Source organism: Aquarana catesbeiana, linkage group LG11 (genome assembly GCF_042186555.1).
Source record: "Aquarana catesbeiana isolate 2022-GZ linkage group LG11, ASM4218655v1, whole genome shotgun sequence".
Taxonomy (NCBI): domain Eukaryota; kingdom Metazoa; phylum Chordata; class Amphibia; order Anura; family Ranidae; genus Aquarana; species Aquarana catesbeiana.
In genome coordinates, this window is record NC_133334.1 from 21,172,909 (window position 1) to 21,244,997 (window position 72,089).

At 43.6% G+C, this 72,089-nt stretch overlaps 2 protein-coding genes across 3 annotated transcripts in view; both read left to right on the top strand.

Annotated features, from left to right (window-relative positions):
• Positions 1–1,329: 1,329 nt before the first annotated feature.
• Positions 1,330–40,258, top strand: E2F8 (E2F transcription factor 8). Of its 2 annotated transcripts, none has more exons than XM_073604044.1 (13): positions 1,330–1,398; positions 12,823–12,896; positions 12,985–13,206; positions 20,990–21,146; positions 22,966–23,256; positions 24,279–24,440; positions 26,321–26,458; positions 27,449–27,646; positions 29,285–29,360; positions 31,945–32,332; positions 33,423–33,540; positions 34,909–35,216; positions 36,841–40,258. In XM_073604044.1, the coding sequence occupies exons 2-13, from the start codon at positions 12,879–12,881 to the stop codon at positions 37,006–37,008; spliced, it is 2,244 nt and encodes a 747-aa protein (XP_073460145.1). In that variant the 5' UTR covers positions 1,330–1,398; positions 12,823–12,878; the 3' UTR covers positions 37,009–40,258. The 2 variants fall into 2 exon arrangements, with proteins under 2 accessions (XP_073460145.1, XP_073460144.1); XM_073604043.1 differs by lacking the exon at positions 1,330–1,398 and adding an exon at positions 5,587–5,902.
• A 14,432-nt stretch (positions 40,259–54,690) lies between these two features.
• The window catches only part of CSRP3 (cysteine and glycine rich protein 3), a 17,440-nt gene continuing 41 nt past the window's right edge, over positions 54,691–72,089 (top strand). The window contains exons 1-6 of the mRNA XM_073606039.1: positions 54,691–54,854; positions 60,549–60,677; positions 66,243–66,411; positions 67,558–67,690; positions 68,582–68,675; positions 71,855–72,089. The exon at positions 71,855–72,089 is cut by the window's right edge and continues 41 nt beyond it. Of these exons, the coding sequence (XP_073462140.1) occupies positions 60,566–60,677; positions 66,243–66,411; positions 67,558–67,690; positions 68,582–68,675; positions 71,855–71,931 (585 nt within the window). The 5' untranslated portion in view covers positions 54,691–54,854; positions 60,549–60,565 and the 3' untranslated portion in view covers positions 71,932–72,089. The remainder of the gene's footprint in view (positions 54,855–60,548; positions 60,678–66,242; positions 66,412–67,557; positions 67,691–68,581; positions 68,676–71,854) is intronic.

Genomic DNA, 72,089 nt, shown 5'->3' on the forward strand with positions numbered 1-72,089 from the left:
ACACATGAACTTTAATGGCATCCCAGTCTTAGTCTGTAGGGTTCAATATTGAGTTGGCCCATCCTTTGCAGCTATAACAGCTTCAACTCTTCTGGGAAGGCTGCCCACATGGTAGGGTTGCCACCTCATCCCTTTAAACCCGAACACATATGAATTACATGGGTTCTGAGGCGAATTCAATGCAGATAATGCACCAAGTGAGTTCAATCACCACCTTAATCAGCCACAGATTCTGTGTAATTAATATGTGTTCGGTTTTAAAGGGATAAGGTGGCAACCTTACCACAAGGTTTAGGAGTGTGTCTTCTTCCAGAAGCACATTTGTGAGATCAGGCACTAATGTTGGACAAAAAGGCCTGGCTCGCAGTCTCCACTCTAATTCATCCCAAAGGTGTTCTATCGGGTTGAGGTCAGAACTCTGTGCAGGTCAGTCAAGTTCCTCCGCCCCAAACTTGCTCATCCATGTCTTTATGGACCTTGCTTTGTGCACTGGTCCAAATCATTTTTTGGAGGGGGGGGGGGTTATGGTGTGGGGTTGTTTTTCAGGGGTTGGGCTTGGCCCACTTAAGGCATCAGCATACCAAGACATTTTGGACAACTTCATGCTCCCAACTTTGTGGGGACAGTTTGGGGATGGCCCCTTCCTGTTCCAACATGACTGCACACCAGTGCACAAAGCAAGGTCCATAAAGACATGGATGAGCGAGTTTGGGGTGGAGGAACTTGACTGGCCTGCACAGAGTCCTCACCTCAACCCGATAGAACACCTTTAGGATGAATTAGAGCGGAGACTCCGAGCCAGGCCTTCTCTCCAACATCAGTGCCTGACCTCACAAATGCGCTTCTGGAAGAATGGTCAAACATTCCCATAGACACACTCCTAAACCTTGTGGACAGCCTTCCCAGAAGAGTTGAAGCTGTTATAGCTGCAAAGGGAGGGCCAACTCAATATTGAACCCTGCGGACTAAGACTGGGATGCCATTAAAGTTCGTGTGTGTGTAAAGGCAGGCGTCCCAATACTTTTGGTAATATAGCGTCTGTATAATGGGTGTAGGGTGCCCCATCGCAGAGGCTGTCATTGCCTGAATCCCAGGGCTGCTGTTCCAGGGTGCGCATTTCACTATGCAGCGGGAATTCTCATCACTACATGTGACCGGTAACACCCGTTATTCCGGATCTGACATCTGTTAGCACTGTAACATTTGCCTTTACACGCTTTTTAAAAATGTACATCCCTCCACACTGGGTTGGGTGTGTTTTGATATACCATTAAATGGGTGTGTCTAACCTTTTTTGTAGGTAAAAACTTGCTGCCACTTGTTTTTCCTGTAACAGAAAATTGAGGAGAAACAACTGTACTAGGAGTTCTGACTTCACTGGCTGAGTGTTCGTTACAGGTGAGTGACCGTCCAGCCCCGCCGCCTGCCGTCTGTAAAATTCTAAATGAGGCTGGCAGCTGGAGAGGGCTGGATGGGCACCAACTTCTATGGCAGTATGCCCCAGGGACAAATGCTCGGAATGCAGATTGCATGCATTCTGTGATATGTGTAGAACACGGGTCTCCAAGCTTTCTAAACAAAGGGCCAATTTACTGTCCCTCAAACTTTAGGGGGCTGGACTGTGGCCAGTGTGAGAAGAAAATGTACTGGCATCAGTGGGAGTAATAGTGCCCCATCATTGGTATTAGTGGGAGGAATAATGCCCCATCATTAGTGTCAGTGGAAGAAACAGTGCCCCATCATTGGTGTCAGTGAAAGAAATAGTGCCCCATAATTGGTGTCTGTGGGAGGAATAGTGCCCCATCATTTGTGTCAGTGGGAGGAATAGTGCCCCATCATTGGTGGCAGTTGGAGGAATAGTGCCCCACCATTGGTGTCAGTGGGAGGAATAGTGCCCCATCATTGGTGTCAGTGGGAGGAATAGTGCCCCATCATTGGTGTCAGGGGGAGGAATAGTGCCCCATCATTGGTGTCAGTGGGAGGAATAGTGCCCCATCATTGGTGTCAGTGGGAGGAATAGTGCCCCATCATTGGTGTCAGTGAGAGGAATAGTGCCCCATCATTGGTGTCAGTGAGAGGAATAGTGCCCCACCATTGGTGTCAGTGGGAGGAATAGTGTCCCATCATTGGTGTCAGTGGGAGGAATAGTGCCCCATCATTGGTGTCAGTGAAAGAAATAGTGCCCCACCATTGGTGTCAGTGGGAGGAATAGTGCCCCATCATTGGTGTCAGTGGGAGCAATAGTGCACCACTATTGGGAGGCAGTGCCAGTGGGAGGCAGTGGCAGCCGGTGGTAATTTTTTTGGGGGAGCGGCAAACTTTATGCCACTGACACCTCAGCCCCCGCCCCCAGTCGGTCGGTAGCACTTACCCCATCGCTTCACCGGTGGTACTGCATTTGGCCGGAGTTCCGGGGACACTCGGAAGGGTTCGGAGCCGATCAGAAATACTCGGAATGACACAGAAATACTCAGAAACACGTGAAAATACTAAGTTCCTGAGTGTTTCCGAGGCTTTCGGAGCCGTCCCTGAATATTTCTGAGGCTCTCTGGCGCCCCCCACCTCTGGCCACATACGGTATTGCATGTAATAGAAGTCAATGCGGAACAAATTATCTTTGTTTCCATTGATTTCTATGGGGAAACTCCCTTTGATATACGAGTGCTTTGGATTACAAGAATTCTCCTGGAATGGATTATGCTCATAATCCAAGGTTCCACTGTAGGTCCTCCTTTTGATGCCAAAACAGCCCTGACCTGACAAGGCATGGACTCCACTAGACCTCTGAAGGTACGTTGTGGTATCTGGCTACCAAGCCAGCAGTAGCAGATCCTTTAAGTCCTGTAAGTTGTGAGGTGGGACCTCCATGGATCGGACTTGTTTTTCCAGCACATCCCAGATCCTCAATTGGACTGAGATGTGGAAAATCTAGAGACCAAGTCAACACCTCCAACTCATTGCTGTGTTCCTCAAACCATAATTGAACCATTTTTTGCAGGGTGGTGGGGCGCATTATCCTGCTGAAAGAGGCCACTGCCATCAGTAAATACTGTTGCAATTAAGGGGTGTACTTGGTCACCAACAATGTTTAGGTAGGTGGTGGTACGTGTCAAGTAATATCCACATGAATGTCAGGAGCCAAGGCTTCCCAGCAGAACATTCCCCAAAGCGTCACATGACTGCCCCTCCGCCGGCTTGTCTTCTTCCCATACTGCATCCTGGTGCCATCTCTGCCCCAGGTAAGTGGCGCACCCGGCCATCCACATGATGAAAAAGAAAACGTCATTCATGAGACCAGCCAACCTTCTTCCATCACTCTGTGCTCCAGTTCTGATGCTCACATACCCATCGTATGCGTTTTTTTGGCTGTGGACACGTTGGTCAGCATGGACACCCTGCCCGGTCTGCAGCTACACAGCCCCCATATACTGCAAACTGTGATGAACGTTTTTTCTGCTTTCAAGACATCAACTTCAGGCACAACATGTATCTTCAGGCACAACATGTATCTTCAGGCACAACATGTATCTTCAGGCACAACATGTATCTTCAGGGACAACATGTATCTTCAGGGACAACATGTATCTTCAGGCACAACATGTATCTTCAGGCACAACATGTATCTTCAGGGACAACATGTATCTTCAGGGACAACTTGTATCTTCAGGGACAACATGTATCTTCAGGCACAACTTGTATCTTCAGGGACAACTTGTATCTTCAGGGACAACATGTATCTTCAGGGACAACATGTATCTTCAGGGACAACATGTATCTTCAGGGACAACTTGTATCTTCAGGGACAACTTGTATCTTCAGGGACAACTTGTATCTTCAGGGACAACATGTATCTTCAGGGACAACTTGTATCTTCAGGCACAACATGTATCTTCAGGGACAACTTGTATCTTCAGGGACAACATGTATCTTCAGGGACAACTTGTATCTTCAGGGACAACTTGTATCTTCAGGGACAACATGTATCTTCAGGGACAACATGTATCTTCAGGGACAACTTGTATCTTCAGGGACAACATGTATCTTCAGGGACAACATGTATCTTCAGGGACAACTTCTTCAGGCACAACATGTATCTTCAGGGACAACTTGTATCTTCAGGGACAACATGTATCTCCCACCCACTTTCAGATGTCATTGTAATGAGATGATCAATACCAATCACTGTAACTGTCAGTGGTCATAAAATGATGGCTAATCAGTGTGTGTATGGATATATATACACAATGCCTTAAAAAACTATTCATACCCCTTGAAATTTTCCACATTTTGTTACAACCAAAAACGTAAATGTATTTTATTGGGATTTTATGTGATAGACCAACAAAAAGTGGTACGTAATTGTGAAGTGGAAGGGAAATGATAAATGGTTTTCAATGTTTTTTTTTTTACAAATAAATATGTGAAAAGTGTGGGGGGGGGGGGCATTTGTATTCAGCCCCCTTTAGTCTGAAACCCCTAAATAAATTCTAGTGGAACCAATTGCCTTCAGAAGTCACCAAATTAGTAAAAAAGAGTCCACCTGTGTGTAATTTGATCTCAGTATAAATACAGCTGTCCTGTAAAGTCCTCAGAGGTTTGTTGGAGAACCTTCGTGAACAAACAGCATCATGAAGGCCAAGGAATGCTGGAAGTTCCCCCCAGTGATGTATATACTATAATATATGGATGGTATATGTAGGTCCATGGAATGCTGGGACTTGTAGTCCCCCCCCCCCCAAATGATTATTATACTATAATATATGGATGGTATATGTAGGTCCATGGAATGCTGGGACTTGTAGTCCCCCCCCCCCCAATGATTAATATACTATAATATATGGATGGTATATGGAGTGCTGGGAGTTTTAGTCCCCCCAGTGGTGAATATACTATAATATATGGATGGAATATGTAGGTCCATGGAATGCTGGGACTTGTATTCCCCCCAATTATTACTATACTATAATATATGGATGGTATATGTGGGTATATTGAGTGCTGGGAGTTGTAGTCCCTCCAGTGATGAAAATATTATAATATATGGATGGTATATGGAGTGCTGGCAGTTATAGTTCCCCCCAGTAATGAATATACTATAATATATGGATGGTATATGCAGGTCTGTGAAATTCTGGGACTTATACTCCCCCACGGTGATGTATATACTATAATATATGAATGGTATATGCAGGCCCATGGAGTGCTGGGAGTTGTAGTCCCCCCCCGGCGATGTATATAATATAATGTATGGATGGTATATGTAGGTCCATGGAATGCTGGGAGTTGTAGTCACCCCAGTGATGAATATATTACAATATATGAATGGTATATGTAGATAAAATGTCATGCTTGTAGATGAACACACTATAATATATATTATATATATGGGTACATGGAGTGCTGAGACTTGTAGTCCCCCAATAACCGATCAGACACTCAGCTCAGTGTAAAGCTCCCTCCAGTGCAAAGTACACACATAGGTCACTGCATTCCCGCGCCCCGCCCCCTCAGGCTGACCTTCTCCTCTGATTGGCCGGCTTGGATGAGCAACTCTTCCCTGATTGGCTCTCTGCGTTTTTTGCAGATAAGTGGGAAATTGAAAAAAATACTCTCAGCAGTTTGGCGCCCGAAAGCTGAAACTGAGTGATCGTGACACCCGAACCAGGTCACCCGCCAATCCTGCACTCCACCGGGTCACCGTCCCTGAGCACCCACCCCACCCGGGTCACTCCGTGCGCCCGATCCCGCCGAACACCGAGCCGCCCCCATTACCCCACCCGGCTGTCTGCCCGTCCACGTCACCCCACCGGGCGAATCAGGTGACCCTGAACCCGGATCACACCGACACCCGCCGGCTGGAGAGGAGGAATGACCCGATCCGGGTAGGAGACACCCGGGAGAGGTGAAGGATCCATTCTGATAATTACACCATAATATACACATACCAATAGATCGATACATTGTATACACGTACCGATACATTGTATACACACACACCGATAGATCGATACATTGTATACACACACACACACCGATAGATCGATACACTGTATACACATACCGATAGATCGATACATTGTATACACACACCCTGATAGATCGATACATTGTATACACACACACCGATAGATCGATACATTGTATACACATACCGATACATTGTATACACACACACCGATAGATCGATACATTGTATACACACACACACCGATAGATCGATACATTGTATACACACACACACCGATAGATCGATACATTGTATACACACACACACCGATAGATTGATACATTGTATACACATACCGATAGATTGATACATTGTATACACATACCGATAGATTGATACATTGTATACACACACCGATAGATCGATACATTGTATACACACACCCTGATAGATTGATACATTGTATACACATACCGATAGATTGATACATTGTATACACATACCGATAGATTGATACATTGTATACACAAACCGATAGATCGATACATTGTATACACAAACCGATACATTGTATACACATACCAATAGATCGATACACTGTATACACACACCGATAGATCGATACATTGTATACACATACCGATAGATCGATACACTGTATACACATACCGATAGATCGATACTCTGTATACACATTGTATACACATACTGATAGATTGATACATTGTGTATACATACCGATCAATACATTGTATACACATAACAATCGGTATATTGTGTATATACATACTGATCGATACATTGTATATACATACCGAGCGATACATTGTGTACACCTACCGATAGATTGATACATTGTGTATGTACATGCCGATAAATTGAATATACACATATTGATTAATTACACAGTGTGTGTGTGTATATATACCAGTAGATTGATATATTGTAAATACATTTAGTTACTTTATATACATAGGAATTCCAGTAGACATTCTCTTACACACATTGTATAGAAAGAAGGGGGGAAAAATATATTATACTCTGGTCGATATCTATTCTGTACATTTTGATACATTGTATACATAGGTATTCCAATAGATATTCTGACACATTATATAGACTTAGCGCTCTCATAAATACAATGTGTACATTCAATGCTATCAATGTATATTCCTGATCCTCTAATTAGTACATTGTATGTACTTGGATAACCCCTCCCAGATATTCTGATTGCATAATAATCATTGGCTTCATAGATGTGATAGATCTATTACCAATACATGATGTCATTGCATTAGTAATCCATACATTGTATACTGTACATTCTCATAGATACATTGTACATGTAAACTTCCAATAGATGTTCTTATAGACAGATTGTATAGAGCTCTAGTATATACAATGTATACATTCAGTACTCTGATATATAATACAATGCATAACTTTGATACTGTCGGATACATTGTATTTTGAATAGCCCCTCCCCCGCAGACAACTGTGATACATTGTGTGTACTAAAATAGCTCCGCCTTCCATAGATAGCTCTGATACATTGTATGTACTGGTGCTCCTTTCCCTAGGAAACTCTGATACATTGTATTTACTTGATTGGCTCCATAGATTTGATATGTTACCAATATATATGATTGGATCATACATACACAGATACATGATAAACCTTTTACCAGCTCCATAGACAACCCATCAGATGTGTTGGAGGGAAAGTCTGTAATCTGTCCATATAGATCACACCGGACTCCGCCCCCTCCGGTATGTACATTGTACTCTATAACCTCTACTGCTGGACACACACAATCAATTTTTCTAGTTTCAGCCAAACACAAAAATGACCGAACTAATAAATAACAATCTACCAACCGTACTTCCTGTTCAATCTAAGAAATTATTGGCTGTTAGTAGAAGGCGGGCTGGGTGTGCTTGATCATTCACGAGACGCTTTACGCTGAAAGTGATTTGTAATTGATTTTAAACTTATCACAAGACCAACAAGAGTCTCACAATCTTGCCATACACGGACCAACAAAATCACACAATGTGACAAATTTAATATTGCGTAAGTCTGTATAAAAGTGAGGTAATACCTTCTGATCATTGGACGCAGTCATCCATGGCGATCTCTAGGCGATTATTTGGGCCTTTCTTCTTCCTTCCTTCCTTCCTTCCTTCCTTTTTTTTTTTTTTTTTTTTTTTTAATTCTCTTTTGTTGCTCCCCTTCACTTCACCTTCACAACTTTGTAGATTAGAGATAAAGTTACTTTGGTAACTAGCCCCTATACACACTGAGACTCTGATAGAGATGGATCTCTCTTTCCCTCCCTCCTTTTTTATTTTATTTTTTCCCTTCTTTCTGATAGAGAGAGATATATCTCTGTTTTTTCTTTCCCCCTTTCTTTTTTCTCTTTCTTTCTTTCTTTCTTTCTTTCTTTCTTTCTTTCTTTCTTTCTTTCTTTCTTTCTTTCTTTCTTTCTTTCTTTCTTTTTTTTTTTTCTCTTTCTTTCTTTCTTTTTTTTCTCTTTCTTTCTTTCTTTTTTTTCTCTTTCTTTCTTTCTTTCTTTCTTTCTTTCTTTTTTTTTCTCTTTCTTTCTTTCTTTTTTTTCTCTTTCTTTCTTTCTTTTTTCTCCGTCTTTCTTTCTTTCTTTTTTCTCCGTCTTTCTTTTTTCTTTCTATTTTTGCTTTCTTTTTTTCTTTCTTTTTTTCTTCCTCCTTTTTTTTCTTTTTTCTTTCTTTTTTTCTTCGCCTTTTTTTTTCTTCTTCCTCTTTTTTTCTTTCTCCCTTTTTTTTTCTTCTTCCTCTTTTTTTCTTTCTCCCTTTTTTTTTCTTCTTCCTCTTTTTTTCTTTCTCCCTTTTTTTTTCTTTCTCCCTTTTTTTTTTTCTTTCTCCCTTTTTTTTTCTTTCTCCCTTTTTTTTCTTTCTCCCTTTTTTTTCTTTCTCCCTTTTTTTTCTTTCTCCCTTTTTTTTCTTTCTCCCTTTTTTTTCTTTCTCCCTTTTTTTTTCCTTTCTCTTTTTTTTTCTTTCTCTTTTTTTTTTTCTTTCTCTTTTTTTTTTTTCTTTCAATCTAGGAGTGCGCACAGGTCACCTCCTTCTAGAATATGCAATGTACACGTCTATAGGAATTCAGAGGGATCAGTGTGAATTAAAACATTGCATACTTATATTTGCACTCAGTGTTTAGTCTCCACCCATTGTACACAGAGGTCAGTCTACCCCCATTATCCTCAGAGTTTATGAAGGTCCCAGTATTCACCAAGGTCCCATAGATTGTGAGTACACAGTAATAGATGAATACACAAACAGGTTTTATATTGTTTTCTGTGTGTGTATGTATGTATGTATGTATATCACGATTTGAATCGTTTTTTTTTTTTTTGTGGACACCGCGCCGGTCCCGAGGAGCCGCAGGCAGGAGTTTGTAGGCGAGGCCGCGGTTTCGGCCTAGTCCGTGGAGTCCGGTCTCGCGTACCAGGCCGAAGCCGCAGACTAGCCGAAGCCGCGGACTCGCCTAAAAACTCCTGCCCACAGCTCCCCGGGACCGGCGCGATGAAAAAAAAAACGATTTGCTTAAATTTTGAATCGACTTGACCTCTCAACTCGATTCAAGATTTGAATCGATTTTTTTTTTTTTTTTTCCCCCAGCCCTAATAAATATAAATATATATATATTTATGTCCTGACCCTTACTGTGTACATTCGTGGACAGATTGTAGCCCAGTACATACATTGCACTCGTTTTAAAGTGAAAACTCATTTATTCAGGGAAGCCTATCCCACGCCCACCTAACAACTGTCCCCGAGCCACCCCCCATCAAATCATTCCCCACATCTATTACCTTTTGTACCACCCCCCCCCTCCCTTTAGAATGTAAGTTCTATGAGCCGGGCCCTCCTGTACCTTTTTGTATTGTACTGTAATTGTGTTGTCCCCCCTCTACATTGTAAAGCGCTGCGTAAACTGTTGGCGTTACATAAATCATGAATAATAATAATAAACGTAAAACCAAAACATTTTATTTTATGATAAAGCTATCAATACACTAGAAAATTTTCAACTGAGTGTTTGTATGAACATTCTCAGTACATGCAACGGCTTGAGAAAGCCCTTAAAAGATAGACTGCTCAATTATTGTGGCGAATGGGCTTTCCCAAATGAAGTCCATGTACAATGTTCAAATGTTCTCATCGCTGCAGTCAAAACCTGTCTAATATGACCCCACTAATGATTAGAAAATTGAATGATCGCTCCTAAAATGAAAAACTTCTAATGAAATTCTACCAGTGTATGGCCAGCTTTAGAGTAGGGGATCGTTAAAAAAAAAACTGTCAGGTTTTGTGTCCCGGAGACACAACAGGAAGTAAGAGGAGATCTCCGATAGGAGAGATAGGAAATCCCCCTCTTAGGCGAGGTTCACATCTGTGCATGTCGGGAACGCATTAAAAATCGCACGCTCTCCCGACACGTGCTCATCTTAATAGCACCGCATGCATCGGCAAACACGTCTGTTTTCATGCATGCCAAACCACGGGGTCTTGCAGCACCATGCAGTGAGGTGTGATTTTTACAAAAGGGTTGAAGCTTCCTTTTCTCCCAGGTAGGGCAGCCCATTGAAACCGGTAGGCTGCCCCACATGTAATATGCAGAACTGCACACACCCTAGGTTGCACTGTACTGAGGTGTGGACCTTGATTTTACTGCCCCCTGGCCACCCATGGAAAAGAGGCCTTAGACAGTTGCCACCAGAGCAGGCTTCCCCTTTGGAAGATTTCTCTTCACTTCCTGTTCTAATGACCACCCAAAAATGAATGAAAAAAAATTACTTTCTGTTCTAGTGACAGTAGTCACTAGTAGTGGGGGGGGGGGAGGGAGAGACAGATGGCAATGAAATACAACAGAGGTTCCAACCCTCCCCTACACTATCAAGAATGTAAAGTTTTTAACTAAAGATATATATATATATTTATATATTTGGATAGAGTGGAGAGGGATTGGAACCCCTGTCAGTTTTTATCACTGTCTGTGCATCCCCCCCCCCCCCCCCCCCCCCGATAAGGAGACTCGCCCTCTCTATATGTCCTGTTTACCATTATCATTAAAAGAAAATCCCAAATTTTGGGTTGTCCCCAGAAAAGTAATGAGGGGGAAATCTTCCAATGGGGACACCAGTTCTGGTGACCTGGGGGTCCCCAAGGCACAGTCACATATGGATCAGAAATTGGTCAGTCCCTGCTGAATCGGCCGAATTTCCATCCATGGTCGGGTTTAGGCTAGCCATACACATGTTGTGTACGATCGCTCGTCCATCTTTGCTAAATACCCTGCCGGCTGCCCATAGCAGCCTGAATACCCAAACAGTGACTCCTTCTTTTTTTTTTTTTTTTTTTTTTTTTCTCCCAGTTCACTTTTGTTGAGCTGGGTGGTGCCAACCACGACTCAAATTTCAGCACATTCGGTAGAAATCAGCTGAAATTCCAGCCATGTTTGACCAGCATGAGGTCCATTTTACACTGTCAATGCCTGGCCAGTGGTGGTATCACCAAGATGCCATTAACTTCTTCCCTAATGGGCTTTTGCTCCTTCACTGACCAGAATGCTATGGACCATCCCTCACTATTGAAGGAGGAACGTTGGTTTGCTGGTTTGTTCAGCAAGGAAGAGATGTCCCTGCAACTTGCATTTTGCTGATCTCGTTATTTCCTCACCCTTCCTGCATTCCTAAGAGGGAACTCCCAGCCCTAAACCTTGGTAAGCGCCGGAGCAACAGGGTTCCACCAGTCTGCATGATGTCAGGTGATCTGTCACAACCCGTATAGCAGACATAAGCTGTAGTGTACACGGAACTTCAAAGGGTAGAAGGAAGTTGCAACAGAGACCGTTCCTCTGACTGACTTTCCTTCGCTTGACCAGCTTCCAGGATGGTGGGGGTGGTTTGCAGAAGGAAATGACATACACTTATAAAAAGTGTTTTTTTTTTTTGTTCCAAATTTTTCATTTTAAGAACATTTAATTTTCTAATCATTGGTGGGGTGGAATTGATGGTCATTTTCGACTTCAGGGATAAGGAAATTGAAGGGAGCAGGATGGGGGGAAAAAAATGTTTTCTTCAAAGGAACAGAATTCCAACAGTATATGAGGTTTTCGTTTGGGTGGGCCGGTGGGGGTCCAGGCAGCCCCTTGCAAGGTTGGACCAGCGAGGGTCGGGGCGGCCCCTCGCAGGGTTGGGTCAGGGAAGCCCCATGTGCGAGCAGGCGTTGGGGCAGCCCCTTGCAGGGTTGGGTCAGGGCGGCCCCACGTGCGAGCGGGCGTTGGGGCGGCCCCTTGCAGGGTTGGGTCAGGGCGGCCCCACATGCGAGCGGGCGTTGGGGCGGCCCCTTGCGCAGTCGTGGCGGCCCTTTTGTGCATGTGGGCCAGCAGGGGTCAACAGGAGTTCAGTCTACCACTGCTCTCTACTCAAGAAGCCCTAGCAATCTCAGGAGGAATCCCAAGGGTTCTGGAACCCTGGTTCCTGGACTTACTGACTATCAAAGAGCCACAGCTCTCGGAATACCCAAAAAGCGACTGCTTCTTCTTGCCTACAGTGACTCTTAAGCCTACAATTTTCTGCCTGGCAGCTTCCTTTTTTTTTTTTTTTTTTTTTATGGGAGATCTGGGTGGTGCTAACTTGGCTAACCATGGCTCTGACATCTGCCTATTCAGTGAAAATTCGAGGCATATATGGGCAGCTTTTAGTCAGTTTTTTTTCGAATTTACTCTATTCAGGTGGTATACAAGGTTTATATACTTTTTCACTATGCCCCCTGTAGGACAGATCTTCTCTATGTATGTTTATAATATATATTTTTTTGTTTTTATTTCCTCCTAGGACCCCTATGTGAAGATCTACGCATCGCTGTGAGGAAACCAACAAACGCATCCAATATGGAGGAAGCTCAGAAAGTGAGTACAAATAATGTTCCTGATATCCTCACCCCGGGGCGTTACACACAGAACGCTGATAATTAATCCACCATTTTCCTCCTTCCAGGAAAATTCCATTTTGCACTTAAACAAGAGAGTCTTGCGCACCCCATCAAAGCAGCCGACGTTGGTGTTATCAGAGCTGCAATGTGCGGCTACCACCCTAAAGACGCCGACCAAACCACCAGAGACCAATAACAATGACCCATGGACCCCAACCGCCAACCTAAAGATGCTGATCAGTGCGGCCAGTCCTGAAATCCGGAACCGCGAGCGGGAGATGCTGGAGGTACAGTGAATGCCAACTGTACGGGTTTAAAGAGAACCTGTCATGACATTGCACATTTATCTATACAAGTTGGAATGCTTGTTGTGTGAGCTGAACCATTCTAATGCAATGGTACGTCCGTCTGAGGCATGTCTGCTTTCAAGCACCCTAACCTATTGCTGCAAAAAGGAAAAAGATATTATACTACATCTCTGCAACTTATGCCTCCCGTCCTTGCTCTTGGACACACTCTTGTACACAAAATTATTCATATCTGACACAGTTCTAGGTGTGTTGGGTGCCAGGTTCACAGCAACCACGTAGTATAAGGCCTCATGCACACTGGACGTTAAAATAACGTTCTAAAAACTCCAGTAGCTTTGCAGTGAGTTTTTCCATTTTTTTGCAATAGCGTTTTTTTGCGTGAGACGCGTTTATCAGTGTTTTTTGACGGAGCGTTTTTATAGCTGAAAAACTCTTCTCAGAACCCACTAGTTTTGGGTTTTTTTTTCTTTTTTTTTAAAGCCAAACACCCCAGCCAAATACTGCTGATAACAGCCTATGTGTGCATAGACACATAGGATAACATGATGGGGAGTTTATTGACTGTAGAAAAAAACGTCTGAAGCCAAAAACGTCCAGTGTGTATGAGGCCTTATTAGGGGTGCACCAAATGGAAATTTCGGTGCCAAAAATGAGTTTTTTTTTTTTTATTTTTTTTTTTCTTAATTCTATTATATTTTACATTTTGAATTAATATGAATTTATTGTTGGTCATTATTGGCACCTTTTTATTGCAAGAAAAGCTCAAGAAAAATGCAGTCTCTGACCATCCCTTGTATCATGTCTGCAGTCTCTGACCATCCCTTGTATCATGTCTGCAGTCTCTGACCATCCCTTGTATCATGTCTGCAGTCTCTGACCATCCCTTGTATCATGTCTGCAGTCTCTGACCATCCCTTGTATCATGTCTGCAGTCTCTGACCATCCCTTGTATCATGTCTGCAGTCTCCGACCATCCCTTGTATCATGTCTGCAGTCTCCGACCATCCCCGTCTGCAGTCTCCGATCATCTCTTGTATAATGTCTGCAGTCTCTGACCATCCCTTGTATCATGTCTGCAGTCTCTGACCATCCCTTGTATCATGCCTGCAGTCTGTTACTTAAACACATTGCTAATAGTATTAGCAAAATTTCTATTCGGTGCACCTGAAGCAGACATGATACAGGAGATGGTCAGAGACTGCAGACATGATACAAGAGGTCAATGCAGCCTCACCTCAGCGTCCATAAAATGTAGCCTCACTGGTGCCCGGATCAGACCGGCGATCTCCCGCTGTGTCACGGAGCTGGATTTGGTTTTCCCGGGCGGGACGGCTGCGGTAACAATGTGCCGCCTCCTGTGATATGTCGCACTGATTCAATGTCCCGGCATTGGATCAGTGTGCCGTCTATCACGGGAGGCGGGACATTGTTACTGCAGCTGCCTGGACAATTATGTTCCCTGACACAGGGAGATCACCGCTCTGCGTGTGGAGGAGGAGGGATGGGTGGCCTCTGACTGAGCCGCCAGGATGACACCCCCCGCAATGTGTGGCACCCGGGACGGACCCCGTCCCCTTTTCGGTGCCATTGTCGTTACCTTCTTTTCTTTCGACTGAAAGCCAAAAACAGTTTTTGGCCGATATGTTTCCACGGCCGAAATGTTTGTGCACCTCTTATTTATTAGTGGTGTTGTTGGTGTTTTTTTTTTAATTTTTTTTTTTTTTTTTTTTTGTGACTCTACTTGCTAATACTCAAAGACCAACCCCCTAGGTTTGGAAGTAGGTTGCTCCTGTTTGTTCTCTGATGATATGGATTGGTTTGTCCGATGGTGAAAAAACAATTGGGAACAAAAATAAAGCAGGTAGATGGGACTTTCTTTGCCATCAGGACTGAATGTATAAAAGGAAAATTATTATACAATTTAAAATTCGACAATTTTTATTACAAAAAAAAAAAAATGTGTAAAGTTGCCAATAGCCAAATTCAGAGATAGTTTGAAACCTAGTAGAATGGGTGTAAACACAAGGTAATCACAGTAAAGTGAAAGGCCTACGCATTTCGCAGGGCTTCCCACTTCATCAGGAGCTCCTACATCTTTAAAGATGTTTGAGCCTTGACAATGAACTGAAAAACAAAAGGAAATGGGTTCACAATACCAAAATAAGGAAAACTATAATCCAAAATGCACAATTTCACAATAAACATTATCATCATGTTTCTGTCCATAATAGCAAGAAAAAAAAAAACAACCTAACAAAGATTTTAACTCCCCCAGTCCCCCCCCCATTCCGAAAAAAACAAAAACAATCTGACAAGGTTGAGTGGTCAGTTGCCACTTTATCTTCCCCACCATAATTTGCAGCCTGGAGGGATTTAATAATTTGTTCCTCCTCTTCATCTATTGAGAGGGTGGGGCGGGCTCACAAATGATCACAAGACACAGAGAGCCTGTATATATATGTGTGTGTGTGTATATATATATATATATATATATATATATATATATATATATATTGTGTGTGTATAGATAGATGGAGACATGTGATTTCCCCCCCCCCCCCCACACTAAAACACAGGCTAAGCACATGGTTAACCCTTTGATCGCCCCTGGTGTTAAGCCCTTCCCAGCCAGTGTCATTAGTACAGGGACAGCGTATATATATATATATATATATATATATATATATATATATATATATATATAAATTTTTTTTTATTTTTTTTTTATCACTGTATTAGCGTTGCTGGTTTCCAAAAAAAGTGTCCGATTTGTCCGCCACAATCTTGCTGTCCCACTATAAGTCGCTGATTGCCACCATTACTTTATAGTAATTATTTTTATTTTTTTTTTTTTAAATCTATCCCATAATTTGTAGACGCTATACCTTTTGCGCAAACCAATCAATATACGCTTATTGGAATATTTTTACCAAAAATGTGTAGTGGAATACATATTGGCCTACGTTTATAAAGAAATAAGATTATTTATTTTATTTTTTTACATTTTATTTATTGGATATGTTTTATAGCAGAAAAAAGCTCTATTTGTGGGGGGGGGGGGGGCATAGTGAAATTTGTATGTGGATACAGTGTTACACGAATGTGCAATAGTAAGTTAAAGTATCGGAAAGTGCTGTATCGCAAAAAATGGCCTGGTCATGAAGGAGGTGTCTCCACCCTGCTGCTTAATGATTGATCAGTGGGAGTCGGGGAGGTGTGCTGTGTTTTGCACTTGCCCCCCCCCCCCCCCATCATTACCCGAGACAGTGATTGGCACAGGTAGAAAAGCTCCCGATAGGTTACACAAGCAACCTATTTCAGACCTGACCAGCCTCGGCATGCTGATGAGGAGCAGCTCCTGACTTTTATTTAACTTTTCTGGAACTATTCCAGGGCTGGGAACCTCGTTAATACTTATTATGTGTGTTTATTTTTACAGTCGCTTTTCTGGAATTGCGCTGCATTTATATGATGTGGTCAGTTCAGATGTAAATGGAGCGTTTAGAGGTCTATTGTCTAGAGCCACGAATAAACTCAGAATTCTGAATGGTAAATCCCGCACCTGTAGAGGTAACACGCTGCTTTGCACCATTCCAGGAATCAATCTTGTTGATAAATCGCACTTTACCAACACCTGAAAGGCGTCCCGCTGAGACAGATTCTTTGTCTTTGTTGTCCTTTTCAGCTGCTCGTGTCAAGTCATTTGGTAGCTCTGATGTTCTTGTTAAATGAAACGGCTCATTCTAGGTTTACTGACGATCCTGCTTCTCCATCTGTCCCTCTCTACACCTTCTCTCTTTTTTTTTTTTTTTTTTGTGGTAAGGGCTCATTCACACAGATGCAGAGAGCCATACAGCATGCACTAGCCATTTGTTTTCCAAGCCCCACGCAGGCAGTTAAAAAAGTTTTGATTTTTTTTTTTGTTCCTTTTTATTCTTTAGGGCTCACCCACATGAGCGCAAAGGCCCACGCAGCATGCAAGAGTCATTTGTTTTATATTTTCCTTCTTGCTCACTTCGGGCTGCATTTTGAGCTTTGTTGTTGTTTTTTTTTTTTTTTTTGATTAGCCAACAGAAAAATATCATCTGTTTCATCATTTTGTTGCTAAATTTTTCATCCACTTTTTTATTTGTAGTCAGAGTCTTCGAGTAAGAAAGTGATACTCCTAAGCACCAAGGCCTGAGGTGTGCCTTGACCTGACTGGTCAGTATGCCTGAAAAGAGGGCATACCCTGAATGTAAGAAAAAGTAATATGAGTATGTATGAGGATTGGGGGAAACGGGTGGGTGGGAACCCAGAAACGCTGACGAGCCCTGGCCAGATAGAGGAGGAGGCTTAAGTAGCCCTCTCAGCCTCCTCCCACAAATACAGGCTAGCCTCTGGCTAGCCTTTACACTTGTAGTCAGAGTCTTCGAGTAAGAAAGTGATACTCCTAAGCACCAAGGCCTGAGGTGTGCCTTGACCTGACTGGTCAGTATGCCTGAAAAGAGGGCAAAAAGACACAAATTTAGGTGAAAAAGGGAAGGTAACATCCCATCAAGAGGAGTAGCGTGCGCCCGGATGGTAACAGTATATATCCGAAAAGTGTCCCCTATGACCGGAGAAACCCCCCCCCCCCCCCCCTGACTTGGCGATGAGACAGAACCCCCTACAGAACCTGCGAAGCTACCCAGAACCCAACTGAAGGTCCCGTGAACGACTGGACAGAGCCTGAAGTCCGAGATGACCCAGACATGAGAATGAACTGCTTGTGAATGAGGATGCGTGGGGGAAGGGGAGCAATGGCTGTCCCGAGGAGCCCCTGCAAGATGAATGGCCGAGAAGATCGAAACTTCAAAAACGGACACCAGTGAAGTGCTCAGTGAAACCCCTCCCAAGCCCTGGCCTGGCCATGCTGGTATGGGGAAGTCCGAGGGTGAGTGCCAAAGGACAACTGGTAGGAGTTCAAAATGCTAAATGCCTGAAGGATGTGTATTTTTTTTCTTACTTTTTTTGGAAGAGGTTAAAGGTTAGGGGTTAAAGTAGGGTTGCACTGATACCGGATTTCTTACCCGGATTTTGCACCAATACTTTCGGTCAAGTACTCGCCGATTTTTCTTTTGTGGTGCGATTTTGAGCCTATAGAAAATGAATGGGCTCAAATCACACTGCAAACAATCGCATGTGATTTGAACATGAATGCAGTACACTAGGGTTGATACCACTTTTTTAAAACCGAGTACAAGTATCGATTCCCCCCCCCCCCCCCCAAGTACTCGCCGATACCAATTACCTATACTTTTGTCATATGACAGTGGCACTAATATACAGCACTGATGACGCATGGACTGTGTCAGTATTTTATTTTTTTTCTTCTTTTACACCATGCTTTCTTTTTTTTTTGGGGGGGGGGGCAGGGTGTCAGTGTGGTTTTTTTTGTTTGTGTTTTTTTTTTTTTATTTATTTTTACAATTTAACCTTTTTTTTTTCAATATTTTATTTATTACAATTCCCTTTTTTTTATTTATTTTTTTTTTTTATTAGCCCTGTTGGTGGGTGGCTTTTGGTGAGATATTAGTTGTCTTAACAGACTCCTGACATCTCCCTTTTTGAGACAGGGAAAGGGACTGGGGATAGAGATTCCCCATTCCCTTTCTCTGCAGCCTCAGCTGCACTTCAAGATGAATGGAGAGGAGACAGAGGCTCCTCTTCATTCATAAACTGAAGCAACATAAACACAGTTTACGATGCTCAGTGACAGTTATGAATGAACAGAGTCGGTGATCATTGACTCTGTGCATTTGGTAAAGGAAGGAGCTGGTAAATGACATATATTTACCGGCTCCTTCCTCCGCTCTCCATCCTGACAGATCGAGGACGGAGGGGGTGGAGGAGCACGGAGGGGGACTGGAGGAGGATATGGGGGACAGTCAGGGGTGATTGGTGCGGCGCTGGGGAGGAGTTACAATCACCGATCTCTCTGTATAATTTCAATAAAGATGCTGAAAGCCGCGGAAGTGAGAGAAGGAGAAGCGGCTGTCACCTGCTTTATTGAGATCCTGTATAGGGGGATCGTGCTTGTAACTCCCTCCCACCGCCGCACCGATCATCCCCCTGACTGTCCAGGCATCGGCGCATTTGCCCAAGTACAAGTACTCGGGCAAATGCTTGGTATTGTCACTGATACCGATACTAGTCTCGGTTTCGGGACAACCCTACAGTACACACCCCTGAACCCTGTACCCATTATGAGGGGTTGCCACCACCCAATGCTTCCTGATGATGCATTGGTATGCGAAACATGTTGAGACATAGTGACGCGATTGGCATGTGAGTTCCAGACACCTGGTGATTTTGAACAGCTGAGAGTGCGCACATGCCGGTGGCCGTTACAGTGACTCCTAAGGAGTAACAGATTGCTGGATGTACTTAGTGTCGGTCTGAGGGCACGTTTAAATGTGAGTGGGCAATTTTTATTTTTTATGGATTTTATATACTTTATAAATAAACATGTTGCTCTATGATGGTACCCCTTCTTTTATTTTGAGAGAGAGATATATCCCTGGATGATTTGAAGGGGTTGTAAACCTTTGTAGTTTTTCACTTCTATGCATGGAGGTGAAAAACCTCTTGTAGTTCACCAGCCCCTCAAAGCCCCCCTTTTACTTACCTGAGCCCAATCGTTCCTGCACCGGGGTCGAGCACACCCGCTCCAGCCGGTGTCTTGGGTCCTGATTGGATAGATTGATAGCAGCGCAGCTATTGGCTCCTGCTGCTGTCAATCAAATCCAAGGAACCGGGGGCGGAGCCGAGTCCTGCTGTCTGTGTCAATGAATGCCGCAGCAGGGCACGGGAGCGTGCCCGCACAGGTTCCCCGAAACAGAGCGCTTCTCTGACGGGGCGCTCGAGAAGAGGCGGAGCCAGGAGTGCCGCTGATGGACCCCAGAAGAGGAGGATCAGGGCCAACTGTGCAAAACCAACTGCACAGAGGAGGTAAGTATAACATAATTGTGTTCGTTTTTTTTAAAAAAAAGAAAAAAACGTTTACATATCCTTTAAAGAGCAAGGGGCTTTTGAGCAAACCAAACTAACCAAAACATCCCTGATTGGATGGAACGCTCTGTATTGAAGGGTATCTGGTGAGTGAGCAGAGATAGTGGTGAAGGATTTACTCGCGGTGGTGTGGAATAGAATCTGAAGCACTGAGGAATATTTGCGGACTTATTGATTTATATTTGGTTATACTTGGGGACTACATGTATATTCTATAATTTTGTATATTTTTTTTTAATACATATTCATTTTTTTTTTTTTTTTTTTTTTTTTGCACATACGTTGTTGTTTGAGCGCAGCTATTCATTATTTGTATTGTAAAAAGGTATCTGTACTTGGTATCGGCAAGTACTTGACCAAAAGTATTGGTACTCAAACAAAATCCGGATAAATATAGGCTTACCTGTAGGTAAACCATAAAAAGAAAAAATACCGCACTAGATAATGTGTATGAAGCAGCAACTAAAAACCATATAATATCTCCATGGTAAAAAAGTCCAGTAAATAAATAAAGTTGCGCTTAAAAAAAGTGATAATGTGAAAATTTCATACAATAAATATTGAATGCACTCCCTATATAGTGAACTACTTTTACCTGTAGGTAACAGTGAAAAAAAAAGACTTTACTACCACTTTAAACCTTGCAAGTTTCCCAGAGTTGGGCTTTTAAGCATCTTTTGTGTTGTGTTACACGTACATCTAACCAAACCAATTCTTTACTTTCCAGGAGCAGTTTTCTGGAGACGAACTTGAAAAAACACTACCGAGCCGCAAAGAAAAAAGCTTGGGGTTGTTATGCCAAAAATTTCTTGCACGGTACCCCGATTACCCCAATCCGGCCGTCAATAACAGCATATGTTTAGATGAAGTTGCAGGAGAGCTGAGTAAGTATTCTTGACACATTGTACATTTTCATTTCCTGTTTTTTTTTTTTTTTTTTTTTTTTTGATTCTGTATGCATTAACGAAAAAGAACATTGCATTTTAAGATGGCGAAGGTTCATGCTGCTCTGCTGTGGATGAATATTTAACATATACATGGTGTACAGTAGATGATAGATCTATAATGGGGGGGGGAGGAGTGAATGAAGGTGTCATGGTGGGAGTGGAAGCGCTGATGCTTGTTTGCTCCCTGATCACACATTCCTGGTGTGACATTCCACACTCTTCACACAGACGTGATACAGGCAGGGTGGTAATCTCATAGTGTATAGCTAGATGGCGCTGTTGTTTCATATTGGCTTTAAAAAATCTGACGTGTATACTTACTTTGGATACATCCAGTGTTCTGTTCTGGGCATTGGCTGCCCGTCCATGAAGGGCGCACGGGAGCCGGCCCCCCTATCAATCGACACCCTCCCCATCCATACATCCGGCCCCTAGCGGGGGTGTTTTGTTTTGTTTTGTTTTTTTTTAGCACCCGATTAGAGCCAGAGGCTCTAATAGGCTTCAAAATAGGGTGGGCTCGGGTCACAGAGAATGCAAACGGAGCCCACCTTGGTGTGTTACAATAGTGAATATTCATTTGCTGTTGTAACACTGATCCTCCTCCCGGCCAATCAGGAAGCTGGTTTTAAAACCTGTCACCCGATTGGCTAAAAGAACAGGCGATCCTATTGGACACCTAGGAGGAGAGGAAGAGCTGCACGCTGAAAGCTGCCGTGATGGAGGAGAGGACACGCAGCCGCTACCCTCCTAGATGGAGTAAATCTTCAAAGAACAATTGGGTGGCCCATAAAAGTCGCACATCTAGGTGTCCTGGAGTGGTGAGTAGAGCGGTAACCTCAGCCTGGACTCCAACCAGGCCACGCTCCCAACGCATTTCACTCCACCCACGGGGCTTGGTCATGGCTAAGCTCCGGGGGCGGAGTGAATCGCGTTGGGAGCGTGGCCTGGTTGGAGTCCAGGCTGAGGTTACCGCTCTACTCACCACTCCAGGACACCTAGACGTGCGACTTTTAGGGGCCACCCCATTGTTCTTTGAAGCCTTACAGGAGCCAGGGCGGGTTCCATCCCCTGTCGGCACTCTAGCAGCGGCTGCTGAAGCATTGATTGATTACATACCCCTTACCACCGAGCCTGAGCGGCGCACACACACACACACATTTCCTAAGTCATAGATGGGGTAAGTGCCGGACCAACCAGCAGATGGGGTGGGAGGTGTTTGACGCCCCCCCCCAAAAAAAAAAACACCAGTCGCCACTGGATCTGGGGTTATCCAAAAGAGTATAGGCATGAAACTCCAAATCATTTTTATGGATATTAAAACCGGATTCTCTGCATTTATTGAACCTGAAATCAAACTGGAGAAATGGACTTGACGTTGTCAGACGACAGACTATTTGTTTATGGCATTTTTATAGCCATACACTTTGGAGTCCATGGTGTGTGTGGGAGGAAACTGGAGTGCCCGCCCAGAGGAAACTATGCAAGAAGAGGGAGAACATGCAGCCAAGAAATGAGGTGGGCTCTGTCTGACTTTCTGCAGCTTCTAATGCACATTGTGCGAAGCTCACAGTGTGCAGTGAAATTGGAGTAGGCCATTTCAGTCCAGGAGAGGAGCCGGCACAACTGGGTAACACCTAAAGGGAAGGCCGGAGTTCAGATTTAAAGCAGAGAGCTTTTTAAACACACTCATTATACTTGTCTAGAGGTTTCCTCACTGGCATAATAATTTCATGTATTGATTTGTGTCTTCCCACAGGTGTTGAGCGCAGACGAATTTACGATATCGTTAACGTCCTGGAAAGCTTGCATATGGTTAGCCGTCTCGCCAAGAACAAGTACATCTGGCATGGCCGCCATAAGCTCAAGGAAACCTTTGAGGCGTTGCGACAGGTTGGGGAGGAGTGCAAATACGCCGACCAGATCCTCCATCTGAAGAAGCGAGAGCAGGAGGAGCCGGAGTCTCTGGAGGAAGCCCCGATTCCCAAATCCTGGGTGAAGCAGACGGAGATCAGCTTCGTGGAGCTGCCGGGACTGGAGTTCAGAGCCGGTAAAATCTCACTTCTTTTAGCAGATCACGGGTGCAATCTCAAGCTCCTGCAGACTCAGTGTAGCTGTCTGGCTGTACATCATGATCCTGATGGGAAGTGTCAATGTACTACCCAGAGTGCTCAGCGGCGCCCTGGTAGCTCATTGAGGACTACAAGCCTTCAGCTGCAATGGCTGACGGTAGTTGTAGTTCTCCCATTTACAGAACTTTGTGAATAAATGATGTGGGCGGAGCCCCGCACAGCTGTGGTGTGTTTTTTTTTTTTTTTTTTAAATTGTGACAGTGGGTGTGGGGAGAAGATCCCTGGCTGTAACAACCATGACGGGGGGGGCGGTGTGTGTGTAACATTAACATGTTGCATCCTAAATATGGTTGTTCCATGTTCCTAAAGGTGAACTTATCCTTGTAAATGAAAATTAACAGCCCAGCACTTATTAAAAGCAGCAATATTTGCTTTCAGTACAATTCTCTCACCTTCAGGTGGCGCTACTCTTCCGGGTTAAATGATGGCCAACGTCATTCACCACTCTTCCATGAGCCCAGGCTGTCACAGACCTTCCCCCTGGGCCCAGAGTATTCATGAGATCTCTGACGCCCTTTGGGAATTACAGGAGGAATCGGAGGGTCCCTTCTTGTCTGTACACCATCTAAAACTAGCATTCACCTTCCAGAGGGCTCCTTGGTGAGCCGTATGTGACTTTTAAAATCATTTTTAGGGGTTATGGTGAAAAAAAATACCTCCTGTAATACGTTCTTACACAAGCAGTAAGGGGAATGTGACGGTTTCACGTTTAATTGGCTATAGGCTGGGTTTAAGCTGTATAATGAGGAATAAAATATAAGAACTTCCAGATTGATCTGATATATTTTTTTTAAATGTTTATAATTTGAGTGTGTGTGTGTGTGTGTGTGTGTGTACATATATAATTTTATATATATATATATATATATATATATATATATATATATATATATTATGTGTAAACTATTATTATATAATTTTTTTCCATTTGTCCACACAGCATCAGTGAACAGCAGGAAGGAGAAGTCTTTACGGGTGATGAGCCAGAAATTTGTCATGCTCTTCCTGGTGTCCAAACCACAGATTGTGAGCCTGGAAATTGCTGCCAAAATTCTGATTGGAGAAGATCAGATTGATGATTTGGATAAAAGCAAATTCAAAAGTAAGCTAGTGTTTGTTTATTAACTATTCCAAAAGTCTATTACTTTATCTGATGAACAAGCAAATCAGCTGTGAAGGCAGAATTTGAACTTTCCTTGTGATTTTTACCTGATAGCATGTCAATTAAATAAGAGGAGTATTTAGGAGCACTGATAAGGGGGGGGGGGGGGGGATATATATAATATAATAATAATTATATATAATTTATGGTGTGGTTTTTTTTTTTTTTTTTTTTTTTTTCTTAAACTCTGAGTTTTCTGTTATGCTTTGCAAGTATTTTAGCTGTCGAAAGATCTCTGGTTTGGGATTTGAACATAAAATAAACAGGCTGCATGGGATCTGGTCCTAGACGCTTCGTGAACAGGCTGCATGGGATCTGTTTCTAGACACCTCGTGAACAGGCTGCATGGGATCTGATCCTAGACGCCTCATGAACAGGCTGCATGAGATCCGATCCTAGACGTCTCGTGAACAGGCTGCATGAGATCCGATCCTAGACGTCTCGTGAACAGGCTGCATGGGATCTGATCCCTAGACGCCTCGTGAACAGGCTGCATGAGATCTGATCCTAGACGCCTCGTGAACAGGCTGCATGGGATCTGATCCCTAGACGCCTCGTGAACAGGCTGCATGGGATCTGATCCTAGACGCCTCGTGAACAGGCTGCATGGGATCTGATCCTAGACGCCTCGTGAACAGGCTGCATGGGATCTGATCCTAGACGCCTCGTGAACAGGCTGCATGGGATCTGATCCTAGACGCCTCGTGAACAGGCTGCATGGGATCTGATCCTAGACGCCTCGTGAACAGGCTGCATGGGATCTGATCCTAGACGCCTCGTGAACAGGCTGCATGGGATCTGATCCTAGACGCCTCGTGAACAGGCTGCATGGGATCTGATCCTAGACGCCTCGTGAACAGGCTGCATGGGATCTGATCCTAGACGCCTCGTGAACAGGCTGCATGGGATCTGATCCTAGACGCCTCGTGAACAGGCTGCATGGGATCTGATCCTAGACGCCTCGTGCACAGGCTGCATGGGATCTGATCCTAGACGCCTCGTGAACAGGCTGCATGGGATCTGATCCTAGACGCCTCGTGAACAGGCTGCATGGGATCTGATCCTAGACGCCTCGTGAACAGGCTGCATGGGATCTGATCCTAGACGCCTCGTGAACAGGCTGCATGGGATCTGATCCTAGACGCCTCGTGAACAGGCTGCATGGGATCTGATCCTAGACGCCTCGTGAACAGGCTGCATGGGATCTGATCCTAGACGCCTCGTGAACAGGCTGCATGGGATCTGATCCTAGACGCCTCGTGAACAGGCTGCATGGGATCTGATCCTAGACGCCTCGTGAACAGGCTGCATGGGATCTGATCCTAGACGCCTCGTGAACAGGCTGCATGGGATCTGATCCTAGACGCCTCGTGAACAGGCTGCATGGGATCTGATCCTAGACGCCTCGTGAACAGGCTGCATGGGATCTGATCCTAGACGCCTCGTGAACAGGCTGCATGGGATCTGATCCTAGACGCCTCGTGAACAGGCTGCATGGGATCTGATCCTAGACGCCTCGTGAACAGGCTGCATGGGATCTGATCCTAGACGCCTCGTGAACAGGCTGCATGGGATTTGATCCTAGACGCCTCGTGAACAGGCTGCATGGGATTTGATCCTAGACGCCTCGTGAACAGGCTGCATGGGATCTGATCCTAGACGCCTCGTGAACAGGCTGCATGGGATCTGATCCTAGACGCCTCGTGAACAGGCTGCATGGGATCTGATCCTAGACGCCTCGTGAACAGGCTGCATGGGATCTGATCTTGGACATATAATGAGTATATTCAGCTTATTTGTATTTTGTCACTTTTTTGCAGCAAAAATCCGGCGATTATATGACATAGCCAACGTCCTGAGCAGTCTGGGCCTCATAAAGAAAGTCCATGTGACGGAGGAGAGGGGGCGGAAACCAGCGTTCCAGTGGACGGGGCCGGACGCTTGTACCGGACAGCAAGGTGAGGTCATGCAACCGTCTATCTGGGCACTTTAAAGTGTGTGTAACCCCAAGATGTATATTTGGTGTCATTGCCCTACTGTATACAGTTTTAACAAACAAATCATTTTTTTGTGACTCTCTTGCTTCCCTGGAGATCCTGCCAGTAATAGAACTAGAGAGGGCTGACAACTCTACGCCACAGCTTTGCAGCTGGCAGCAAGGTTGCCATCCTGCCATGTGTGGTCCTTCATTTGACCATTTGGGGTTCCTGTCTGATAAACCCGCTGTCTACCTGAAAGACAGATCAGGAAATTAGCAGAAATCTCTCTCTGAGCAGTCACTGAAAAAAGGGCCCCTGTTGGAAGATTTCCCCTTACTACCTGTTCAGTGACTATAAAAGTTTAGATTTCCCATTAGCTTTTACTGATTTCCCTATACAGCTAATAAATTAAATTATAACTAAAGGCAAATCCCCCCCCCCCTTTTTTTTTTTTTTTTGTATTTATTTATTGCTGTCTGTGCCCCCGTCGGGAAGATTCACCCTCCCTATTTGTCCTGTGTACCATTAAAAAAATTATAATTCTTCCTTTCTCTATCCACAAGAAAAAAAAAAAAAAAAAAATATATATATATATATATATATATATATATATATATATATATATATAGCCCAAAAATGACAGTTGACTAGCAGATTTGACCAAACCCAAGCTCAGAACTAGTGGTTGCCCTCTACCTTTTAAGCCCTGAAGAAAAGGGAGGCCCTTGAGCCCCCGAAAGGCATTGGTTGTTCCATGTTGTTGTTTGCAATCCAATACTAATATTACGTTTTTTGACTATTTGGCAGTCTTAGTCATTAGACTATACATCAGGGGTCTCATTTTAATAAATAGATGCACTTTACTATGTTGCGGAGTTCCTCAGCACTCTCATTATGTAGCTAGTTTGTTTGCTGACTCATATTTCTCCTTCTTCTTTCCTTTTTTTTTTTTTTTTTTTTTTCTCTCAGAGTCCTCTCCTGGCCACATGTTACCCAGCTCTGTAGCACTGGATCTGAGATCTCCTAAGGAGAATTGCGCCAAGAATCTCTTTTCCTCCCGTGGAAAGCAGAGCTTTACCCGCCACCAGTCTTTAATCAAACTGGCCAGGAGTATAGAAAACGACCGGCGGAAGATCAACTCTGCGCCCAGCAGTCCTGTAAAGAGCGGTGTGTACTTTTTTTGTTTAATTTTTTTTTTTATCGTCCTTCAATGTCATATTCTCAGGTCTGCGTTAGATTGGCACCTTTTTGTACCCGTATGCCTTCGCCGCAGCGACCGCAGCCGGAAGTTTGGCCCGCATCCTCCTCCTCCCACTGTTGGCCCATTCACAAAGCGCAGCGCGCTTCACGCATGCGCAGTAGGACACTGGCTGTGAAGCCGCAATGCCGGTTTCCCTTGGCTCAGATGGTGGTGGCAGCAGCACCTGAGAGCCGATTGAAAAATCGGCTCGGGTGAAGACCGCTGGATTTGTGGACAGGTTAGTGTCCTTTATATTAAAAGTCAGCAGCTAAAGTATTTGTACAGTACAGTAATACCTTGGTTTGCGAGTAACGCGGTATAAGTGTGCTTTACAAGACGAGCAACCTTTTTTTTTTTTTTTTTTTTTTTACATTTTTGACTTGATATACAAGCAGTAGTAGTTAATGTTTTTTAAAAAAAAAAAAAATTTCACTCACAATGTTAAGGAGTCTGGTGTTGATCCAATGTAAATCCGCTGGTGCACAATGTACTGTATGTGGCCAGAGGTCTGAGGGCGCTGATGGCTCCCAGCTGGGTGGGGCGGGTGTAACACGCGTTCGGAGCACCTGGAAGTGTCCAATAGTTTCTGAGTGTCTCCGAGTTCTCCGAGAAGTGGTGGGAGCCACCAGCGCCCTCGGACCTCTGGCCACATATAGTACTGTATACTGTACACCAGCGCTTTACATGAATCAATATCAGACTCCTTAACAATTTGAGTGTAATTCATTTTAATATATATTTTTATTTTTTTTTACATTAAAACTTTTTTTTTTTTTTTTTTTTTTCACCACAGAGGTGTACTGTACAGTATTCCTACCATTGATATGAGCTACAGTACTGTATTTTAAAGTGCAGGTTAATTTTATTTTTATTTATTTATTTTTTTAAGTACACTTTTTATACTGTATTTTGTATAGCCGTAATAATTATATGAATAAATGGTTGTGGATTGAGTTACCATTGTTTCTTATGGGAAAATTTGCTTTGATATACGAGTGCTTTTGATTACAAGCACGTTTCTGGAACAAATTATGCTCGCAATCCAAGGTATTACTGTATTTGTAGCTGCTGACTTTTTTTTTTTTTATTTTTTTTTTTTTTTCTGAAGGAGCCTGGAGCTCCTCCTTTTTTAAAGTGGTATGTACATCTTAATAATGACCTTCTAGTTACTCTTTATTTATTTATTTTTTTTTTTTGGTCTGGTAAACCAAACCATTTAAAGCATTTGGTTGTATTTTGCAAATAACCTATACATCCTTCCAGAAATCCAGTGAGCTCATCAGTTCGGCTACATTCGCAAGGGGTGATTTGGCAATTGCGGCAGCAGGAATCTTCGTCCAGCAGCAATCACTGCAGAATGGCTGCAGCCGCTGGTGGATTGTCACTATAGTGAATGGGCTCAATGGCTGCAGATTTCCACTCTCAGAAAATTCCTTCTGCTATTTGCACTGGGCCAAATCACCCGTGAGAATGTAGCCTCACACTGTTGCCAATTCACGTGTAATGTATGTTCAAGTAATAAGCGTAAATTTTTTATTTTTTTTTTTTTTCTTTCTCCTTAACAGATTCCAGTGACCTCTCCATCCCCAGCAAGATGGCTCAACTTGCAGCAATCTGTAAAGAGCAGCTTGATCAGACAAAGTAAGTTGTGTTGTTTTTTTTTGTTTTGTTTTTTTCTCTTTGTTTTTGTTTTTTTGCTGCCAGGTTTTTTGTGATTGTGCTTGGCTACCAAACTCCTAAAAGTTAGTGTCAAAATTTTTACTGTTGTGGTAATGTGGTAATTTGAATGTTGTTGTCACTATGTTTGTTTTACTGCTGCTTCCACGCTGAAACATGACTTATTTAACCACTTGCCGACCGCGCTATAGCCAAATGATGGCTACAGCACGGCTGGTCAGTTCTGGGAGGTCGTCGTATGACTTCCTCCTGAGATCATGTCAGCTGTGGCACACTCTCCCGGACTCTGCTAATCACAGGTTGAAGTAAAGAGCCAATAAGCGACTCTTTACCACGTGATCAGCTGTGTCCAATCACAGCTGATCACGATGTAAACAGATGGCAGTTATCTGCATTCCTTTCCTCACGCTGACAGCATGAGTTAGAGAAGTGAGCTGATAACCGGTTTGTGTTGAAGGGACATGTACACTGATAATCAGGGACGGATTATCAGTGCAGTGCCCATCGGGGCATCCTCCTCAGTGCAGCCTCATCACTGCCCGTCAGTGGCCACCTATCAAAGCCCATCACTGCAGCCTCATCAGCGTACATCAGTGAAGGAGAAAATTACCTGTTTGCAAAATTTTATAACAAACTATGAAAGGTTTTTTTTTTGGGGGGGGGGGTTCAAAAGTTTTTTGTTTTTATTTTTTTTTCCCCCCTGTATTTGGCAAAAAAAAAAAATGTGATTAAATATGACCAAAAAGAACACTCTATGTAAAAAAAAAAAAAAACATAAACATGATAAATTCTGTAGGTGTACAGTGTTGCATGTCCGCGCAATTGTCATTTAAAATGTGACAGCACTGAAAGGTTAAAGTGTCCGGTAGGCAAGTGGTTAATGGCAACAGTTTGCGCAGTTTGAGTAGCCGCTTTTGGACGGGGAAGTTAAGAGGGGATTTAAACATGGGGGCAGCCGTGACATTTCTGGTACAGACTGATCCCGGCGTCTTACACGAGACCGGGATGTAATCCAAGGGACAGCTGCTTTGTCTGTCTCAGAAGGGGTTCGCCCTGCATATCACTTTTCATATCCAATAGTAAGAGATTCCAGTTAAATAATTGTGTGCTTGATTTTGTTTTGTCCCCCCCAATCTTCATGTGGTGTTTTTGAGCCATGTGTTTTTTTATGACAATAGGGGACCAGGAACCCCCCTCCCTGTTAGGGCTCATTCACTCTTGCTTTGGGTCTTCAGAGAGCATTTGAGATGGTGAGGAGGCAATGCCTACTGGAACACCGCACTAGCGTCCTGCAACCATGTACATTGCTCCCAGCTGCGCGGTGCGTGCAGAGTGGCCCCATTCACTTGCCAAAAGCAACAGCGGGTTAAATGCTTGCTGCAGTCCTGTGTACATTGCTTTTGCAGCTAAAGGGGGAGTGATTTGGGGGTGGGGGGTGGTAAACACAACTCGACTGCTGGGTTTTACCGTCCCTCAGCTGCTAGGGAAAGCGCTTACAATTATAGCACCCTGATGTTTTGGCAGGGTTGCTCTTCAATTTACCTGCCAGGTATAGTTGCCTTTTCCAATTGATAGGAGATCAATTGATTCCACCCTAATTCTGGAGTTGCTGCACTTCTCTCTTCTGTCACTAGATGGCCGGGTATCTGGTGGCATTAGATAAGATAAGGGCAATGCAAGTACAGATTAGGAATAGATGGGGTATCTCAGCAAATAGGCAGGGATTTTCTTGGGTCCCTTGGCCTGCTGGGAGAACCTATTTATTTGGTTGGAGTCAGGTGAACTGGGTTCTGTGTCACCTGGACGGCTGTCTGGGTGGTAGTGTGTTGTGCTGCTGGGGGGGGGGGGTGAGTCCATATTCTGCACTGGAGGGGGGGAGTGGGGGTGAGTCCATATTCTGCACTGGAGGGGGGGGGGGGGGGAGTCCATATTCTGCACTGGAGGGGGGGGGGGGGGGGGGAGTCCATATTCTGCACTGGAGGCATTTCAGTGTAAGGCTCCTTTCACACTGGGGCGGTGGCAGTAAAACAGCGCTATTTTTAGCGCTGTTTTACCGTCCTTTTTGCGGCTGTATTCGGCCGCTAGCGGTGCGGTTTTAACCCCCGCTGGCAGACGAAAAAGGGTTAAACCCGCTCGTACAGCGCGGCTATAGCCACGGTATTACCGCGGTATAGCCGCGCTGTCCCAGTGATTTCAATGGGCAGGATTGGTGAACACACAGCTCCTTCACCGCTCCACAGATGCGGCTCGCAGGACTTTTTTTACCATCCTGCCAGCGCACCGCTTCAGTGTGAAAGCCCTCGGGCTTTCACACTGAACAAACAGCGGAGGCTGTTTAGGGGCGGTTTGCAGGCGGTATTTTTAGCGCAATAACGCCTGCAAACCGCCCCAGTGTGAAAGGGGCCTTAGTGATAGAAAGATGAGGCAGAGGAAACTGAGGAGGGGGGGGGGGGGTAGGAATAGCCCGCTCTCAACCCTCAGTCCTATTTGCTTTTCCATATGCTATATGTATTTTTAACTGTATTGTCTTCCTTTTCTTAAATTACAGGGATGTTAAAAAGATGAAAATGAAGATGTCAAGAGGGAACGCCAAGGTCGTTGTAAAGCCTCAGAATGCACCATTGCAGTCGGCCAGTCCTCTTTTTTACCAGGCTCTGCCCCTCGTCCAGCCTCACGTCAGCTCCCCGACCTCCTACGCTGTCTATCTGCAGCACCCTAACGGTATTCAGGGACATGCTGTCCTGTCTGCTCAGAATCTCATGGCTGAAGCCGCTCAGGGTGACAAGAATTCACTGGAAGATGACAAGAAGATACTCGTATCTGGCCGGCCAGCTGAGAGCGATCCTCCGCACGAGAAGTGTTCCCGGAAACTTCCGGAACATGACAATGGTGCTTCCAAAAAGATTAAAGCTTCAGGACAGGAGGATTTGGCGGAGGTTTGTTACTTGCCAGTTTTTAATTTTGTACAGATCTGTCTGTAGATGGGTGAAGTGAATAACCTGGATAAGATAATTTAAAGTTCGCCTTTGCAAAAAAAAATAATAATAATAGCACATCTTTTTGCAGGTAAAAAAAATTAGCATCTTTCTTTATTTTATTTTATTTTTTTAATGTTTTCTTTCTTTTTACTAGGAGCCTGCAAAGCATTCCGCCCGCAATCAGACTCCTGCAGACTGTCTTGTGTAAGCTGTCTGCCCATACCTCCGTACGGGCAAGCAGTTACACAATGACAGGAAGAAACCATGAACTACCTAGAGCGCTCAACAGCGGCGTGGTAGTTCATTGAAAACTACAAGCGCACAGCCGCAAAGGCTATCAGTACTTGTAGTTCTCCCATTCACAGAACTCTGTGAATTTAATAATGCAGTCAGGCGGGTGGTGCCCCTAATGGGCGCATATTTATGTATTATTATTTTTTTTTTTTTTAAGTTGTGACCGTGTATTTGGGGAGAAGATCCCCCGGCTCGCTGTCACTAGTGGCGGCGGGTCTGGGAGCAGCTGCAGCAATGGGGACATGTAACATGTTCCCAAAGGTGAACTTATTTTTTTTTTTTTTGCTCAAATGTTCCTGGTCACTCCAAGGCACACCCCAACCCCAAACGACCGCCAGTCCTTGTCATTAGAAGCAGCACTTTTGTGACCTAGATCTTCAGGCCTCCAACATCCTTGCTATAGTCTAGTTCCCTGCTCCAAAGCTTCAGGTTGCACTGCGATTTGCAGGTTTCATCCTCATCACCTCCCCTCATGGTAGAGCCCAACATGACTTTAGTCTCGCTTGCCAAACTTTATTGTAATAAATGGAAAAGACACACCACCTGTCCTCATACCCTGACTCGTTTTCACAACCTGCAGGCTACCTCCAGGTACTTATCTAGAACTCAATTGCAATTGATCAATGCGTGTGCATGCAAAATGATTGATTTGAGTATACAGATATCCATTAATTTTATTGGTGGTGGATACGAGCAGCAAGCCCTGCTGAGGATAAGTACTTAACCCTGTGACTATTTTTCATTGTTTCTACAGAGATTGTACCCTTCCGGGTATCTGATCCCCTTGCAATTGGCACAGATCGGCAATGAGTCTGGGAAAGATCACACAATTACCTGTACTGATCAGAAGATATTCACTTCTCCTGTCACAGGTAGGAAAACCATAACTTAGCTGCCCCTGATAACTGTAAGTTGGTCTTTGGGTATCTTCCTCGTTTTTAGCATTTCTGGCCGTGGCCTTCTTAAGTAAGGGCAAATGATTTATGTAGAATTAATTTCCTGGAATCCATCTGTCCTCAGCTCAAGTATGCATACAGGAGGGTGTGCTTAGCTGAGAGAACCTCTCCTCCCCTCCTGAAGACTCCTGGGATGCATAACATTTGCCTAGGCAGGAAACCAGGAAGTAACTGAAGACACGTAGAATTTTACTAATGCTAGCAGCAGAAGGATTAGACATAATCCATGTTGATTGGGAGAGTGAATTTCCGCTTGAAGCTATGCAAGCTAACCAAATGCAATAAAATCCTGGGATTTGTTCTCTGCAGCCTAAAACGCCTAAACCCTGATGAAGTTGGGTTTCTCAATCCCCTGAAACCTGTTGGCTTTGATATCATTTTGGGATGTGACGTCACCACCTCAGGCTCCATTGAGCATTGTCGGAGTTCAGAGTCCATACCTACACATGTGCAGAAGAGAAAAAGTCCATTGTGCCCATAGACTAATGAAGTACTGTATCTTCTGGCTACCGACAATGCTTAAAGTGTTACTAAACCCCGTACTCTGCAGTCACTATATCTGATTACCCACAGTACACAGAACATGGAAATGCAATTATTTTAGTAAATATAAACTGCTAAATACCTTTTTCTCATTGGCAGTATATAGCAGTCTTGTGACTTCTATTCGTGTCTGGTTTAAAGCTTGTAGGAGGAGTTTTCATTCTCCCCTGATTGTCCTATGAGGATGCAGGACCCCTGACCCTCTGTTTGGACAGTGCTGATTGGCCTTGTGCTGATTTCATTCACTCTCCCAAGAAAAAAAAGAAAAAAACAGCATGTGCAGCTTGTCCCCAAGGCTCTGTACTATCAGGCGATGGATTGGGGACAGTGGGAGAAGGGGAGGATCAGAGAAGATAGGGTTAAACAGTCTTTTTACACAATGCAGAGGATTAACCCCCTTAGTTTTCACAGTGAGTATAACAAGCATGCTTTACTGCATCTACAGACTGATTTTACTGTTGTGGGTTTAGTAACACTTTAAGGGGAGAGCCATAGCAGTTAAGTGGCGTTGTCAGCCCAGTACTGGAAACCAGCTTATAATCTGAGAAATGGGTCCGATCTCAATTTATTTTTTTTATTTTTTACAATATTGTAAAATGATAAAAATGGACATATTAAGATATTGAGTATATTATGGAAACCTTGCAAAAGACTTTTTGAATTTTGCCTAGAGAGAAATTTTAATACGGATTATACTAATACATTTCTTTTTTTTTTTTTTTTTTTTTTACCTTTTTCCAGGTATCATCCCACTGAAGTTCATGTTGTCACCAGGCTCAATGGCTCCCCTGCCTGTTCTGGGCCAGGCTGCACCTCCTGTGACTTCTTCCGCTTCTTCTTGCCCGAGTTCCAGTTCGGGGATACTGAACTTCGCCCTGCACAACAAGGACCTGATATCGCCTCCTTGTGGTAGCTCGCAGCCGGTCACCATCTCACCACGGAACAGGAAACCCCTGGAGGAGCTGCAGGCGGCCCAAATGTTAAACTTTAAACACCTTTCCCCCATCCCATATCACGGACAGCCCTTCCATCTCTTTGCTGTACCACAGGTAAACCTATAGTGCAAAGTACAAACCTTTTTTAAAGTAGAACTCTGCACCCAAAAAATTTATATATAATCTCCACACACCCCTGTTAAAATGTCAGTTTTCTGTGATGTAAAAAAATTAGGCAAAGATAAATCATTTCATAACTCTGTTCACCTTTTTAGGCCTGATTCACACCTGTGCATTTTTAGTGCATTTTGCAGATTTCTACTACAGTCTATTTAACATGGTTTCCTATGGAACACGTTCTGTAATGCAAAAAGCACTAAAAATGCGTAGGTGTGAATCAGGCCTTAATGTGACCTAAAGTCTGTACAACTCGGTTAAAAAACAAACTGAAATCTTTTTGGGGTGGGGGAGTAAAAATGAACTAAAATAATGTGGTTGCATAAGTGTGCACACCCTCTTATAACTGGGGATGTAGCGGTGTTCAGTATTTTAAGCAAACAAGATATTTGGGGGGGCACACCCTAAAAGATGCATTAAAGATGGTGCAGCCATAAGACCATACGACAAAACAACAATTTATGGCTGAATTCAGACCAAAAGACGCACACCGCTTTTGTGCAAATCGCACCGGACCCGCTGCGGAGATAGGTGAACCGGCTCCATAGCGAGGCGGTCAAAATCTCCTGCTATTGCGGAATTGGATGCGTCAGCACCTCAGGCTCCACTACGCGTTGTCAGAGCTCAGAGACCTTGAATGCCTGAAGGCTCTTGAAAATAGTACTGAGGCATGCATTGCAGACCGATAATGGGCAGTGGGAGGGGCCAGCAGGGTGCTGTACATGGCTTCCTGAACACATCACTGGCCCCTCCCACTGCCCATGATCCGTCTGCAATGCATGGAGAAACAGGGAGACCCAGTGATGTCACTGGGCTTAAAATAGGGGAATGATGAAAATGGAAAGTTTTAATTTAATAATTTTAAATAGCATATTTGAGTGAAGAGAGAGAGGAACCAGGGTAGGCAAAAAAAAAATAATAAGCAGATCAAACCTCTTTCACCACTTTCCATCCGCGCTATAGCCGAATGACTGCTACAGAGCGGCCGGCTAGTCCTGGGACGCCATCCTATGACGGTGTCCCGTGATCGCGCAGGGTTCAGTGGTAGCATTGTTGTCCGGAGGAGGTAAAGAGCCAATCTGCGGCTTTTTACCACATGATCAGCTGTGGCCAATCACAGCTGATCACGAATGTAAATAGAAGCTGCTTATTGGCGCTCCTTTCCTCGTGCTTAGAAGATAGTCGACAACCGGTTTCTCTAAAAAAGGGACATGTACACTGATTATCAGTCTAGTCTCAACAGTGCCCGCCAGTGCTGCCAATCTGTGCCGCCTCATCAGTGAAGAAGAAAAATTACCTGTTTGCAAATTTTTATAACAAACTATGAAAAACTTGTGGTTTTTTTTTTTTCCTGGTATTCATTTATTTATCAAAAAAAAAAAAAAAACAGTGGTGATTAAATACCACCAAAAGAAAGCTCTATGTGTGTGGAAAAAAAATGATAAACATTTTATATGCATGTTGCATGACTGCGCTGATAGCTGAAAATTGACCTGGGCAGAAAGGGGGTAAAAGTGCCCAGTAGGCAAGTGCTTAAATGTATTTTCTTGTCTTTCTACAGGCGGGGGTTCCCCTCACTCCTAAAGGATCTCAACCACTGAAGGACAACTTCTTCCGCACCCCAGGGGGTGTGACCTCTTCACCGATCATGTCCTCTACTCCTAACGGAGGATCTCAGGGACCCGTTTATGTATCGCAAAGAAAACTTGATGTGGGTGGAGATGATTAGCCTTTTGACCTGTCCCTTTGTTTTGTTTTTTACTGTCTTGGGGCTCATTGCCTAAATCTGTAGGATGCTCACATCCAAAAGTCACGTGAAACTCTCTCAGGAACAGCTTGAGAAACAAATCAGCAGGACAATTTTTTTTTTTTTTAGGAGCCTCTGCCATTGGCTGTTGGAGTTCTATAACAGCCTTACAGGTCCTCTTGGCCCAGTCTAGGGAGCTGTGAATTATTTCTTGACTTGAAGTGGAATCACTATTAGTAGCAAAGCCCACACCATTTCTATGTGCATACACAATTTTACTACGTTTGTGCCAATTTTCATACTTTTTTTTTTATTCTTTATTTAAGCATTTGAAATTCATTTTCTTTAACGTTTTAATGCCTGCCTATGATTTTTAAGGGGAAGCGACTGGGTGAGCATGGGTTAAGCTATGACATACGGGTTTCACCTTGCCTTCAATTTGACCAGCTATTCTCAAGCAGGATTCCTCTAGGCAAACTTCAGCCCTTCAGCTGTTGCTGAACTATAAATTCCATGAGATGTTTCAAGACTCTTGACAGCCACAAGCATGACCTGCAAAAGCATGATAGCAATTGTAGTCCCACAACAGCTGGAAAGCCAAAGTACCTACCCCTGGTCTACAGGTTGGTAGGGGGGGTTCATTAGCTGATGGTGATTGGACTCACATTTGATGGTGCCTGCAAAGTTCCAAAGCCTACACCACTTTGCAACTTTCCAACAGCATGACAATGGAGATGGCTCTCTGTAAAATTCTTCCAACTAATCAGGGCATTTCTCGCACTCACCCCCCCAAATGAAATTGGTTAAGCCCTGGAAATTATTTAAAGGTTTCCACTGGGGTAAAAAATGCGATAGAGGCAGTATCAGATGTTGTAAAAGTCTTCTTTGGCCTTCTCCGCGTGAGCATTAGAAGACATCCTCAAAACCTCTACGGTTGATATGCATTTAATGACTGCTTGCTGGAAGAGCATAACTTGGCCATAGAGTATACGTGCGCGACTAATTTCCATTCACCGCTTTTGGAAAGAGATCACATTTTTATTACATTTTATAAAAGCTCCTGCCAAGGGCTTGGCCAGAAGATGGTTAGATGGGAAAAAAATAAGTTATTACACCTTTGCAAAGATTTGCTACTCTTATGTCCTGGTTCTAGGTTCTCCAACGCCATTTTGAAAGGAACTTGGGAGATCAGAAGATTAGAAAAGTAACTAAAAGACATGTTGATGTTAAGATCAGAATATATACTGTAGTTATACTGTATATATTCAGATCAGCTGAGACTATAAATGGAATATAACCCTGACCAATCTTGGAGCAGCTCTAAAGGTCCTGGACCATGGCTTCCACCACCATGTTAGTGTGGAACCTGGAGATCAGAGTATTAGAAAAGTAACCAAAAGACGTGTTGATGTTAAGATCAGTATATATAGATGTATATATTCGGATCAGCTGAGACTATAAATAGAAAATAACCCTGACCAATCTTGGAGCTGTTCTAAAGGTCCTGGACCATGGCCTCCTCCACCTTATTAGTGTGGGACCCAAGATTAGAAAAGTAACCAAAAAACATGCTGATATTAAGATCAGTATGTATATAGTAAATTTATATATTCTATTATATTTAGATCAGCTTAGACTATAAATAGAAGATACCCCTGACCATCCTTGGAGTGGTTCTAAAGGTCCTGGACCACAGCCTCCACCACTGTGTTAGTGTGGGACCTGGAGATCAGAAGATTAGAAAAGCATCTTTCTATAAATTTAATTTATATATAAAATAAGATCAGCAGTTTGTCTTTAATAGTACAGGGGTCTCCAAACTTTCTAAACAAAGGACCAGTTTACTGTCCTTTTTAAGACTTTAGGAGCGCTGGACTGTGGCCATTGGGAGTAGAAATGGTCCCAACGTTGGTGGAGGGGGGGGGTATGCCCCCATCCCATCGGGATGAATTGTGCCACATCGTTGATGTAATTTGCAAAAATTGCGCCCCATCGTTGGTGCTATTGGGATGAATTGCGCCCCATCGTTGGTGCCATTGGGTTGAACTCTGCTCCATTGTTGGTATCGGTGGATGAAATGGTGCCCCAAGGGCCAGATAAAAGCAAGCAAAGGGCCACATCTGGCCACCACTAATAGAACATAACTTGGTCCAAAAATGCTTGGGCAGTGATGACCTTTGATGGCTGGCCTTGATTTTTCAGCCACCAAAATACAGTATACAGCTGGTCTCCCCACCACATAACCATAGCTTGGAATATACAAGTGTGCATTCACTTGTTTTGATTGATGGTGGTTGGGCATTTCCACCACCTCCTACTGCCATTTCAATATTTAAGGCTACCTTAATATAGGGTAGGCCATATCTTCTAAATTTATATACCCTATTACACCCCCAAACCCAAGATTATTAGTATTATTTTTAATGCAGTGTTCTTAAAGAGAACCTGTAGGTTTGTTTTTTGTTTTGTGTGTCCTTTTTTTTTTTTTTTTTTTTTTATTTTTTTTTTTTTTTTGTTTGTTTGTTTTTTTAAGATATACTTGTTAATGTAAATGATCCTAACCATACTGTTTTTATAAACCTTATTTCTGTTTAAAGTTTGTAAATATATAAGGGGATGGCCATATTTGCTTCCTGCTAAATAGTGCCGGATGGTGAGTGTTGTTTTACTAGCGCAAGTCTTTTGGCACAGAATAAATAATAACCGACTCTATGTGGCCAACAGGTCTTATCTCGGCAGTGGTGCTGACTGTGCTGCTTGATCTACAAGCAGCCACTAGAGGGAGTATCTGCAGATATTTGTGAATTACAGTCATCAAAGATGTTACAGCTAGCTTGCAAAAAATGTGAAAAACTCGCCAAACCTTCATTCTAGTAAAGGTTTAATTTATTACTTTAGCTGAGCCTCAAATGCACTAAAGTTTTTTTCCTCTTCTTAAATCCACAATCTTTTCTCTCTAAAGCATTAGTAGAACAAATCTATGTATTTATCTAAGGAGTCCCTTTTTCTTTTTTTTTTTTTTCTCATAAGAAATACACATTGTTTATTGCGCACACGAATTGTAATGTTCAATCCTATCTGCACAGTGTATTAGGAATTTGCACATTGAACATACTGTGATAAATATGGCTGCCATACTGGGGGAGGGTTTAACTCTTGTTTTGTGCAAAGAATACAATTTTTTTTTCTGTACAGCCTGTATCAAACTTAAATGAAATGATGGCAAGAAAACTCGTTATTTATATAAAAATTGGAATTAATTGAAAATATTTTTTGTCCAAAATAAAATTCTTTTGTCTATTTTACAATTTTTCTGTTTTGTATTCCTTTTCTGTTCTGCAGGTTACGGTGGTTAGATGGTTACTTTTGAATTGGTGAGGCATTGGTCACATTGCTCTCCCCAGAGAATTACAAAGTCGTGATGTGCTGACCAATCAGTAGCTTGGTTGAGGAAGAATTTGCGCTGTAAGGAGAGCTGCTGCAGCGCTTTAGCACTGGGACAGCTCTCCATCATCGACTGCCCTAAGGGGCGGCGCGGGGAGCGATTCATTGCATCACACTGCTCCCCCCTTTTTTTTTTTTTGTTTGTATAAGTTTTATTTGAAGTGTACAAAACATACACTTCACTGCAATGTCGCTGGTGTGATGTGCTGCATTGCCTGTCATTGAAGTGCAATTCGGGGCGATGCGCTGCGATAAAATGCAGCATGTCTGTATTTTATCACAGCATGCTGCAGTGCTAGGCTGCGTTTCCCGGGTGAATGAGGACACACAGGAAACTATTTCCTGTGTGTCCCATGCAGTTAAACATTTGTCACCGCACATAGTGTGAATTGGCCTTAAATTGTTTCTGAAAGACAATTATTTACTTATTTTTTTTATTTAGAAGTTCTCTACTTAAATAGCTGCTACTCATGGCATTGTGCTCCAGTTCATATATCCCATCAGCGGCTTGCTGATCTAAATCAGGACTTCTAGACTCATGGTGCCCAATCTGCGGCCATTTGGTATATGACGTGTGGCCCTCGGACCTCAGCAGTCTGTAGAGGGAACATTGATTAGGGTAATAGCATTGATCTCTAATAGCCTCATGTAACATGTTCCCAGCTTCGTATTGTCTTCGGCAGCATCTCCCCACCAACAATGTATCCTGTCCTCACTCTCTGACCCTCATTTCCTCTATTAGCTCTGCAGTCTCTGACAGTCCTCCAGTTACATGCATTGAACACTCCCTTTGGCGATTGTCAGGGGCCACATTTGAGGCCCCCTTTGGCTCTAAAGTTGACAACCACTGTTCTAGACCAATGGGTCATAGCCCCAGGCCCTGCTGTTGAAAGGTTGCAGGGGTTTGACCCCAGCCTGTTTATTGACCCAATCATGGGCATTCATCCCATCTTGGACCTCCAAGGCCCTGAATGTTAAGCCCCAAAAATTCTGGATGGAATTGGCCATATCAAGCTGCAATACTCTACTTCAATCATGAGCAGTCCCCTGCAGTACATCCATGCGCCACTAGATGTCCTGGGTTGAATTGCACCCAACATTACTGAACCCAGAAGATTGAGGACAATACTGGGAGTGCAAGCATCATTAGACTGTCTCATTTACTTATGTGTACATATGTAGAGTGCTCCCCGCTGTGTTTTTTTTCCTTTTTATTTTTTATTTAATTTTTAGTAGTAATTACTTAAATTGTATATTCGCTTATGCAGTTAAACCTTGAGAAAACCCCACTGTGTGTGTGTGTTGTGTTCCTATTCACACAGTATACTTAAATAGCATATATATATATATATATATATATATATATATATATATATATATATATATAATAATAAAAAATTCTTATATATAAATTTCTTACTGTCTAGAGGTTTCTAAGGAGGTGTCATGGCTAATTCTAAGAATTTCTGGTCAGTCTCAGTGACTTTGTCCCCACACAGGCCAAGCTGTCCCTCACTTTCTAAATTTTTAACCCTTTGTTAGGACAGACAGGGTTAAAAAAAATCTAGTTTACAACTGATAATGAACTTCAAACACAGTACAGGCAGGATACATTATGTTAACATTACTCTACATTCCCCCCTAAACATTACAAAGAGCATGTTAGGATTTTTAAGCACGTAAAAGGTACTTGAAAAGGTTTTTTTACTTTTTTATTCATTTATTTTTTGATGCTATGTTAATAAGAACATGTAAGAAATATAAAGTAGGTGTTCTTCCAATTTGGCAGCAAAAGTGGAAGTAGACTTTAAAGTATAACTAAAGGCAAAAATTTTTTTTTTTTTTTTTTTTACTTTTGGATAAAGTGCAGAGAGATTAGAATACCTGTCAGTATTTATTACTGTCTGTGCCCCCCGTTAGGGGAGATTCTCCCTCACTATTTGTCCTGCTTACCAGTATCATTGAAAGTCAAAATAAAAAGGTCCCAAGTTATTTGGGTTGTCTTTAGAAAAGTAATAGAGGGGAAATCTTCCAATAGGGACACTAGTTCAGGTGACCGGGGGGTCCCCAAGAAATTCCCTTTAATTTGCAGGCATTTCTTCTCACTTCCTATTTAGCTATGGGATAGGTAGTGGAGGGAAATCTCCACAATGGGACACAGATGGCCAAAAAAACAAAAAAAAAACAATACAAGTTATAACCCTCCCTAAAATGAAAAAAAAAAAAAAAAAAAAGTTTTGCCTATAGTTCTACTTTAAGGTTGCAAAAGAAATATAAGAAGACACTCGTGCAAAGGAATATAATATGTGGTGCTTGGATCGCTGCTGCTCTCCATGGTATATATCCATATACACCATACAATAAAAATTGGTTTTAAAAGAGCTTCACTTACCCTTACAAATCCAATGAATTCCCCAACTAAAATAAATACCAAATGCAATGTGTATCCATTGTGAAATAAGGGGGGGGGATCCCGTATAATTAATGTGCCTGAGCAAAAAATTGTTTTACAGCAGTGCACAAAGTCCATCATCATCAATTCATCAGGTGACTGTCGCTACCTAATGATGTCCTGGTTATGACGAAACCTGTAGGAGTGAGGACTGCTGGCACCACATCACATCCATGATTTGGAGCACACCAGAGTGGCAGTGCTGTATATTGCTATTGACAGATCATCCTCCGTGCCAAGATGGGGCACTATTTCAGTGCATTTGATTTTTATGGGCTTATTGGTTTTAAATACTGTAAATAGGAGATGATATTATGAAGACATTGCCTGATTCTTGTTTCAGCATTTTTCTCTTTTCTGTTCCCTTTTTTGATTGTTTCTTTTTTTGCAGCCTGTGAGTTAATAGCTCCTCTCCTTTCTTCAGAGGTATACATATTGTATTGCAAAGTATGCATGGAAGGATAAGGATCAGACACCAATCAATTAGTTTTTGTCTGATATTTATACAGTGCAGTTAGTGTGTATTTGTAAGAATTCTTCTCTTCAAGGACCCTCGGAGAGTCTTTGGCAATCAGCACTGGGAGGATGGTGTGGGCAGAAGAGTGTCACCTACAAAGGAATGTGCCTCGCTGTTGCAGAGATAAGCGCCCATTTTCACACTGTGTGTCATGTGCTCCATGATGTCATATTTCATCACCGCATCACAGCCGGCTACGTATGTCTGGATACTGATGTCTGATAACATAAACTGTCCAAAGAGGTTTCCAGGAAAAAAAAAAAAAAAAACTCCCATTCTTATCCAATAGAGAGCTGTTGGAAAATATAATCTCTACTATACCACCTTTATTAAGATGCCCTTTGCATATGAGGTTGTCTGGGGGCAGTATGCCTATGAGGGATACGTGCCGTATTCTTCTCACTGACCACCAATGTAGGGGGCATTCTTCCCACTGACACCATATAAAAGACTTTTACCCTCTGCTCACCAATGTAAGGGGAATTCCTCCCATTGACCACCAACGTAAGGAGCATTTTTCCCACTGACAGCCAATGTAGGGGAAATTCTTCCCACTGACCCCCAATGAAAGAAGCCTTCGTCTGATCACCAAGATAAGGAACATTCTTCCCACTGACTACCAATGTAAGGAGCATTCTTCCTACTGACCACAAATATAAGGGACATTCTTCCCACTGATCACCAATAAAAGGCTTCTTTTATTGGGGGTCAGTGGGAAGAATGCCCCCTATGTTTTTGGTCAGTGGTAAGAATGCCCCTTACATTTATGTTGGTCAGTGAGAAGAATGTTCCTTACATTGGTGATCAGTGAGAAGAATGTTCCTTACATTGGTGATCAGTGGGAAGAATGTTCCTTACATTGGTGATCAGTGAGAAGAATGTCCCTTACATTGGTGATCAGTGGGAAGAATGTTCCTTACATTGGTGATCAGTGAGAAGAATGTCCCTTACATTGGTGATCAGTGAGAAGAATGTTCCTTACATTGGTGATCAGTGAGAAGAATGTTCCTTACATTGGTGATCAGTGAGAAGAATGCTCCTTACATTGGAGATCAGTGGGAAGAATGTTCCTTACATTGGTGATCAGTGAGAAGAATGTTCCTTACATTGGTGGTCAGTGAGAAGAATGTTCCTTACGTTGGTGGTCAGTGAGAAGAATGTTCCTTACGTTGGTGGTCAGTGAGAAGAATGTTCCTTACGTTGGTGGTCAGTGAGAAGAATGTTCCTTACATTGGTGATCAGTGAGAAGAATGTTCCTTACATTGGTGATCAGTGAGAAGAATGTTCCTTACCGTATTTTTCCGTGTATAAGACGCCCCCATGTATAAGACGCCCCCCACTTTTCCAACCCAAAATTAAGAAATCAATATTTTAAACAGGTAAAACAGAACACAGTTTTATTTAGTAATTACCGCAGGTAAAGTTTACATACCAGTATATTATGCAGCATATCACTTTATTCAGCCTCTGTTGCATCAATGTTCTCTTCTTCATCACTAGTGCCAGACAGAATTTCTTCAGCTTCTTGTGCATCACTGCTGTCTTCTGAGTCACTGTCTATATATGTGAGATCATCCTCAGTTCCGTTCTTTTCATTGCTGATTCCACATTTCTTGAAGGACTTCACAATCACCTCTTGTTTGACGCCATACCATGAGTTAAGGACCCAATTGCAGACCTCAGTAATGGTTGGTTTTTTCACTCTTCCTGCCGGTGTCAAGTTATCACCTGCTTTTTGCATCCATCTACTCCATTCTTCTCTCATCAGGACTTTAAAAGGCTTGTTTATTGAGACATCTAGTGGCTGTAGCTGACCTGTAAGTCCACCAGGAATAACTGCTAGGTGTGTTCGCAAATCTGATGCAACCCTTTTGGTCTTTTCTGTTAAATGTGCTCGGAATTGATCAAAAACAAGCAGAGCTGGCTTCTTTAAGAGCCCTCCAGGTCTTCTGGACCAAACCTTTGCAAACCAAATGGCCATAATGTCTTCATTCATCCATCCCTTCTCTTGAACTTGCACAATAATGCCAGGTGGTATGGTCTCTTTAGGATAGGTTTTTCTCTTGAAAATAAGCATAGGAGGCAGTTTAGTACCATCTGCACAGCATGAAAGCACAGCAGTATAGTGTGTCTTTTCATGGCCACTTGTTTTAATCGCCACTGTTTTGATTCCTTTCACATCAACAGTTCTGTTGGAAGACACATCAAAATTGAGAGGAACCTCATCTATGTTTGCAATCTGACTTGGTTCAAAATCATATTTTTTCCTAAGTTGTATGACATAGGAGTGAAATTTTTGGATTTTATCCTCATAAACTGGTGGCATTTTCTGAGCTAACTTTGTTCGTGTTCTCATGGCCAACCCTTCTCTCCTCATGAAATTGAAGCACCATTTTGCCTTTCCTGTAAAATCAACAATGTTCATTTCACTTGCAAACATTCTTGCCTGACATTGAATAAGTTTGGTTGACACACATAAGCCACTCTGGCGCTGCTCTAAAATCCAAGTTTTAAGCCTCTGCTCCAAATTTGGCCATTTTGCTGGTTTTCCCCTTAAGGCCTTCTTCTTTTTTGGCATCTTAAGGAGTTGCTCTTCCTGTTTTCTCCACTGTCTGATCATACTCTCAGTGGGGGGAGGTCCAAACTGTCTCTCTGCAGCTCTATTCCCATGCTCTTTTGCATAGCTAACTACACTGAGTTTGAATTTTGCAGAATAAGACAATCTCTTACTACCGGTACTGTGTAACATCTTGTCAAAACTCTCTGCTCCGCTCTCCGCTCCCTGATGCATCCGCGCAAGCTCCACGTCGAACGGGATCGCATCAGCGCCCTCTCGACCTCTGCCCCCACCTCCAGCTGACGTCACTAACATTCGGCTTGTGATTGGAGGAAGCCGCTATGACCAGCTACGCACCCGCGCAGCTCTCTCCCAGGCTGACTGACCATGTATAAGACGCTGCTCGATTTTCAGTCAAAATATTTAGGAAAAAGTAGCGTCTTATACACGGAAAAATACGGTACATTGGTGATCAGTGGGAAGAATGTTCCTTACATTGGTGATCAGTGGGAAGAATGTTCCTTACATTGGTGATCAGTGAGAAGAATGCTCCTTACATTGGTGATCAGTGGGAAGAATGTTCCTTACATTGGTGATCAGTGAGAAGAATGTTCCTTACATTGGTGATCAGTGGGAAGAATGTTCCTTACATTGGTGATCAGTGGGAAGAATGTTCCTTACATTGGTGATCATCAGTGAGAAGAATGTCCCTTACATTGGTGGCCAGTGGGAAGAATGTCCCTTACATTGGTGATCAGTGGGAAGAATGTTCCTTACATTGGTGATCAGTGGGAAGAATGTTCCTTACACTGGTGATCAGTGGGAAGAATGTTCCTTACATTGGTGATCAGTGGGAAGAATGTTCCTTACATTGGTGATCAGTGGGAAGAATGTTCCTTACATTGGTGGTCAGCGGGAAGAATGTTCCTTACATTGGTGGTCAGCGGGAAGAATGTTCCTTACATTGGTGGTCAGCGGGAAGAATGTTCCTTACATTGGTGGTCAGTGGGAAGAATGTTCCTTACATTGGTGGTCAGCGGGAAGAATGTTCCTTACATTGGTGGTCAGCGGGAAGAATGTTCCTTACATTGGTGGTCAGTGGGAAGAATGTTCCTTACGTTAACGGTCAGTGGGAGGAATTCCCCTTACATTGGTGATCAGAAAGTAAAAGGCTTCTTTTACCCTCTTATCACCAATGTAAGGGGAATTCCTCCCATTGATCACCAATGTAAGGAGTATTTTTCCCACGGACTGCCAATGTAGGGGGAATTCTTCCCACTGACCCCCCAATGAAAGAAGCCTTCTTCTGATCATCAATGTAAGGAGCATTCTTCCCACTGACCACCAACGTAGGGGGTATTCTTCCACTGACCCCCAATAAAAGAAGCCTTTTACCCTCTGATCACCAATGTAAGGGGAATTCCTCCCTTTGACCACCAATGTAAGGAACAGTCTTCCCACTGACGACCAACGTAAGGGGCATCCTTCCCATTGACACCAACGTAAGGGGCATCCTTCCCACTGACGACCAACGTAAGGGGCATCCTTCCCACTGACGACCAACGTAAGGGGCATCCTTCCCACTGACGACCAACGTAAGGGGCATCCTTCCCACTGACGACCAACGTAAGGGGCATCCTTCCCACTGACGACCAACGTAAGGGGCATCCTTCCCACTGACGACCAACGTAAGGGGCATCCTTCCCACTGACGACCAACGTAAGGGGCATCCTTCCCACTGACGACCAACGTAAGGGGCATCCTTCCCACTGACGACCAACGTAAGGGGCATCCTTCCCACTGACCACCAAAGAATTGGTTTTAGCAGGGGTACCTCAGCGGTAAAAAGTTGAGTCTGGTCTATAAGGTGGAAAAAAGAAAAATGGCGATGGTTCACTGCGTCGCCCGTGCCCCTTTGAAGACGTGACCTATCACGAAACATGTAGGGCGTGGCTACGCAGTGTATGCCAGATCGCCATAGAGCCCCATGTAATTTAGCACGGGCATCTCTGTTGTTTTTATATTTTGCCGGCTTTTATATTTTGGATGTTTTTGTATGATGGCTAGTTGTCTGAGGCAATAAAATTCCCTTTTTTTATCTACTACACTATTGGAGTTTCTTTTTCTCCCCTTCTTTATTCACGAGTTTAAAACGAGGGAGTATTTACATCAATGCAGAAGTGTCGGAATCATCTCCGGTCGTGTGGTGAGCTGTCATCTCCTGTCCCTGCAGAGGGCTAAATCTGTATGCTTCTAAGACCTTGTATAAAGGAGGTCCAACGCGTCTGGTAAGGATACATCTGTTATCAACCTTTGGATCCACTGGTGGTTAGAGGTCCCTTCACGTCCCCTTATTCCTTTATACACACTAAGGAATGCAACTTATTAACTTTGGATATGCGTTTTTTTTGCGACTCATGACGCAATTTTGAACTCTTTCACGTATGACTTTGCACTTGGGTGGAATAACCTTGTTTTTTGCACACAAGTTTTCTATATTTATCTGTATGGAATGGTTAATATTATTATTTGATTTACATATCGCTATATGCTGTGTCGCATAGCAACTTTTTATTCACTTACACTTAAAATTAACTCTGATGGTGTTTATTCATTTATTCATCTATTTATGACAATCACACAGGAATATAGATTTAAGTATCTAATGCAAGTGCACACATTTTTTTCTTTTTATTGGTCTATAAGGTGGGCTTAGCCTTTAAAGATTCAACAAGGAGAGTCTCGCTCCTTTGTAATTGACAGATGTGGAGAACTGGAATCACAAATAATGGGAGCAATTCATCTCTGGAGTCATTAGGAAAATTGTTAGGTGGTATTATTTCCCACCGTATACCAAAGAAATGTTGAATATTGGGTGAAATTACCATGTAAGTGTTATTTTCTATAAAAACCAGCCTGTAGTTGTGTCTAGTTGGGTAGGCACATGGCATTCCCTCTGATCGGGAAGACAGGAAGGTGAAGGTGACTAGGTAGGTCCAGACAAGTGAGTCAAAGGTCACAGATTTGGTGGCTGAGCTGTGAGCTTGCTCATGGTCTAATATTAGTGAGGGGAGATAGCGGCCAAATTCTGTGAAGATAATGAGTCAGCTGACAAACTTGGCGTGTTACTAAATATCGCCCTTTATAATCTGTGCCTGGTGTGTCTGCCACGACATTTAGATCTTCTGTTATTTGATCTCCATACACTATAGAGCTGATTATTAAAAATAAATATAACAGAAGAATGAATTATGAGCAGGCTGGGGAGATTTCCCAACTTCTGGAGTTGCATTGTTACATTTGCTGCTTCTCTGCTCTTTATGATGAGGGGCAAAGCTTAAAGTGGTTTTAAACCCTTACATGTACCCAGTAAAGTGACGCGTGAAGTGTTCTTTTTCAGGTTTTCTGTCTCTTCGTATGACTTTAGTGCTGATGTGATATCTCTGTTTCATCTGCCTAAGGTAGAGGTAGCGCCTAAAGGCAGGGAGCTGCTGTTGTGCTGTATTTTTGCTAACCCAGAGTGCTTCGGGAATCCTTTGTCATGTATTAAACTTTTGGTGTGAAAAATATTGTATATAGATTGTAAAATCAGATATAGAACGGCTTTAGAAACACGAATTGAAATAAATAATTACTCAAACCATAGAGGCCTACCAAGAAGTTCCTGCTGCACAACGTATGTTAACCACTTCAGCCCTAGAAGCCCCCCCCCCCCCTTCATGACCAGGCCATTTTTTGCGATACGGCACTGCGTTATTTTAACTGACAATTGCGCCGTTGTGTGATGCTGTACCCGAATAAAATTGATCTCCCCCCCCCCCCCCCCCACAAATAGAGCTTTCTTTGGTAGTATTTGGTCATCTCTGCGGTTTTTATTTTTTGTGCTATAAACAAAGAACAATTTTGAAAAAAAAAAATTTTTTTTACTTTCTGCTATAAAATATACTCAATAAGAAAAATAAAAAGCAAAAAAAAAATCAAATGTATTCATCAATTTAGGCCAATATGTATTCTGCTACAAATTTTTGGTAAAAAAAAAATCCCAATGAGCGTATATTTATTGGTTTGCATAAAGGTAATACCATCTACAAACTATGGGATATAGTTATGGAATTTTTTTTTTCTTCTTTTTTTTTTTTTTTTTTGCTAGTAATGGCGGCGATCAGTGATTTTTAGTAGGATTGCGGCAGACAAATTGGACACCTAACTAACACTTTTGACACTTTTTTTTGGGGATCAGTGACACCAATACAGTGATCAGTGCTAAAAAAAAAAAAAAGAAATGCACTGTCACCTTACTAATGACACTGTCAGGGAAGGGGTTAACATCAGGGGCGTTTAAAGGGATAAGTGTGTCCCTAGGGGGTGTTTTCTAACTGTGGGGGAGGTGCTTTGACTGGGGGAAAACAGAGATCCGTGTTTCTGCTCAGCAGAAACACAAGATCTCCATCTTCCCCTCTAGCAGAACGGCGATCTGCCTTGTTTACATAGGCGGCCCGTCGTTCTGTCAGTTTAGGTGGACGGCCATGTCTTGGTAGGTTTGCAGTTATGCTATACATAATCTTTCCATTTTCGGATGATGGATTGAACAGAGCTTCGTGAGATGTTCAAAGCTTGGGATATGTTTTTTTTTTTTATAACCTAACCCTGCTTTATACTTCTCCACAACTTTATCCGTGACCTGTCTGGTGTGTTCCTCGGCCTTCATAATGCTGTTTCTTCATGAAGGTTCTCTAACAAACCTCTGAGGGCTTCACAGAACAGCTGTATTTATACTGAGATTGTATAGAATATTGTATTTACTAATTAGGTGACTTCTGAAGACAATTGGTTCCCCTAGATTTTAGTTAGGGGTATCAGAGTAAAGGGGGCTGAATACAAATGCACACCACACTTTTCACATATTTATTTGTAAAACATTTGGAAAACCATTTATTATTTTCCTTCCACTTCACAATTATGTGCCACTTTGTGTGGGTCTATCACATAAAATCCCAATAAAATACATTTACGTTTTTTGGTTGTAACGTGACAAAATGTGAAAAAATTTAAAGGGGTGTGAATACTTTTTCAAGGCACTGTATATTCCTCCATAGTTTATGGGAATGCACTGCAGATGTATTTTAAATACATCTGACACCTAAGTCCACCAGCTCCTAGTTATGTGTGTTTGCACTGGGCTGCATTATATAAAGGGTACCCACATCCGGGGCAAATTGGCAGCTAAGTGGTTTACACTCTCTCATTGCCCTTGTTGCCCCGGGCTCTTTACCTAGTGCAGCCTGGACCAGGATGAGCGCCCCCAGAGCCTGCACCTTTAATTAAACCCAGCACAAGAGAAACATGGGGGGGGGGGGGGGGGGGCAAGTTGTTGGCTTCTGCTTCTGAAAATGCTGTTTGCTCAGCTGTCTTGCTGGCCACCTGGCATCAGTTCTTGGCAGTCCTGACAAGTACACAGTTAGACAACTGGTCTTACTATTTTCTTTGGCAACTCAATGTTGGCAGATGACAGGTTCTCTTTACTGAAGAAATCCTTCAGTATCGAAGTGCAGAAAACTGAAACTCTATTGGTTGGTTGGGGCCTCTGCGCTTTACCCTGCCTGCACGCTCCTATTATAAGCGTTTCAGGTCCTCTGTACAGCCGTCTATCCATGTGGGTGGGGACGGCTCATATTTTCCTTGTCTGGGTGAGAAATCTGGAATATCGATAAAAGTTATAAATGGAAAAAGCAGATTGCAGGGCTGCATGTGATGTACAATACCGAGCTCTGATTCCTGCATTGGGACTCGTATATGACATCTAGACAAAGGTGAGCCGAATTCCAGGAATTAACTTTACTTACATTGGCCAGCTTGGCACGATGTAATTATCCATATCTTTTATACTTGGAGGGCGACTGGTAATGTCGAAATCCACTGAAGTCACCCAAACTACATACGCTGAGAGCTGCAATCTTCTGGGTCCTGTTGGAGCAGCTTCTCCTCTGCACACTGAACACAAGGGGTCGGTCACTCAGCACCTCCACCATTCAGAGAACGCCTTGCATTTTTTTCAATCATAACAAGGTTTTCTCTGATTGGACAGGGTAGAGAGAAGGGACAGATGTCACTGCAATCTACCCTTGGCCAATTAGAGAACACCTTGTATTTAAAAAAAAAAAAAAAAAAAAAGAATTTGTTGAATGATAGAGGTGTCAAGTGGGTGACCCCTTGTGTTCAGTATGCAGAGGGGGGGGGGGGGGGGGGGCGCTCCAGCAGGACCCTGGAAGATCTCGGACTATCACTGTATGTAGTGTGGGCTATGATTGGGAGCCGGCGTTACAGACTCCTGATCATGCGATCTCTTTTACAGCCAGTCACAGTGATAACAAAATTTGGGAAGTCCGTTGGCATTTAGACCCAGGGTCACCAGGAGGGGGTGGGAAGGAGTTAAATCTGACCTCCGGCCTTCACTTCAGTCTTGCACAGTTGTACCAGCTCCTATCCTGGACTGAGATGGCTTACTCTAGTTTCACTGCACACAGTGAGCTTCTCACGGTGTGCATTAGAAGCTGCAACAAGTCAGATCGGGACCACTTTGTTTCCTGGAGGCCCTCAGCATCATCTAGCCTTTTCCTCCCCAGCCTGACTGTCCCTGGCCCGCCGCTTTCATTCATTGGATTTCAGTTCTTCCAATTATAGAAGGCTCAGCATTAGGTGTGGGTGTTAACCAGGGTGGTCTACATGCAAAGACAGCCTGCCTAGGAAGTCCCAATCCTCTAGAGCAGGGGTGACTATATAAATTTATCCAGAGCTTTTTTTTTTTCTCTGAGTGCAGGTGCAGCAACTCAACCACACCTCTCTTGCTGAAACGCATCGAATGGTGGGGGGTGGCTTTCAAATTGCAGTAACAGTGGGAGGATCTTAAAGGGACAATAAATAACAAGGGTGTGTTATGCATGGAGTTCAGGGTTGTGCTGTATTCAGATTGCAGGGTTGAGGATTGTGCAACATACAAAGTGCAGGGTTTAGACATGTGCTATGCACAGTTTGCAGGGTTCCACCACCTCTGGCTGAAAAAAAAAAGCCCTGAGTGTGAGGGCCACATGAAATGGCCTAGCAAGCAAGATTGTGTTTGACACATGTGCTCTACACTGACACCCACCCATCTGTTGCCAGAGTACTGAAATAATGCACTGGAAGCTTCTTGGATGCAGCAATACTTTACTTTCATGGAGGATATAACATTATGTCTTACAGCAATGGAAACAGGAACTAAATACTAACAAGTGCATATAAGACAATAAGGATGGTACTTCCTCTGATTACATTACCATAGAATACACACTATAACACTGCAGCGCCACCTGCTGGTATAGACAGGTATAATACACATATATATTTTACAGTATAGAATAGTTGCTGTTGTTCTTCCAACACCATCTACGCATTTCAATGTTTCCATAACTCCTCCCAAGGGCCAGCGAACAGCTTGCATCAGGGCTGAGGGCTCTTGAGAAAAGAACCGAGGCAGGGTGCTGTGATGTTTTCAGGAAGCGAAGTACAGCAAACTTCCTGCCCCTCCCACCGGCCATGATCTGCCTGCATTACACAGAGAAATACAGAGAACCAGTTACGACAACACTGAGTCAAAAATAAGGTATGTAATGAAAATGGAAAGGTTTATTATACCACTTCCCCACTGCGCTATTGCCGAAAGATGGCTACAGCGCGGTCCTTCGGGTTCTAGGAGGGCATCCATGGACGTTCTCCCAGAACCCCGCCTCCTACGTGCCTCCTGGGGCATGCATTGGGCATGCTCTGTGACCGCTGTGTCCTTCAGACACAGCGCGGATCACAGATCACGGTAAAGGGCCAATCATAGCGGCCCTTTACCAAGGGGTCAACTGTGTCCAATCACAGCTGATCACATGTAAACAGAATTGCCGGTTATCGGCATTCCTTTCCTCACACGCTGTGTCTGTGAAAAGAAAGGAAAGCCGATAACTGGCAAAGATGTCCGTACGTTGTTTACACTGATAATCGGGGTACTGATCATCCGTGCCCTGATTACCAGTGCAGCCCCATCAATGCCCATCAGTGCAGCTCCATCAGTGCAGCCCCATCAATGAAGAAGAAAAATTACTTATTTGCAAAATTTTATAACAGAAAAAAAATTTTTTTTCAACATTTTTGGGCTTTTTTTGTTTGTTTAGCAAGAAAAAAAAAAACCCAGTGCTGATTAAAACCCACCAAAGAAAGCTCCATCTGTCTAATAAAAATTATAAAAAATTCATATGAATACAATGTAGCGCGACCGCGCAATTGTCATTCAAAGTGTGACAGCTGAAAGCTAAAAATTGGCCTGGGCAGGAAGGGGGTGAAAGTGCCCAGTATTGAAGTTGGTTGGAAATAGGTTCACATTTTCATTACCACGTTGGTGAGGAGGGAGGAACCAGGGAAGGCAAAATATAAGCAGATTAAACTTTTAGCTTTAAAGAATTTGATTACATTCTACGTTCCACCGAATGCCCAAAACAGCTGCGTTGCTATAGGATAATATTAACTCTTTCCTCGCTGTAGGGATTTCCTGTGCGGTTTGGGGCAGGGTGCGTTGGTCTGAGTAATATGAGATGCAGACTGGAAAGCTGTGATCCTGAGTGGAATTCCAGAACACATTGTTATCCATCCCTATCGTGGTATTAGGAAAAAGTCCAGGGACTGCTCAGGAGCTATTTTCAGCCGTCTGATTTCAGAGATGTTCCTCAGCATCAATCATCACCCAGGGAAAGATCTTTCTGGGGAATTTAAAGGGTCCCGGAGTGCGGACAGACCTTACACTCCCTGAGACGCCACCAGAGAAGCGCTCCGCAGGACAGGTGAGTCCCCCTTACCAAGACTAAAGAAGTACCACCGGCCACCATTCTCAGGACTGGGACAAGTTCTTATGAATTGTTCTTGGAAGTTTTTTTTTGCACCTGGAGGAGATGCTGGTTTTTGATACTGAGAAGACGCTTAAATCCCACAGATTTCTGATGTCATCTGCGGTGCTCATCTTAAAAGATGCTGCGGTCGGTGCATTAGGATTTATTGCCTGAAAGATCGCTGCTGGATCACACTAATTTTCTCTGTAACCCCAACATTAACCCTCCCTCTAACCCCAACACAACATTAACTCTCCCCGTAACACCAATACTAACCCTAACATTAACCCTTTCTGTAAGCTGAGCCCCAACTTTAACCCTAACACTAGCTCTCTTTGTATCCCCAACATTAACCTTCTCCATAACCCCAATTCTAACCCTTCCTCTAGTCCCAACTCCTAAGACTGAATATCCCTATAACTCCAACACTAACCCTCATTGTAAGCTGAACCCACAACATTAACTCTCCCTGTAACCCTAATACTAACCCTTACACTAACCTTCCCTATAACCCCAACCCTAACTATCCCTGTGATCATAATACTAACCCTTACACTAACCTTCCCTATAACCCCAACCCTAACGCTCCCTGTAACCCTAATACTAACCCTTACACTAACCTTCCCTATAACCCCAACCCTAACGCTCCCTGTAACCCTAATACTAACCCTTACACTAACCTTCCCTATAACCCCAACCCTAACGCTCCCTGTAACCCTAATACTAACCCTTACACTAACCTTCCCTATAACCCCAACCCTAACGCTCCCTGTAACCCTAATACTAACCCTTACACTATCCTTTCCTATAACCCCAGCCCTAACTCTCCCTGTAACCCTAATACTAAACCTTACACTATCCTTCCCTATAACCCCAACCCTAACTCTCCCTGTGATCATAATACTAGTCCTTCAATTATCCCCAACCCTCCAGCCCCAACACTAACTCTCTTTGTACCCTCAAATAATCTATAACCCCCAACTGTAACCCTTCCTCTAGTCCCACCCCTAAGATTGAATATCCCTATTACCCCAACATTAACCCTCATTGTAAGCTGAACCCCAATGTTAACTCTCTGTAATCCCAATACTAACCCTTACACTAACCTTCCCTATAACCCCAACCCTAACTCTCCCTGTGATCATAATACTAGTCCTTCAATTATCCCCAACCCTCCAGCCCCAACACTAACTCTCTTTGTACCCTCAAATAATCTATAACCCCCAACTGTAACCCTTCCTCTAGTCCCACCCCTAAGATTGAATATCCCTATTACCCCAACATTAACCCTCATTGTAAGCTGAACCCCAATGTTAACTCTCTCTAATCCCAATACTAACCCTTACACTAACCTTCCCTATAACCCCAACCCTAACTGTCCCTGTGATCATAATACTAGTCTTTCAACTATTCCCAACCCTAAGAATAAATATCCTTATAACACTAACACTAGCATTAGCCCTCCTCGCAACCTCAACAACAACACTGACCCTCCCTGTAACCCCAAACCCTAACCCTTCCTATAATCATAGTATTAACCCTCCCTGTGACCTCAACCTTAACACTAACCCTCCCTGTAACCACATTACTAACCTTCCCTATTACCCTAAGCCATACATAGTTACATAGTAGGTGAGGTTGAAAAAAGGCACAAGTCCATCAAGTCCAACCCATGTGTGTGATTATATTTCAGTATTACATTGTATATCCCTGTATGTTGCGGTCGTTCAGGTGCTTATCTAATAGTTTTTTGAAACTATCGATGCCCCCCACTGAGACCACCACCTGTGGAAGGGAATTCCACATCCTTGCCGCTCTTACAGTAAAGAACCCTCTACGTAGTTTAAGGTTAAACCTCTTTTCTTCTAATTTTAATGAGTGACCACGAGTCTTGTTAAACTCCCTTCTGCGAAAAAGTTTTATCCCTATTGTGGGGTCACCAGTACAGTATTTATAAATTGAAATCATATCCCCTCTCAAGCGTCTCTTCTCCAGAGAGAATAAGTTCAGAGCTCGCAACCTTTCCTCATAACTAATATCCTCCAGACCCTTTATTAGCTTTGTTGCCCTTCTTTGTACTCGCTCCATTTCCAGTACATCCTTCCTGAGGACTGGTGCCCAGAACTGGACAGCATACTCCAGGTGCAGCCGGACCAGAGTCTTGGAGAGTGGGAGAATTGTTGTTTTATCTCTTAAGTTGATCCCCTTTTTAATACCAATATTCTGTTTGCTTTGTAAAACAAAGCATGCCATTGCTGAGCCTATCATCTACTAGGACCCCCAGGTCCTTTTCCATCCTAGATTCCCCCAGAGGTTCTCCCCCCAGTGTATAGATTGCATTCATATTTTTGCCACCCAGATGCATTATTTTACATTTTTCCACATTAAACCTCATTTGCCATGTAGTTGCCCACCCCATTAATTTGTTCAGATCTTCTTGCAAGGTTTCCACATCCTGTAGAGAAGTTATTGCCCTGCTTAGCCTAGTATCGTCCGCAAGCCTTCCTGTAATCATACTAACCCTCCCTCTAGCTCCAAGATTAACCCTCCTTGTAATCTCAACCCCAACACTAAACCTCCTTGTAAACCCAACCCTAACCCTCTCTTTCACCCCAACACTAACCCTAACATTAAACTTCCCTGTAACCTCAACACTAACCTACTATCTAAACCCAACACTAATCCTTCCCATAATCATAATACCAACCCTCCCTCTAACCCCAACCCTGACATTAACCCTCCCTGTACCCTCAACACTAACCTACTCTATAACCCCAACCCTCACCCTTCCCATAATCATAATACTAACCCTCCCTCTAACCCCAACCCTAATGTTAACCCTTCCTTTAACCTCAACACTAACCTACTCTATAACCCTAACCCTCACCCTTCCTATGATCATAATACTAACCCTCCCTCTAACCCCAACCCTAATATTGACCCTTCCTTTAACCTCAACACTAACCTACTCTATAACCCCAATCCTAACCCTTTCTGTGATCATAATACTAACCTTCCCTCTAAACTCTATCCTAAAATTAACCCTCCCTGTTACCTCAACACTAACCTTCCCTATACACCCAACTTTAACTCTCCCTGTAATTATACAACTAACACTCCCTCTTGCCCTAACCCTAACAATAATCCTACCTTTAACCCCCAACACTACCCTACCCTATAACCCCAAACCTAACACTTCATATAATCTTAACACTAACCTACCCTCTAGCCCCAACCCTAATGTTAACTCCCTGTAACCCCAATTCTAACCCTCTCTTTAACCCTCACAGTGACTTTCCTGTAACCTTCACACTAACTCCCTCTAACCCCAACCCTGATCATCCCCGTAACCCTATCACTAATCCTCCGTGTAACCATACAACTAACGCCAAAGCTTAGATTTGTGTTTAAATGTTTGTGTAAAAATTCTGAAAAAAATGTCAGATCTTTCTTTCTTCCCATCATTGACTTAATTCACCCAGACCTGCTATTTGAATGTAATCTTATATGTATTTCTCCCAGAGCCCAAAAAATAGCACCGCTGCTTTTTACTGATTCCAATTCGATGTTACCGGTATTGACAAGCACATTTTAAAATGTTACAAAATGTTTATATAAATGAGAATTAAATGACTGTATCAAATTCCACAGTTTCATTGTTTTCCTCTCATATCACCTTGCCCTTCTCCGCTGCTAACATTTAATACAGAAAGCTGTGATTGTGGAAGTAACAAGAAAAAGCTATAATTACACAGACTGAGGAAAAAAATGAATAATAATTAAAAAAAAAAGCTAAAAATAACAACAAAAAATGAATTGCACAAACTCTTATTGCATCTGCTCAGCGGCAAAGTGTCCCTGGAAATAAAAAGATTTCCACTGTGCAGCCAGCAGGAAATCACCCACAGTGCTTTTTTTTCTATCTTTGTCTTTGTCATTTGAAAGAAGGAAGGATAAAAGGGGAGGAAGGATAGAAGAGGAGGAAGGATAGAAGGGGAAGGAAGGATAGAAGGGGAAGGAAGGATAGAAGGGGAAGGAAGGGGAGGGAGGAAGGAAGGATAGAAGAGGAGGGAGGGAAGGATAGAAGGGGAGGAGGGAAGGATAGAAGGGAAGGAAGGAAGGATAGAAGGTGAGGGAAGGATAGAAGGTAAGGAAGGAAGGATAGAAGGGGAGGAATGATAGAAGGGAAGGAAGGATAGAAGGGGAAGGAAGGATAGAAGGGGAAGGAAGGATAGAAGGGGAAGGAAGGATAGAAGGGGAAGGAAGGATAGAAGGGGAAGGAAGGATAGAAGTGGAAGGAAGGATAGAAGGGAAGGAAGGATAGAAGGGGAGGAATGATAGAAGGGAAGGAAGGATAGAAGGGGAAGGAAGGATAGAAGGGGAGGAATGATAGAAGGGAAGGAAGGATAGAAGGGGAAGGAAGGATAGAAGGGGAAGGAAGGATAGAAGGGGAAGGAAGGATAGAAGGGGAAGGAAGGATAGAAGGGAAGGAAGGATAGAAGGGGAGGAATGATAGAAGGGAAGGAAGGATAGAAGGGGAAGGAAGGATAGAAGGGGAAGGAAGGGGAGGGAGGAAGGAAGGATAGAAGAGGAGGGAGGGAAGGATAGAAGGGGAGGAGGGAAGGATAGAAGGGAAGGAAGGAAGGATAGAAGGTGAGGGAAGGATAGAAGGTAAGGAAGGAAGGATAGAAGGGGAGGAATGATAGAAGGGAAGGAAGGATAGAAGGGGAAGGAAGGATAGAAGGGGAAGGAAGGATAGAAGGGGAAGGAAGGATAGAAGGGGAAGGAAGGATAGAAGGGAAGGAAGGATAGAAGGGGAGGAATGATAGAAGGGAAGGAAGGATAGAAGGGGAAGGAAGGATAGAAGGGGAGGAAGGATAGAAGGGGAAGGAAGGGGAGAAGAGGAGGGAAGGATAGAGGGGGAGGAAGGAAGGAAGGAAGGAAGGGCAGGGAGGGAAGGATAGAGGGGGAGGAAGAATAGAAGGGGAGGGGAGGAAGGATAGAAGGGGAGGGGAGGAAGGATAGAAGGGGAGGGGAGAATGGATAGAAGGGGAGGAAGGATAGAAGGGGAGGGAAGGAAGGATGGAAAGAAGGGAGGGAAGGAGGGAAAGGAAGGGAAGTAAGAAGGGAAGGAAAGGAAGGGAAGGAAGAGATGGAAGGAAAGGAAAGGAAGGGAAGGAAGAAGGAAAGGGGAAAGGGAAAGGATGTGTAATGTGTGTCAGCATGTTTGGCAATGATAAAATGTATTTGCTTCTGCCAATAAAGCTGAGAGAGAGATATAGAGAATATGGGAGAAAGAAACAGAGAAAAAGATTGGAGAGAGAGAAAAAAAAAGAGGAAGGAAGGAAACCAGTGGGTCACGTCAGTGTAATGTGTGTCAGCATGGTCACAACGTGACTCCATGAGGAGAGCTTGTGAGAGTGTGGCAACACAGGAAAACAGGGGGGTAGGGACAGAATGCTGTCACCCTATAATGGGAAGTACCTGAACAAGGACCTCCAGGGCAGGATCATCGGGGATTATTTTAATAATAGCTGCTGATTTAAAAAAAAAAAATGAAAGCAGCTTTTGAAGGTCATTGGGCATATGATATTTTAGAAACTGGCTTTACATCTACTATAACAATACTCCATTTACTTTTTTTTTCAGACTCTAATTTTTGAACAATGCCAAACTTGGGTGGAGGTGCCAAGTGCGGAGCTTGCGGCAAGACGGTTTACCACGCTGAAGAGATACAATGTAACAGCAGAAGCTTCCACAAGCCGTGTTTCATCTGCAGTAAGTGCAGAAAATACACATGACCCCCTGTTGCAAGTGCAAATTCAATCCTTAGAGAATATGTAACCCCAACATTTTATTTCCTGATATGTGCCTGTTGTATTGTTGTATCATGTAATTGTAATGAGCAAGTCTCCTTTTCTCTTTGTATTGCATCCTCTGTGTTAAATCACGCGTGTTCCCGCCAGTCCCTCTGCTTTCCTATCAAAACTGACCCCAGAAAAGCACAGCGTGGTCAGTTCTCCAGCTGTGTTGGGAACTCAGCCTGCTCTCCTTCCGATGATCAGACTTTTGCTGACATGCCGCCCTGCACAGCCATTCACTGGGAAGATCAGTGTACTGCTGTTTCTGCTCCCCCAGCTCTCTGAGCTCCTTATGCAGCTGAGAACAGAGGGAATGTGATCACTTAGGCCGGCTTCAAAACTGCCAGTAAAATGCAGTGCTTTTGAGGTGCACCAAAAATGCTGTGGGGCGCTTTTGAAGCGCTTTTCAGGCGTTTCCTATTAATTTCAATGGAGAGGGGCGTTTTAGAGGCGCTCTAAAGATGCTGCATGCAGGATTTTTTTTCACAGCACTGCCAGCACACCACCCCAGTGTGAAAGCATTCATTGATTTTAATGGAAATAATTTTTCTTTTCTTAACACAAAAGCGCTTGAAAAGCTCCTCAGTGTTGTTTTACAAGGCAAGGAGTCACATATACTTTACGATCTTTTCACTTTTTTTTTTTTTTTTACAAATTGTATTAAAACATTTGGGGATTTTTATGTTAAATCATCCCTGCTTGCTTTGTTTCCATGTAGTAGCTGTATGCACAATATTTTGTATGAATATTTCATTTATTATCTGTAGGCAAATTATTAGCCGATTAAACTTTAGTTTTACAAGGAAAGCAGAGTGATAGCAATGAGTCACTGAGTGCTCCATCTAGTGGCCAGTTTACACATCTCTGCATTTGATGCAATTACAAAAGTCCCATCATCTGATCGCACCCCTCCTGTGGGACCCGAGCTGAGCCTTATGATAAAATCTGCATGTACTGTATATTTTCCGTTCTCTTGGCTGTCTTTGCTATCAGCTCCCGTATCTCTTGCCAGGGCTGCTTGGGTGATATTGCAATATTTTGAGTCTCTGGGATATCTGCACAATACCACTGCAATGGTCTTTCGCTCCATCTATCCAGCAAGCAGTCTAAAGTATTCCAGAAATAGCCGCCCTTTATCCATCAGAGTTTCCGTACGTCGTGTTCCAGGGGGAGAAAAATGGCGAGGTTGTCACAGCCGATGAGTCACAATTACCGGTTGGGACGAAAATAATGACAAGATATTAGAGACGCTATTATCTACAGAGAAGACCTGTCCAGGATAAGTAAACTTATCAGACCGGCTTATGGAACCGGAGCTGAAAATGGCAGGTTACACCCAGGGCTGGGACAAGGGGGTGGGCAAGAGGGGCAGCTGCCCTGCGCACAGTTGAGCAAGGGGACAGAGAATAGGCACAGGGCAGTAAACCCATTCTAAGGGGGGGGGGGGGGGCAGTTCTGCATCCTTGCCCTGGGCACTAGAAGAACCTGTCCTGGGACTGCTTACACCTATCATTAACGACTTGACACCCCCCCCCCCCCCAGGCCAATTCTGACATTTCTGTCATACATGTAAAAACCTGCAGTTTTTTGCTAGAAAATTACTTAGAACCCCCCGCAAACATTTTTTTAAGCAGAGGCCCTAGAGCAGTAATGGCGAACCTCGGCACCCCAGATGTTTACGATACTCAGCTACACTGCAGAGTGCATGAGCATCATGGCAAATGTAGTTCCAGAACATCTGGGGTGCCAAGGTTTGCCATCACTGGCCTAGAGAATAAAATAGTGGGCGTTGTAATTTTTATGTCATGCAGTATTTGCACAGTGGTTTTTTAAATGAAATTTTTTTTTTTAAATCCACTTTAATGACTTTTAATGCACAAAATATAATATAATACCCAATTTTTTGGTAAAATATAAAAAGTTGATGTTACGCCATGTAAATAGATACCTAACATGTCACAGTTTAAAATTGCGTACGCCCATGGAATGGCGACAAACTATGGTACCTAGGTGGCGCTTTAAAAGCCTTTACAGGTTACCTGTTTAGAGTCACACAGGAGCTCTGGTGCTAGAATTATTGCTCTCGCTCTAACGTTTGCGGCGATACCTCACATGTGTGGTGCGAAAACCTTTGACATATGCATGCGCAATCGACGTATCCGTTCGCCTTTGCACACAAACATAGGGGCCCTTAACTTTTTTTTTTTTTTTTTTTTTTTTTTTTACACCGTCGCTTTCATTTTTTTAATCACTTTTTTTTGCTATCACAATTGATGAACAACATCCCTTGTGATAGCATGCATAGCTCCCAACTGTCCCTGATTTCGAGGGACTGTCCCTGATTTGGAGCAATGTCCCTCTGTCCCTCTTTCCTCCTCATTTGTCCCTCGTTTTGGTCCGATCTATATAGATGTATATAAAATGCACTTTTTATATTTCAAAATGTGTTTTTCAGTGCTAATCCTTTTATCTAATTTCTAAATTGCTGCATTTGTAAATATATACCAAAAGCCAATATAAAGGAACAGTAGTGGTAAAAAAGCACTTGTGGGTTTAACCAATCTTTTTTTTTTTTTTATACAATTCTCCTTTAAGGGGGCGTGGCAGGGGTTTGTCCTATGCCTACATACTTTTGCTAATACATTCCCATTTCGGAAAGTTGGGAGGTATGGATGGATGATGGATAAAGGGCGGCTATTCCTGGAATACTTTATACTGCTTGCTGGACAGATGGAGTGAAAGACCATTGCAGTGGTATTGTGCAGATATCCCAGAGATTCAAAATATTGTAATATCACCCAAGCAAAAAAAAAAAAAAAACGAAACCATGATGTGACTTTTGTAATGGCATCAAATGCAGAGATGTGTAAACTGGCCACTAGATGGAGCACTCAGTGACTCATTGCTATCACTCTGCTTTCCTTGTAAAAAACTAAACCATGCTACGGCAGTGACAGGTTCTCTTTGCTGAGACATCTGGGGTTCTATTAGACCCTAGATACCTTCGCTGCCCTTAAAAGCATTTGATCAGACCAGAAAACGTCCTGGCCAGATCCCTTCACAAGCCGGTAACCGCTTGTTTAAATTTGAATGAGTCCAGAAATATAGAACCGGAACCATAGAGATTATCAGGGAACTTCCGGCCCTCCGTCATCTCTATGGTAAGCCAGTGAACCTCCGGCTTTAGTCTCCTGGGACAGGAGAGTCTGGAAAGGCTGTAAATGGTAGCGAGTGGTGGGGGGGGGGAACCCTTCCACCGCATGTAAAAGCGATCCAGCGGCTATTTAGCCACAAGGTTCGCTTCTACAATAAAGAGCATTGCCGGATGAAAAACAAGGATACCAGGGTCATATCTGCAGCCATGACCCCGGTATAACTACTTCAACCTGAGGACGTATGGATACATACTACAGGCGGGAAGTAGTAGTTAAAGTAGAACTCTTTTTTTTTTTTTTTTTTGGTTGGAGTAAGGGAGGGTTATAACCCCTGCCAGGTTTTTTTTTTCATTCAAGTCCCATCTGTAACTACGGCAGACGGACTTGTAGTTCTTAATAGAACACAAGTGTGGTGATCACCGTGCCTGTAGTCCATTGAGAACTTCCTACAGCTCTCTTACTGAAAGCCCAGCATCTTGATACAGTTGAAGGAAGAATCTGCAGGAGCCCGACACTGCACCCACCATCCACTGGTGCAGTCATTTGCAGGATTAAATGCAAATAAATAAATAAAAAAATAATAAGCATTATGATGCCCTTAAAAGCATTTGATCAAACTGAAAACGGCCTGACCAGATCCTTTCACAAGCCGGTAACCATAGGCATGCGCAGGGGGTGTGCCAGGTGTGCCTGAGCACACCCTAATCACTATGTGTGGTGCCGATTCCCCCTGCTGCCTGGGTTTCCCTCCTCTCCTCCTGTTGGCCCCGCAGTGCTGCTGGCTTTCCTCCTCTCCTCTCCCCCCAGCTGCTGCAGGGGATGTTTCAGGATGGAGTGTGGGGGAAGGGGCTGGTAAATATGTAATTTACCAGCGCCTTCCTTTTGTAAATGAAAACAGTGAACACACTCACTGACTGTGTTTGTTCATAACGGAAACATAGTGAACTAGGCTTCAGTTTGTGAATGAACAGGAAGCCGCTCAGCACAGAGCACTTCCTATTCATTCACTGTCCAGTGCAGCTGAGGCTGCAAAGAAAGGCCTGTGTGTTTGAGCTTTAGGGTGCACACCCTAATGCAATAGGCTGCGCACACCTATGCTGGTAACGGCTTGTTTACATTTGAATGAGTCCACCATTTATTTTTTTTTGCAAAAGGTGGAGTTAGCCTTTAACACTTTTGCACATTCCCGACATTCGCCATTCAAGGCTTCTTCAAGGGATTAGCAAATGGCTACTACTCTGCATACTACATCAGAAAACGAAATATCATTATTCACCCTGTCCAGCCACTCCATGCAGATTGGATAAGCATGGGATTAGGGCGCCCCCCCCAATCGGCTTCAAAAAAGGGTGGGCTCGGGGCGCAGAGCACTGTGCCCCAAACCCCCCCCCCCCCAATTGTGTGACAATAGCGAACTACTATTTGCTATTGTCTTCCTGATTCTCCTCCTGGCCAATCAGGAAGCTGGTCCTGAGCCCTGATTGGCCATGGAGCTTTAGGACTGGTGGGGATGGGGGGGGGATCGCCGCCTTCCTGTCCATCCCATGGGGAGAGGGGGGAGGTTGCTGCCTTCCCGCACCCCCCCCCCCCAAAAAAAAAATGTTGAGCTCCAGCCGCCACTGATGGGTTGGCTGCACAGGGTGAATAATGATTTACATATTTTATGTGTAAAGAACTGTACCATGAATATATGTTATGTATAATGTACTATTTCATTGATTGAATATTTTGTTTTCTGATGTAGTATGCAGAGCAGTAGCCGTTCGCTAATCCCCTGAAGAAGCCTTGAATGGCGAAACATGTCGAGGAATGTGTAAAATGCTACCAACTCTTTTTGTGAATACACCACTTCTTTGACCACGAAAATGACAGTTGTTATATTTTAACATTTGGATTTTAATGATGTACCAATAAAATGCAAATATTATATACCTCTCTTATTGTTTGGCACCAATAAAATCCCATCAAAAATGTTTATGTTCTATAAATAGTAAACAAATTGTAGTGGGCCAAAACCTCCACTAGATGTCAGCATACTACTGAATAATCATAATAATCTGATGCAGTTCAATACAAATAGGAAGCTTTCCTAATCCATAGCTAAACCCAAAAAGTTTTTAGCTTTGCATACATTATAACAATATTGTATACAGTGTGACATAATGGAAAATAGATTTTGGATTTATGTACAATTGAATGAATACGCAACTAGTTTTCAGGGAGTGGGAGTGTGGGGGGGGGGGGGGTGGAGGGGGGAGTTATGTTTGTCTGGAGCTCTTCCCTCCAGCATCAGTAGCCCCTATATAACCCAACGTCTTGTTCTGCAGTGGTATGCAGGAAAGCCCTGGACAGCACCACAGTGGCAGCCCATGAGTCCGAGATATACTGCAAATCCTGCTACGGTCGGAAGTACGGCCCCAAGGGATACGGGTACGGGCAAGGAGCTGGCTGCCTGAGCACCGATACCGGAGAGAGATTTGGCATCGAAGTGGCTGAGTGAGTATGATATTTTAACCAATAATGTAACACCTGTCTAGGCTTTGAAGAAAATAAAACATCCCAACGGGTTTCGGGGGATTTAGAGACCTTCGTCAGGGCTGTGGAGATTGGAATGCAGAAAAGGATTTCTGTGTGTATGTCAGTTGCGTCACGGGTATGTCTGGTGTTCCATGTGTCGTTGGGATGTGGGATTCTGGGTAACGTACCATAAAAAAAAAACATAGAGGTTTGGTGTCCCTGTCATCCTCCAACTATCAGAAGATAAAACTGCCAAAAAATGTTATCAAGTAATCTTATCCCAAAAATACACCGAGGATTATTCAATACAACTGGGTATAGATTAGTGCTTGGGGTTGACAGCAACCAATCATAATTCATCACTTCTGGTTGAGTTTGAATGCAACTAATACTGATTGGTTACTGTGGCTTATTGCCCTTCACTATTTACATTGTTTACTGAATATTTGTAAAAATTATAAGTACATCCAAACACACAAAATGGTCTTTGACCAATATAGACTTGATCTTCATACCTCATAATGGGCACAGCAGGTGTACAGACCCGGGAACTCAGTACAAGAATGGTGGGAGCCCCTCATAATGGGCACAGCAGGTGTACAGACCTGGGAACTCAGCACAGGGATGGTGGGAACCCCTCATAATGGGCACAGCGGGTGTACAGACCCTGGAATTCAGCACAGGGATGGTGGGAACCCCTCATAATGGGCATAGCAGGTGTACAGACCCTGGAACTCAGCACAGGGATGGTGGGAACCCCTCATAATGGGCACAGCAAGTGTACAGACCCTGGAACTCAGCACAGGGATGGTGGGAACCCCTCATAATGGGCACAGTGGGTGTACAGACCCAGGAACTCAGCACAGGGATGGTGGGAACAACTTATAATGGGCACAGCAGGTGTACAGACCTGGGAACTCAGCACAGGGATGGTGGGAACGCCTAATAAAAGGCACAGTAGGTGTACAGACTCAGGAACTGGAGGGATCTAATCAATAGATTCCCTGAGGGATGAGGTGGTTCAACCCTAAAGCATCTAATACAAACAAAGATCAGTTTTGAGCAGAGTGACCCTTTAACAAACTAATTCTGTAGCAGCATCCAAATCCATCTGTGTCTCTGCAGGACCCACCCATCCCGCGGCTCCCCGACCACCACACACACCTCCAAGTTTACGCAGAAGTTCGGTGCCACAGAGAAGTGCAAAAGATGTGGGAAATCGGTCTACGCCGCTGAGAAAGTTATGGGTGGAGGATTGGTAAGTCTATTTCATTGGTTGTAATCGTGAAGGTTCCAGAACTGAGGGCCCTGCCTTTTGGGGTTGTAAAAAACCCCCTCTCTGCAGGTCTGAGCTCAAGAAACTTTAGTTCCACCGATTACCTAAAATGCGTTATAAGACTCCCCACAAGACTGCCAGCAATAGATCACCAACACTTTTGACTAATATCTGGTCTAGATCTTTCCTGAGCTCATTCAGCCCTGAAAAAAGTGTGATCTTGACAACCCCTGAAAACAGTTTGGCTTTTCTTTGGCAAAATTAGCTAAAATATCCCTGTGGACTTTCATATGTGGAGTGGCGCTTCAATAGTTCAGTCTATATTCAGGTTTTTATGGCCGTCTGTGTCCCTGTTGGGGAGTCACCCTGGGGGGGGGGGACGACGACTTCTGCCTTTACCCCATTGATAAATTATAATATTTATTAAAATCAAAAAGAAGAAACATACAAAATTTGACTTTGAGGAAGAGGGGATCTCTCTTCGAAACGAGTCAACCTTCTGGAAGGTCCTCTGGCGTGTGGGAGACAGTCCTGGTGACCCGCTTGCTTGTTGTCCATTGCGGACTTTGATATGTTTTTACTATCCACTTGTTTGTGAGTATGTTTCCTTCTTTTTGATTTTAATAAATATTACTTGGTTAATGCGCAAAGGTTGGTCCTCTTTTCATTCTTTTACAGTGTTCCTGTTGGGTATCCCCTGACCCTTGGAGGGCAGCAAGGCCTGTGCATGTACTGGGAGCCATAGGAATTCCAGGCTTCTTCCATTGCCATCACACCACTGTTGAGCGCAGGGGATTGTGTTTGACTGTGATAAATGACAGTACGCCCGAGGATAATGGATGTTTACCATAACGGTGGTTCCTTTCTCTGCAGCCTTGGCATAAAACTTGCTTCCGCTGTGCGTTCTGCGGGAAGAGTCTGGACTCCACCACTGTGACGGAGAAGGATGGAGAAATCTACTGCAAAGGTTTGATCATAATGAGGGATCAGAATGTAGAAACACAAAACTTTCGGGACACAGAGGCGTTATCTCCTCTTGCCGACCATGTAATGCATATATAAGAAAGGCGGGCTTTAATGCACAGCTAGTGGTGCACATGCGCATCCATGGCAGCAGAAGGTTGTGCTCCCAGCACACTGACCGAGCTTCTGATAGTGAGCCAGCAGGATGGGCTCCCGATCATGTGACCACCTTGCATGTAGTCACATGACACAGAAGCCAAGCTGCGCCTCCCTGGCATCAAAGCCCACTTAAAGAAGAAGTAAACCCTGATGGGTTTTACTTCCTCTTTTGCTCCCTGCAAATTAAAAGCATAATGGGCTAGTATGCATCGCATACTAGCCCATTATGGGACCCTTACCTGCAAATGAATCCATCGCTGTCCCCTGTGCATCGCCCCTCTTCCTTCTGGGGGGGGGCTCTGGACTCTGGCTCTGTGACTGGCCCGAGCCGCGTGACATCACTCCCGCGCATGCGCACGGGAGCTGTCAGTAACGGCACACGCTGGGGGAAGAAATGGCTCAGGGATCCGTTTCTTCACAGCGCATGCGCCGATTACATCATCGGCGCACTACAAGTGAAATATCTCCTAAAAGGCGCATGTTTAGGAGATATTTCCACTACCTATAGGTAAGCCTTATTCTAGGCTTACCTCTAGTTAAAAGTCACTAGGGAGGGTTTATAACCACTTTAAAGTGTTACTGAACCCGGGAGCTTTCATTCACTATATCTGATCTCCCACAGTACACAGAACACGGGAATGCAATTATTTTAGTTAATAGAAACTGCTAAATACCTTTTCTCATCAGCAGTATATAGCAGTCTTGTGACTTCTATCAGTGTCTGGTTAAAGCTTGTAGGAGGAGTTTTCATCCTCCCCATGAGTATCCTATGAGGCTGCAGGACCCCTGACCCTCTGTCTGGACAGTGCGGATTGGCCATGTGCTGATCAAATGCACCCTCCCAAGACACAAAAAAACCCAAAAAACCCCTCTCTGGCAATAACACACCAAACTGAGCATGTGCAGCTTGTCCCCAAGTCTCTGTTCTATCAGCAAATAGACTGGGGACAGTGGAAGAAGGGGAGGATTAGAGAAGACAGGATCAAAACAGAATTTTTACACAATGCAGAGGATTAACCCCTTAGGTTCCGCAGTGAGTATAACAGAGCATGCTTTACTGCATATACAGACTGATTTTACTGTTGTGGGTTTAGTAACACTTTAACTGAACAAGTTGAGGCAAGTAACTGATTGGTTACTATACACCGCTGCCCCAGAAAGGCAATGGGCCATAAGATTTTATGAGGTTATGTTGTACCTGACATTTTTGACTGTTAACAGCCTGTTTATCATACACCACCAAGCATTTTCCTACAGAAGGTTTAGAAAATTTGTAGTAGAAATAATATGTTCAGAACTGGTGTAATAATCCATTACAGTCTTTGCCATAGGAAGCATAAACCGAGGTGTTTACAACATTAGGCAGGCCAGAGGTAGGTTGCACAGAAAAGTCACTGCAAAACCAGAAATCTAAAAAGGTCCTGTACAAACTAAGATACAATCTATACATATACTGTACCTTTCCTTGTTTCCCTCTCCCCCTGGTTAGATGTGCATCCCTGCTTGCTATTGGGTACTGCAGACTTTAGCTGTGCAATGTGCTGATCGTGACTTGAGTATAATCAAGACAACTGAGCAGCAGATTGCACAGATAAAGACTGCACCCCCTAGTGGCCAGAAGGGAGGAGCATGCACAATTAAAGGGATGCCTGGGATATGTTCTTTCATATAATGCTTGAGAACAGCAGTACAGTGAAGTAAGGCCCCTTTCACACTGGGGCGGTTTGCAGGCGTTATGGCGCTAAAAATAGCGCCTGCAAACCGACCTAAAACTGCCACTGCTGTTTCTCCAGTGTGAAAGCCCGAGGGCTTTCACACTGAAGTGGTGCACTGGCAGGAGAGAAAAAAAACTCCTGCAAACAGCATCTTTGGAGCGGTGAAGGAGCGGTGTATTCACCGCTCCTGCCCATTGAAATCAATGGGGCAGCGCGGCTATACCGCCGCTGTAGCGGCGCTATGCGAGCGGTTTTAACCCTTTTTCGGCCGCCAGCGGGGGGTTAAAACCACACCACTAGCGGCCGAATACCGCAGCTAAAATGACGGTAAAGCGGCGGTGGGGGCGCTCGGTTTTTACCGCCGACGCCCCCCACCGCCCCAGTGTGAAAGGGGCCTAAGGAGGGATAGAGAACTGGGATTATAGCGGTGCCTAAATAAAGTATATATTTTACTAATAAGTAAAAATATAAAGAGTTTTATTTTTACAAAAATCAAAACATAAAATACATACACAGGTGTGTGAACAAACATACAACAGTTGGTACAGACAAAAGTGGCCACAGATGTTGAAGGGCCACAAAATTAGAACAGACGATCAATCCCTACACATTTCGCCAAAACACTGGCTTCTTCAGGGACACATACATATACAGGTTTTCAATATCATTCCCCTGAAGAAGCCAATGTTTTGGCGAAACGTGTAGGGATTGATCGCCTGTTCTAATTTTGTGGCCCTTCAACACCTGTGGCCCCTTTTGTATGTACCAACTGTTATATGTTTGTTCACACACCTGTGTATGTATTTCATGTTTTGATTTTTGTAATAAAACTTTATATTTTTACTTAAGCCCTGTTCTCTATCCCTCCTTGCTTATACTAGGGATTAGGTGCCATATACTTTGGAGGATCTCCAGCCATACTACATATTTTCTGCAGTACAGTGACTGACACCAGATATCGATCACGCTCACACATGAGTAGCAAAAATGATTGATGGCGGAGAACGCTTAATAGCTGTGAGTGGTCAGTAATGACAGTACAGAGGGAGGGGACTGATGAGGATTGAAGTCATTCAGACAGGAAATGAAGGGGGGGGGGGGGGGGGAGCACAAAATAGCTGCAGCTTCATAGTGTGATGATCCGAGTTTGCAAGGAAGGAATTGAGAGCAATTCGTTTCAACACAGGAGAGGATCTGCTACAAATGTGAGGTTAAAAAAAGATAAGGCTGGAGGTCCACAGCATAAATGTTCACCGATTAACTTGTGTAATGACCCCCATCCCCCCCCCCCCCATCTCTCTGTTTCCAGTTTGCTATGCTAAGAACTTTGGTCCAAAGGGAATCGGGTTCGGAGGCCTAACACAGGTGGAACAGAAAGAAGGATGAACTGAAGAAGAGTCTGCCGGCATTAGAACCATCTCAGAAAGCTGGAGTGCAGCGATTTCTGGAAGTTCGCCATCTTGGATTGCTCTGATCAATGGAATCTTTTGGCATCTCTCAGTAAAAGCATTCGTTTTTCCCCATTAAACAAAAATGTGTTTTTA

What these genes read in the sequence shown, in the direction of transcription:
- E2F8 (XM_073604044.1), top strand. An exon ending in CAGCAGTCCTGTAAAGAGCG is followed by an intron (nt 27,647 to 29,284) that starts GTGTGTACTTTT and finishes TCTCCTTAACAG; the next exon opens with ATTCCAGTGACCTCTCCATC. An exon ending in ATTCACTTCTCCTGTCACAG is followed by an intron (nt 33,541 to 34,908) that starts GTAGGAAAACCA and finishes ACCTTTTTCCAG; the next exon opens with GTATCATCCCACTGAAGTTC.